Raw genomic sequence first — 72089 nt, 5'->3', positions numbered from 1 at the left:
CCTCAGCACAAACCTACCCTTCGTCAGCTTCCCCAGTGTTTGCAGGCACGGAAGGGTCCTTCCCTGGCTTCGCACTCATCTGAGCTGCTGTTCTGTCTACGAGTCCACACAAGGCCAGAGGAAGGCTCTGTAAAATAGGAGGGCTTCCTTAAATTACTGCTTTTATGAGCTATTGTACATCCAGGTAACGACAGAGGATGTCCTTCCCAATCCCAGTTTGTGGTGATTTTCTCTGACAACTCGCTGCAATGTCACCTGGTGTGGGTTACTTCACAAAACCCGTGCATTTTGTGAGTGTTGCATTTTACCAAGTCCAGGGAGTGGGAAAGGGGCAATTCCCGGGCACTGGAAAAGGCTAACCAGGTGCTCCTGCAGGATCAGTGAAGTCGTCTCAGCAGGGATGCGGGGAGGATGGTAGAGTCATGTTCAAGCATGGAGACAAGCATCCCCCTTAATTTAATGCATCCAAGTAGAAAGAAGAATGTATTAAATAATGACATAATTCAATAGTCTATGGAGACTTACGGTAAAGAAAAAGTCTTGTGAAGAGCGTAGGGTGGGACTGAAAATACTATTTTTTCCTGTCTAAATTTTAAGCACATTTAGCAAGGAAAATAGTTAACTTTGCCACTGGTTAAGCTGTATCTAGGAGGTACTTCTTAACAAATGCCATTGATAACAGCTTCGGGGCAAGAGAAACTCAGCACCTTTCAGTGTATTTTCTGTTACTTTGACTTGTGTTTTGATAGGGCACAAATTCATTTCAGTTGCTGGTTTGGATTTTTTTGCCTCCTCCTCAAAGGGGTGAATGCATAGCTTCTGTTTTCTCTTTCTTTTTCCCCACCAGGTCTCATTGCTGCTTTCACCCTGTAAACAGGCCTGTGAATTTCACTGAATCTAATGAATAAGCATACCATGATCAAGACCTAATACCATCTTCAGCTAATGAAAAGCATTGCTAACATCTTCAAATGTATCCCTGGGCACTTTATTCTTAGTCAGTAAATAAACTATTGACTTTGTAAAGATCCAGCCCTGTTTCAGGGGGAGCCCCCGGGTACATATTTGTTAACTTAGAACTGAGACATCAAAACGAGTCACCAGATTGCCTCTATTTTTTGGACAATAATTTGAAAGAGCATATGATCAAGCCTCTTTGTGATACTTCATGAACCAGATGAGTGTACCTCTGCCAATGTGCATCCATCATTTGTCCTTGTATATACACACATGAATTTTAAAAATTACAACAGATGAAAAACACCATCTCTGAAGCAGAGCTCTGCCATGCTCAAAATTCTCTTGTCACTTACTTAGGAAAGGCTCCTGGCAGCCTTGCAGTGTGTATGTCTTGGTTAGTGACCCATCTGGACTGTGTTGTTAACTAAGTGCAGGTCATGTCTGTAGAACCTTTTGGAATTTCGTCCCCTTGTGCCTCGTAGCATTTGACAGGAATAGGCCTCCCACTCTTGCTGAGAGCCTAGCTGATGCTTCAGGATCACAGTGAGCTCACTTTGCTTTCAGAAACAGGTCGTGTCCAACTTTGTTTGTGGAGAAGCCCAGTTCTGGCTCTCCCTGTACTCAGTGACCTTCACAAGTTGCAGTTCATTGTTTAAGGTAGTGTCTTACTGGACTTGAGTCCCTGATAGCTGCTGCTTCTTGAGAAATGAGAACAGCTAAGATACAGGGAATAGGAGTTTCTGAGCCCTAGTAATGATACTCAGCCTTTTCTCCAAAAGCCTAAATAGTGCAAATTCCTTTTCCTCACACAGTGAGCATTGGACCAGCCCCATGCATATTGGCCACCAGGTAGTGAACTCTTTCCAGAAAGCTTACCATGAACAAAGAACTGCATGAAAGGTGAAGGCTTGGCCATCATCCTGAGCAGTGAAGGTTGGGGTAGGTGTCCTGTCTATTCTAGCTTATCAAAGAGGCTGGTGGAGAAATTGAAGCAAAAGCACTCACACAGCAAACATAATCTTGGGCATAAAAGGCCTTTCTGTTCAGCTGGCACAGTTTAATGAGGTTCAATTGTTTGACAAAACCTACTCTGAAATTTGTCACAATTCCTAACTAGCAGAAAAATAAGGCCTTTTTACCAGGATTTGGTGATGAAATCCCTGACTCTGAAATAATTACATGAGATATTTCAGTAAAAATGTTCTCATTTAGTCATAGATATGTGCCTTGTGCTAAGAATGAATTCCAGGGATCCCTATGGCTCATAGTGTACTAGAGATGACAGTGCTTGGTCAGAACTGACCTTTCTGGCCTTTAAGTATGAACATTTACCTTTGATACCTGGTGGACTTCAGATACCAGAATGCAAATTATCACCGCTCTTAGGCTACTTTGCTTCCAAATAATCATGAAAGAACCCCATCAATCAGTATCAAAAAGAGGGGTTTGCACCAGGTATAGCTAGAAAGCTCTTCAGTGTTACAGTTGTGTATACCAGCCACCAGGTAAACAGCTTGCCTAGAAGAGTTGCTGAATTTGAAGTGGATGCAGTTGCAAGGATAGGGTGAGGCTGTGCAGCAGTACAGGCTCTTGTTTGCTGCATGGTGTGGCCCCACAGAGCACACTGCTGATGGCAGCTGCTGGCTCTCCTGGGCTGCTTGAAAAATCTGTGTCCAGCTGCACGTAACACTCTGTTTCTAGCAGCACCCACCTACCAGTGTGCAGATACCCTGAGGCAATGCTGGCAGCAGAAGGCCAGATCCTCACCCTTCTCCCTAGCACGTTTTCCTCTGTGCTACAGCAGCATGAAAATCATCCACTGTGTCTTAGGTCTCCTTTTGGTCACTATCTTTTCTCCCTCTAGCACTGACTTCACAGAAAATGGGGGCTGCTAGGGACATTTTCAGACCAGGTTTTCAAGGGTACTTTGTAACAGCTGAGAAAAGAGTTGAAAAATCAGGAGGCCGAGGAAATGTATGTGTGCCTGTCTTGCTTTTTCTTTCCTCTTTCCTTGCTCTCTCTCTCCACCATCAGGCTATGCCTACTATGGAATCAGGCCAGTAGCTGCTCCTAACAGCATCACTTTGCATTTTTCACTATTGTCACTGTATCAGCCAATCATGTAAAAAAAAATGACATATTGACTTGGCAGGTGCTTCTGTTTTGAACATGATTAAATAACTTTTTATTGTCATCTTCAAAGCATTTTTACGGTCATTTACTGAGTGAAAGGGGCTCTGATTTTGTGAGTATCTGCCAGAATATGTTTGATCCTGTCATCATTTCTTCAGAAAATCACGCGCCTGTAGCTAGAGCACAAGATATGGTAAGTGCATGAATTGTCCATTGCACTCTGCACTTACAACACTGCCTTCATTGTCAATGATAACAACAGCAGGGGAGAGATCTTGGGAGTTAAACTACCTGCTGTTTTCTCCTTGATGTTTGAGCTCTTGGATGCTGCATGAATCCCAGAGATGCAAGGAGTCACTTCTTTGTTGATGCCCTATTTTACGGGTTGTTTAAACAAGGTATGCTGTTGTAATTAGAGCTGATGAGAAAGGAGGATTTCTATTTCAAAGAAGATGCTGGGTGTTTTATAGTGTGTCAGCATGACAGAATTACAGCACTGATGGAGACCTGGGCCATGCTTTGCTCTGGTGGATGCTGGAGGTGCTCTGTGGATTTCCCTTGGACCGCCAATTTTGAGTTCCCATCAAGCTCCCACATATTGAACTTTATTCACATGTACCCCTCAAATTTCCCAATTCCACTGAATCAGCACTTTGCTGCAAAAAAAAAACCAAAAAACAAACAACCAGTTAGAGCACTCCCTGTCAGCATGATCTATCTATGCAACAGCCTTCATTGACCTTCATCTGGGCTCACAGTTTCTGTGCACATCAAAATAGAAATACTTCTTGCTAGATGAGTTAGGCTAGTAATATTGTGTGCATGAAGCAAAGAGAGTTACAAGTAGCACATCTTTGTTTAAATTTAGCAGTAACCAGCTGGCCACATTCTGTAGGAAGCAGGAAGGGAGGAATCACAGGGAGGAAGGGATCTGATGAAAAATCAAGCAGAGGCTATAAAAACATTTCTCTAAAATGGCAGCATAATGAAAAAGGGATGCCAAGCAAAGAGTTTACTGATCATCTGTGTATCACTCATAACATATTCCAGCTAGCTCAGCCCTTGGTTTGGAGGGGACATGCAGGTGTTGGGAAGGATCGCTTCCAACGCATGGTATTTTCTGCAGGATTCTTTTCCACAGACAAAACTTATTTGTACTTCATTAACGCCCTTTGAGACAGGCTGTTAAAGCACAAGGTGAAAAAGGCAGAAAGTTGAAGAAAATGAGTGTCAGCATTCCTGAGAACAACCAAAGTGAGGCTGAGAGCAGAGCTTTGACTCTCCAAAAAACCCCCTATGGACAAAATGGCTCCATCTTTCCCTCATTTTCATGCTTCTTAGTCCCCCAGGACTACTGCTCCTTAACTATTGCCCTGCCATCTGTGTTTCTTTCAGTGCTGGCTGTGCTAGAACCTCTCTTTGACTGCCATTAATCTTCCTCTCATAAAATTATTAATGGAGAAATGAAGCTAATATAAAATCAGTCCTCATGGAACAATTTGAAAGCCAAAAGAGGCAGTTAATAATAACAATGACTTTCGACATTGCGACAAAGCAGCTTCTCACATCAGGAAGGCGAAACCATTTGTTTTCAGGACTTCTTTTTTTTTTTGATTGGAAATGTAAAAAGGAGGAGACTGTAGGAGATATCTAAGACTCACATGAATATCTCTAACTGTGCTGGTCCGGCTGAGCTGGAGTTAGTGTTTCCCACAGCAGCCCTCACAGTGCTGTGCTGACAGCTAGAAAGGTAGCTGGAAAGGTGTGGATATCACACCAGTTTTTTGGCTACTACTGGGCAGGGCTGGCACAGCATCAGTGGTGTCTCCCTACTTTCTCCCCCACCAAGGGACTGGGAGCAGGCAGATCCTGGGAGGGGGCATAACCAGGCCAGCTGATCTGAAGTGACCAGAGGGATAAACCATACCGTGTGACATCAGCTCAGATACAAAAGTGAAGGGAAGGAGGAGGAATGGGGGGGCATTTGTTATGTACAGTGTTTGCCTTCTGAAGCAAGCACTACAGGTGCTGAAGCCTTGTTTCTCAGGAAGTGACTGAACATCCCTTATTGATAGGAAATAGAGAATAAACTTTTTTTTCCTCTTTGCATAAGAGCATGCAAACTTCTGCTTTAGTAAACTGCCTTATCTCAACCTGTAAATTGTTTTCTGTCTTATTTTCTCTCCCCTGTTCGGCTGGGATGGAGAGTGGTAGAGCAGCTTGGTGGCCACCAGGTATCCTGCCAAGGTCAACCCACCACACAAACGAAGGAATATTTCTGGCTATATTACTGTGTTTGTGTTTATGTTTATGTGCCTGTGCCACGTGTTCCAGACCATGCTATGCAAGTATTAAAAATCAGTGAGTCATATCTCAAAAACCATGAGGCCAACATAAATAATCGTGAGATTTAAAGAAAAAGGGATAACCTTTTTGCCTCCCAGTTTCTGTTTGAGGAACAATTTTGTTGTTTGATCTATTTTACCTTTTCAGAAGAGATCGTTCAGCTCAATGAGAGCTAAAATGGCTTGTGTTTGCATGTGGTGTCACTTCGTCATTTGACCTCAAGGACTGGGACACTGAAAATATTACAGTGGCAGACCTGTGAAAATCACAAGTTGATGAATTCTACATTTTCAAAGGCCTGCTATAAAATAATCTACCCCTCATGTGTTTAGCTGTGGTCCCTTCATCTTTATCCCTACCTTTCAAAGCATCATGACCCAGATATTCAGTTGGTGCTCATCACCACAGCAGCAGGAACATCATCTATCCATCCATCCATCCATCCATCCATCCATCCATCCATCCATCCATCCATCCATCCATCCATCCCCAGCTGAGGGTTTGACCTGATTCATCACCTGACAGTGATGTTTGCCTAATATATGTTTCTCTCCTTCAAATGCACATAGCTCTAGTCCACAGCCTTTGACTAATATGTAATCTTCATTTCCCAGAAAGCCCTTTGCCAGTATCTGCATTCCAAATTAGCAACAGATCCTTTGAAACAGTGACTCCCCATCCACATATTTCCCTTCAAAACTCAACTTCAGGGTATTCACTCTCTGGATTGGTTGGAACAGCACCCTTGAAGGGGCAGAGGAAGGGGCAGCCATGTGAAAACATTCACAGGACTTTCACTGTGCATGTGTCACAGGCCAAAAGCCACACAACATTCCCAGAGCCCCGTAACACCTAGTCCCCTAGGACACTTGTACATTACAACAAGAGCTAGACTGCTTATATTAACAGCTAATGCCCTAGTGTAAAAAAAAAGAGAGAGAGAGAGAGAGAGAAGAAGGGAGAGAAAAAGTAAAGGGAAGAAAGAACATGCAGAGAGAAAGAGAGAAAGCAAAAGTGTGTTGTCATGGAGTAGCCATGTTCAGCTCTTGGGAGATTTGGAGTCTCAAATGTGACCACTACAGGGACAGAAAAGTGCAGGTGAAATGGCTAAAGCAGCATAAGGAATGCAGCCATTGAGAGTGTGATTTCTGTGTGCTCTGTAAGTGTGAGGCAGTGCCATGGTACTAGCATTTTTCAAACACATCTTCTCAACCTGCTCCTCTGCTGCACTGCAGAGAGAGGCAGTGTGGGCAGCACATCCAGCTGACTAACCAGGGCTGGTTGGGAAGCCAAGGCTTTACCTCATGGAAGCTGTGGGTGATGGAGAGAGTCATCCTAGCCTGTCAGGGTATGGTGCCTCCCATGCTTGTTAGATCACAGGACTCTCCAAAACAGGTTTGCTCCTACTTTTCTGGTCACCCTTCTGGCCCCTCTGCTATTTGATCTGACTTTGTGAAGCCAGAGCAGCAAATATAGGGTAGGTCATGTGGAAGAAAAGTCTGACTTATTATATTTGCTGAAATGTGTTTCCTAACTGCTAAATATTGTACAGAGCAAAAGCAAAGGGTTTTTCCCACCTTGCTAATCAGGAAAGAGGTAGATCTTAGCAAAGAGACAATTATGAAAATCAGGAAGCAATTTAATTGTCTGAAAACAGCTTAATTAGGGAGAATATAATTTTCTTAAATTATAGTAATCATTTTCCTGGGGATTAAAGAATAGCAGATCTTAACTTCAATGCAGATAACTTTTGCTATCAGAAACAAAAGCGATTGAAAAAAATAATGAAAATAAATAAGTTCATCTTAACATTTTGTTACTGTTGTTGTTTGTATGTGAGTTTTGGGGGGTTTTGGTTTGGTTTGGTTTGGTTTGGGGAGGGGGGTGTTTGTTTATTTGTTTAGTTGGTTGGTTGGTTGTTTTGTTTACTGTGTATATATGGAACCAGTATTTATCTACAGCAGAACAGCTTCTAAGCCTGTCAGCAGGGGAACAGCTCCACATGGGAGTAGAAGCTTTCTAAATGTGAGGCAATAAACCATCAGAACCTTCCTCACCGGCCAAAAGAGAAGAAAAATTGTACAGGAAGCAAGTAAATGCATTGAGGATGCAGTGTTGCTGGACACTGCACACTTCAGAAAGCCAGTACTCAACACTGTTAGGGGTGTAATTGGAAGGCAAAATATACAGTCTAAAAGCTCCTGCATCGACCTGTACTTCTAGAGTGGTAGGTAAGGCACTTGCTCAACTTTAATGGAAACCTCATGATCTGTCTCATGCTTATCCAGAGGCCATTTCCTAGGAGAAATAAATAACAGCTGTTCCATACACAAATATATTTAAGTGTCTTTTTATTTGCAAAGTTCACCCTTCAAACACCAGGACATTCCAGAGTTTAGGTAGCCCTTTGGGCTTACTTACACTGTATAAGCTTTAGGCGACTGATCACACTGAATTTCTCTAATGAAATCTCTGCCTCAGTGCACAACATGGCTGGGATTCCTTAAGAAGTCAATTGCACAATGTTTTGTATTTTTCCAGCTCTTCACATTATTTTTCCCAAGTTAAAACATACACACATGGCAGAAAATCTTTTCTCTCTCCTGTCAATATCATGGTAAGACACAGGAACAGGTTGCCCAGAGAAGCTATGGATGTCTCAACTCTGGAAAGGTTCAAGACTAGGTTGAATGGGGCCCTGAGCAACACAGTCCAGTGGAAGACGTTCTTGTCCGTGGCAGGGAGGTTTGAACTAGAGGATCTTTAAGGTCCTTCCCAACTCAAACCATTCCTCATCTACCCATGATTCAATGGCAAGATGGCTGAGCTAATCTATCACTTTGTTGAAGCTAGAAGGGCCATCCATTTCCCTTCCCGTCCCTGGCACCCAAAGTATAGGAAAGAATGTGAGTAAAAAAGGCAACCATAAAGTGCAGTCCATGTTCCTTTGAAAAATGGGTCCTTAAAAATGCATTTCCATACTGCCACAAGAAAGCAGTGTATTAAGGACTGAAAAATACTGGTCCTACAGAAGGAATAGGGAAAAGATGGCTGGGAAGCAGAGTCTGAGAGATCTAGTAAATCAGTTCAGTGGAAACTGACATACAAATAGAGGGTGAAAAAGGATACTGTAATAATTGGATTTTGAAGAACAATTTGGAAAGCCAGAGGAAGGAAGTGATTTTGTTCCATCTCTGTTTCTCTTGAGATCAGTGCTAGATCACAACTGGCTGTATCCATATCTTCAAAATACACTGCAGGAGAACACGCAAACAAGCACCACAAACTAATCCAAGAAAGACCAAAATAAAAACCTAAAATGCTTGAAACATTATCTCTGCTCAGCTTAACAAAAACAAGACTGAAACATCATTTCATTGTATCATAAAGATCTCTTCCCAGAGACACATAGAGTTATAATGCTAGCAGTTATGTAAAGACACATATGGGATTTTATTCCTGAACCCTTTGCAGTAATAGGGCTGATCCACAGGATCAGCTATACTTGAGTCTTCCTAGAGGACATCCCTCTCCAGTCTAGGCAGAAAGAACAAAAATGGAGGCTGAAAGCCAGACAAACCCAATCTTGGAGCAGCTCATGCCATTGGAAATGTTCAAGTAATTAGCTGAGATAAGGACTCTTTTAATGAAGACTGGAGGCCCTTGCGCAATGCACGTTTAAATCACACTGAAGGCTCAAGGCAGAGTGACATCGAATGCTGATATACAGGAGGCTGAGCAACACGATTAATTCATTTCTGATTTTATTCTTGTCAGTGTAAATCAGTGCACAAGCAATACTACTGATAGGTCTGGGCTGAACACTGTGGCTCTGAGTCCAATTTTGCAGACTAGATCTTCAGAGCAGGAAGCAGGATGGCTTTGAGGAAAACTGCAGAAAAGATGATCTAACTCCACTTTCCAAGGTAAATTCTAACTCAAGCATCACATCTTAAATCTTAACCTTCCCACTCAACCATTGTGATTGGAGAAGCTGTTGTTTTGGCTTGTATTTCTTCTTGTTAAGCAGGTTCTTTTTTCAGGCTGAGTAGCACCTTTCACCAGCAGTGCTCAGGCTGAGACTAAAAATCCTACTTGTAGAGTAAGTCACTACTTAATGCAAGAATGGCTGTGGCAGAATCTGGCTGCAGCTCTGCTCTTGTGTTGAGGAGCACTTTAGTCACCATCAGCCCTTGTTTGTTTTCATCAGAGAATCACTTACAGAGTCAAGAAGTTCTTCATGCAGGCATGCAAGATCTAAGAAAATATATTATGTAAAATGTGTCTTAAATTACATTTAAAGGAGATTTTTTTAGCCACACAGGTTCTTAACCAGTTATGTGAATGCCGAAGTTTAGTTTTTATCCTTCATGCCTTCTTCCTGCCTGGGGTCAGCAGACTGTGCTCAGCAGCACAGAATATGAAAACCTCCTCTGACACCTGCTCAGCCTCACTGAATTCTTTTCAAGATGCCAGTGCAAAAGCAATTACTTTTTTGTTTGCAGTTGTGGGACTAACATAATTTTCTTTATTTTTTTTCTTTTTCTCCCCAGGACATTTCTACTTGTTTAACTCTCTTTCTGAACTAGAGCAGAGATCCTTTTGTTGTTTTGTATTTCCTTAAGGAATATGGGTCCCCAAGCACAATCCCTCCTTGCAAAGAGGCTGCCAATGTGGAAGCCAAGGTACAGGTGTATGAGGGAAGAGTAGTCCAAGTCTGGTTGCCCATGTCTTGAACACCAGCTGAGAATGTAAAATTTCAAAAAGCAAACTTCCCCCCAGGGAGCCAGTGCAGCTGCATTCTTACATCACACAGGCTGAAAATCACAGTGGGAACAGATCTGCTTGTGGGATCCTTAGGGATGAAAAAGCAAAGGATTAGCTGACAGAAAAAACAGACAACCTGAGTGCATTTCTAGAGATGTTAAGTTTCAACAAGTAACTGCAGGAGCAAACCCTGGCCCTTTCCACCATGCAGGGAGGGACTGGCACAGCCAAGGATGGAGGACACTCATATTTTCTATGAGAGCACTTGTGTTGGCACCTGCAGACCTGCAAGGTCCCACAGCCTGGGGAAAAGACAGCCATTTTAGCAGGGCTTGAACTGTGCAGCCAAACAATTCCCACCAAATCATGGCATTTTTCAGTCTATGGTCCCAGTGGGAACAGCAAATTGCTGGTAATCTGCAGAGAGGTGAATAACAACATGTTCCATGAGTATTGGAAACTGTACACTGAGATAAATGTGAGGGTGAAATGGCTATAGCTACAGAGAAATAATAGAAACTAATATTAGGAAGGGAAATTTGGTGGATGACAAGTTGACCATCAGCCAACAGTGTGCCCTTGCAGCCAGGAGGAAGAGTGGTACCCTGTGATGCATGAAGAGAGCCTGCAGGTTGTTGGAGGTGATCCTCCCTGTTTACTTCACCCTTGTTGGGAGGAAAGGGTTAAAACCAGAAGATTTGGCAAAGAGGAGGGAATAGTTCTGTGCTAAGTGACCTCACCGCTGGGAATGATAAAACTGTTGGTGTGGGATAACTCCATTTATTATGCTTGGTGTGTTCATTCTCTGCCTGTTTTGAGTAGAATTCCTGTGTGGAGATAACACACTCTCACAGACAGGTTTGAGCCTCCTGCTGGAAGAGAGGTCAAAAGCACAGCCTTGTGATGAACTGCACATGGTAAAGCCCTTTGATATATTCCCACTAGGATGAACTAATCTTAATAGAGCCTGTGTCCCTGTGTGTCTCTTTTCTCTGGGATGAACTAAGCCTAACAACCTGTCTCCCTGTGTGTCTCTTCCTAGGATGAACTAAGCCTACCAGAGCCTATGTCCCTGAGTGTCTTTGTTTTGTCTCTGGCATACTTAGGGAGGTAATGAAATAAACCTACTCTCTGCATTTCAGCCCTAGTTTGCTGGTTGCCCTGCTATGTCTATACAGGTGGTTACCTGTGTGTCTATATTCACACAGCCCGAGGAAGGCCACCTCTGGGGTATTAGATCCAACACCGGTCTCCACAGTTCAAGAAAGACAAGGACCTACTAGAAAGGGTCCAGAAGAGGCCACAGAGATGAAAAGGAGTCTGTAGCTTCTCTCTTATGATGAAAGACTGCAGGAGCTGAGCCTGTTTAGTCTGGAGAGAAGATTGAGGGGGTATCTCATCAATGCATATAAATATCTCAAGGGCAGGTGCCAAGAGAATGGTGCTAGACTCTTTGCTTGTGCCTAGCAACAGATTAGGAGTAATGGCCATAAACTAAACCACCAGAAGTTCCTTCTCAACATAAGGAACAACTTCTTTACATTGAGGGTGGTAGAGCACGGGAAGGTCATGGAGTGTCTGTCTCTGGAGACATTCAAAACCCACCTGGACACGTTCCTGTGTAATCTGCAATGGGTGACCCTGCTTTTGTAGGGAGGTTGGACTAACTGATCTGAAGAGGTCTCTCCTAACCCTACTGTTGTGTGATCCTGTGAAATATCTTTGTGTGGGCCTGAGTAGTATGTGAGGAGCCTTCTGTTTGCCTTGCTGGAGTCAGGTCAGCACAGAAGGATTTTATCCTACCCCTGCTAGAACAAGTAAATGGAGTACCTACACAAACTCCAAAGAAATCAGAGACTTAACAGAGGATTGAAATGAATTTCCAGACTAGCATATGATACAGGATACTGCTCAAATCACCCAGACCAAAAATTTCTCTGGTTTGTGACCCTAAGACAAGGCTCTGGCACATCAGCAGGTAGACAAGTCACCAAGTCACTGTACCACCTCAGGACAAGTACCATCAGTTACTATCAGTGGTTACTGATATTTGTAAGAGGACCAAGAAATACAAGCTAATAAAGATGTCACTGCTTTGAAATGGAAAATTGAATATGAGGCTATGCACAGTTCTGAGATTTTGATATGATGAGGTGAGAACCAGCAGAGCTTCAGAAAATCTAGTTATTGTGGGGCCACTGAGCATAGCACAACACAGCTGGGCCACCAGAAGTGGAAAAAGAAACCATCAGCATGTCATGAACTATAATACAGGTTGTACAAGTCTGAATAAATGACAGGGCTGTTCTTCAAACAATAAAAAAAAAGCTTTATAGATGAATCCACACTCCTATGGCCATGCAGGGAAGCATGAAAGAGAGATTTTGCCTAGGAAGTCTCAGCAGTTTCTCCTTTCTGGTATAAGAAGAAATTTTATAATTTATACAGACTTATTTGAAGCCTGTGGAGGCCGGAGCATGGCTGAGTGAAACTAGAGGATAGATAGGTGAGTCTCCCATGAACCATTACCATGGAATAGGATTAAGTATGCCAAGATTTATCTGAGAAGCCTAATCATTTGAAGCTGACAACTTTAAAATCTCAGAAAACCCCAGTGGGGTACGAGGCCAGAACAAACTGATTATTTTTTTAATTTTAGGTGGTCATAGCAGATGATCAACTCACTTCACAGTAAAATTAAAATTAATCGGAATCAAATGAGAATTGCCCACAATATCTACCTTTAAATACTGGTGAGCAGGATGAGTGCAGTGACAGCCAAACCTCTTACAACCAAGTGAAAACCCAGATGAAGTACTCATTCTCAAAATATTGCAGATCAGTGATTTGTGAGCTGCTGAACCAAGACCCTCTTTCAAAAAACCCAAAAACTCTGCTGCTATATGACCTGGCTTCTTCAAAACAAAAAAATTGAAGCAGCAAAGTAGATACAGCTCCAGATATCAAAGTAAAAACTACCATGATGACCTGGTATCCAGGTTTGAGCCTTCTTGCTTAACTCAATCTGGGCAGCCAAGATTATGCTGCTATTTTAGAATTAAAATGGAATGAAGAGAAGTCAGTGGCAGGAACCAGCAGGGAGGAACATCAGCAAGGAACAATGAAGGGGGTAAGATTTTGCATTATGGAGATGATTAGGCACCTATATGCCTGGCCTTTTAGCCTTTTGCAGAAGGCTAGTCTCCTTACTTAGCAAGTATTGGCATCACTGAAAAAGCCTGTAGATTTCTTAGCCCGCCTAACTGCCAAACATGCTAATAATTTTCTTTCTCTTTTTCAAAATTTTGATTTCCTTCTTTTTACTTTTATTTTCCATCTAAAAGCAGTCACAACTGTTTATATTGTGAGTTTGCTACTGTGTGTTCTGTTTTAAATAGGTGCAGCTTCTTTATTTCTAAAAACATTGAAGGAGAGTTTATGTTTGATGCACAAATACATATGTTCAGGATATTTAAGTAGGTAAGTTTCTCACAATTTACATAGAGTACCACCTAAAATCAAGGGGAAAGTTTTCCTGATTTAGCTGTAGTTCCTCATGTAAAAAGTTGAATATCCTGTTCATGGAAGGTCAATACCACAACCAAAAAGCAGAGATTCAACGTTAATTTTTAAAGATACTTCCAAGAAAAGAAGGAAAATTACACCCAAAATGCTAAATTACCAGCTCTAGACATGGATTATTATGTTCTACTGCAGTACAAAGGAAGAGATGTTGTTGGTTTTTTTTTTTCCCTGAGAATTAAAGGTTTGCATTATGCAAAACTCACTCGCTATCTGCCTAATCCCCTAGAGGGCAGTATGACCTAAAAATAAATTAAACTGAGCTAGGTAATTAGGATTTTCCAAAGGCCAGTTATGCTAAACAGGATTACATTTCCTCCTTCCTCTGGCAAATTTCCACAAAGGTACAAGAAATAGGGAGATTAGAGTTTCCAAATTATATGGGAAAACCAATAGGATACGATTGGATAATATAATCCTATATTAATTTCTTTAGCTCATATAATACATATATTTAATTTTTCAAACTGTCAAAGCCAAGTGTGCTGTACTTAAGCATCCTCTCAGGTGGTTTTCTGAGAAGGATTTATGGGTTTGATTTTGGATGGTCTCTTTTCCCTGGGCTAGCCTTAAGATTTTGCCCGTCTCTACCATTGATCCAGAGGCTTGATCCAGAGGTATCCAAGCTCAAGGGAGGTAGGGAGCAGTGGCTAATTAATCAGGCATTTCTGAGATTTGGTGCTGTAAGACAGTCCAAATGTTCATCACATTACTACAATTTCCCAGTCCTCCAGGCTCGTTTTGTTGTCTGAATGAGGGAAGGATGTGGGGTTTTTATCAAAATGAGGAAGTCTATATCCTGTAAGCATTGCTTTATATTACATAGTGTATGAGAATCACAAAACACCTTTATTTTCCAAACATGAGCATCACATTTGACATTAACAGAAATAATGAAGAGTAAGTTTAATTATAAAGTGACTGTTTGTCTAATATAAATACAGCTCCCATTAGTTTCATTCACTTCCATCCAGAGCCCCACTTTCTGGTTAACCAAGATTCTATTTCCTTAGTTTTCTAAGCAGGGAGAATACACACACACAGACAAGAGCACGTGTGGTACACACAACTTTGGTACGCACAGCTAAGCTATAATTTAATTTAGCAATTATAGAATCATAGAATACGCTGAGTTGGAAGGGACCCACCAGGATCATTAAGTGTAATCCTGTCCCTACAAAACACATTCCAAGAATCACAGGATGTGCCAGACAGTGTTGCCCAAAAGCTTCTTGAACTTGGACAGGCTTGGTGCTGAGACTGCTTTCCTGGGGAGGCTGTGCCAGTGCCCAATCCCTTTTGGATAAAAAGGCTTTTCCTCATATCTAACCTAAACCTCCCCTGACTCAGCTGCATGCCCTTGTGAGAAGGTTGAAGACTGCAACGAGATCCCCCCTCAATCTCCTCTTGTCCAGGCTGAACAGACCAAGTAAATACAGCTTCCCCTCTAGACCCTTCAACATCTTTGTGGCCCTCCTTTGGAAGCTCTCTAGCAGCTTAATGCCCATTTTTTATTGTGGCACTCAAGACTGCCCCCAGCACTCGAGGTGAGGCTGCCCCAGCTCAGAGCAGAGCAGGACAATTCCCTCCCTTGCCTGGCTGTGATGCTGTGCCTGATGCACCCCAGGACACAGGTGGCTCTTCTGGCTGCTGGGACACTGTTGACTCAGATTCAACTTTTCATCAACCAGGACCTGCAGGTCCCTTTCTGCAGTGCTGCTCTCCAGCCTCTGATTTCCCAGTCTATAACAAAAATCTGGGTTTACCCACCCCAAGTGCAGAAATCAGCACTCAGCCTTGCTAAACTTCATTTGGTGGATGATTGCCCAGCCCTCTAATTTGTTGAGGTCTCTCTGCGAAGTCTCTCAGCCCTTGAGGAAGTCAACAGCTCCTCCCAATTTAGTTTTGTTGGCAAATGTAGTATTTCTTTGAGTCCTGCATCCAAGTCATTTATGAAGTTATTGAAGAGCACAGGGCTGAAGATGGAGCCCTATGGAACCCTATGAGGGACAGGTCCCCAGTCTAATGTCACCCCACTCACTGTCACCCTCTGTGCCTGATCTGTGAGTCAGCTTCTCACCCATCTCATGATGTGTTTGTCCAGCTGTGTGCTGGACATTTTGTCCTGAAGTATCCTGGGAGAGACAGAATCAAAAGCTCTACTGAAATCCAAAAATATTACATCTATTGATTTTCCTAGATCAGCTAGGTGGGTTACCCTTTCACAGAAGGAAATCAAGTGTGATGAGCAGGACCATGGAGGGGGAAAATCCAAAAGGACATAAGGGTTGTAAGCAGCCCTTAAAAAACACCATCATCCTGGCAGAAGTTACAACCTCTCGGTTCACATGGACTCTATGCTATATTTTTGTCAGTATTTTGGCTGACAATGGGTTTCAAGGTCTGAAGGCTGTCTTCTGGAGATGACACCTCTGTCTGGCTGTTTAAAAACATTGCAGAGTGTAGCCAGAGGGTCAGTAACAGTCATGACTTTTTAAGCAGTAGACCCCATCCAGTTAACAGCTCCACAGGAGCTTTTCCAGACAGCTGGAAAACAAGCTGGGGAAGGAAGGATAATAGTCCAGGATGATTTGATTTGAAGTTAAATTGATGGAAAAGAAGGTAAAGAAACCTTTTAACAAAAAGGTACTATCTAGGTGTGCACATTTTTGTGCTGGTGTCATTGCAGAAAGTATTTTTTGTTTACACTGGTCCCAGACATGCTTAAAGACAAATATAGAGATTCTTTGCATGAGGAAGAACAAAATAAATATGTGTGGGCAAATGAATAAAAACCCCCAGGGTTTTGTTGTAATTACCAAAGACAAGATTGATTATCTCAGTATATTTGGAACTACTTCACACGGTCCTCTAATTCCAACAGCAAAATGTGGTTTCAGTCCTTTTATACTGCATACAAAAACACTCTGATATAATAGCTACAAGGTGTCTGGAATACCCTTTGCATGCGAAAAAGCATTTCTGAAGAAGTAGCTGACATAAAAAATTACTTATATTGCTAAGTGTGACTGTTGGATTTGATGACACGTTTTAGGTTAACTAGTTTACATTTCTTTTGAAGTGAATTTCCTAGCGACAATGTTTGCACTATTCACCTGCCTCATCAAGGCCTGTTTAGAATACAGTGCTTAATACAGTTTTTAACCCATTATAAAGCCATGCACAGATAATTTAAAATGATCATAACAACTAACAAACACGTAATCAAGGAGCTCTTAAAATGTATTAAAATTCAGGTCTCTCGCTATTAGCAAAACCGCTTCATTAACATATTAAGACAATGTTCATTTGATAATTAGCTTCTGTTTCCTTTGCGTCCTGGCAGTTGAATCCTTCCTATGAAGCCAGAGGGGAAAAGTTTATGTTTCTACAAGGTGTCTTTGACGAAGTTTCGGTTGCATCCTTACAATTTTTAATCAACTTCCATATTTCCTTCTTGTACTCTGTTTTGGAAATGCTGCAGATTAAAGCCCACTTCATAGTGAATATGAGACTTGATGGGCTAATTTTCTCCTTTGGACTCATGCTACTCTAGTAACACAGGGATCAAGGGAATTTGGGTAAGAGCATTTCTTGTGCACTCCCTCTGTGGTGCACTTGTGCCCCATGTAGAGCTCAGCACCTGGTAGAGGAGGAAAAACTAACGTGTCAAAGCCCACAGACTGAGAGTAGTATCATTGCTCTCCATCCTTCTCCTAACCATCACCTGCTCATTCCAAACATTTTCTTCCATGAGAAAAAGAAAAAAAAGAACTGTTATTCAAGTTAAAGAATGAGGCATTTGATTTCAGATTTTTTCTTATTTCAGATGTCAGATACATCTGCTGAGACACCTCTGAGCTGCACATGCAATATTGCATACGTTGCCGCTGCAGCAACAGCCAAAAGAAGTAGCTTATTTATAGTGAAGGAAGAGAGCACAATTTATTTACATGAGAGTGCTCCAGCTCATGCCCTGGATGCATCCCTCACCCACCATCACGTCACCAGCCGTTTCCAGGGAAAGAGTCTCCTCTCATCCTCTCTCACAGATTTGCAATATAGATAGCCTGGCATTAGTGAATATACAAACGAGATAAGGCAGCTATAACTCTCTTATGTATTTAATTTGAATATGTTCTTAAGCCTAAATATTAATTAAATACATGTTCTACTCCTTAAAATAACAGTTGCTGTGTGCTTCAGGTATGAACAGTAGGTTGACAGAACTGTTACGGAAGATCTTGCAAGGTGACGTGGCTGGGTTCTAAATAGAAATGGAAAAAGTGTAGATCAACATTAGGTGATGTACATTAAACAATCCTATCATAACTTCACATGTAATATTATGGGTTCAGAGATGGCTACTCAGGAATCAAAATTCAAAACAGATGGTTATAAAAAGAAAATGCCATTTCAGTGCTTAGTAATGGAAACAGTGTTAAAAATGCCAAGGAAAGGAAAAGAGAACAGGAAAGTGTATAACATCACCTGTATCCTGAACAGTATGTACAGTTCGGGTTGTCCTTCTTAAAAAGGACCTAGAGAAGGTCAGAATAGGTATGATTTTTTATTCCCTACTCAGCCTGAAAACAAATAACAGAGGGACGATATACTGGAGATATATAAAGCCCTGAGTGCAAGGAGAGGACAAATAGAAAGTGATGATTATCCTCCTCCCAGTACAAGAGCAAGAGAACATTCCATGACTTTGGTAGGTATGAGATTATAAACAAACAAAAAAAAGAAGGTGGTTCTCCACAGAATGCCATTAAACAAAAGAACTTTTTATCAAAAATGTGCACTAAAACTGTACATGAATTCAGGAAAAGACTCGAAAAGTTCAAGTCTCAGAAACTCAAAAAATATTAAATACCCTATCTAGCTCAGGAGGCTTCTGAGCCACAGGTTGCTGGAGATGGGAATGTTATTTTGGAGACACATCACTACGTAGGTTTTTTTACCCCCTTTTTCTCCTTCATATATCTACTGTTGACTATTATAGGATATTGGCTAGATGGACCTTTGATCTGACTTAGCACTGAAGTTTCTATATTCTCAAAATCTTATATGAGATCCTGCTCCAGGAAAGCCCTTGCAGTAAGAATTTTGTCAGACATGCCCTCAGACAAATGTCTATATCTGTCCAGCTTAACAGAAATTAAATGGGGCCACCAGGGACAGGAAACTGCAGCAATGGCTATTCAATAATTTTCATTTTCCTTTGTTCAGACCACTTTTTGTTACTGCTTCAGATATCTACTGTAATGATGAAGAGATAGGGTGGTGTCACTGATGTGTTCTCACTATCAGTGATTTTTTTGATCATATTTTTATTTCAATTTTTTGTTATTAAATTACATGCACTGAATTTCAGAAAAAACACAAAATTGCTTTCACTTCCACTAGCACAGACACAGACTGAAATGAACAGGAAAGGGGTTGTATCTTTTCATACATATATCCATACGTATATCCATTTTTTTCTGAGATGTGTGAGAACAGCACTTACTGAAGACAACAACCAAGAAAACAGCACAAAAAAAAATAAAAAAGGGAAAACAAAAATCTTGAAGCTTATGACATGTTCCCTTCCTTTCTTCTTCATCTCATTAGAATTCCTAAGAGGAGATTTTTTTTCCTCTTCCACAAGGTTTTCCCAATGTCATGCTCTGGCACTGCCACAATTCTTAGGGTGTGGAAACAACCTTCCCTGGTCTGCTGTGGGCTCATCTTGCAAAGCCCAGCAGGGTCACCCACCCTGGCCCAGGCCAGGCTGTCAACAGAAGACTCAAATCATCACAGAAAACACTTTTACCATGGTGCCCATGAGAGCCCACTCTCCTCTTTCTCCACATCTTGAGCATCTATTGCCCAGTTTCTGTTTCTAAAGAAACACGGGCCTTGGACAAGAGAAATTGGATCTGGTGGCTCCTTGGTGTAGTGGAGGTGAATCTCTACATGGAAGAAAGCATTTTGGGGCAGTGTTTTTTGAGGAAGCTGCAACAACTCCAGCAAGTCTTTTCCTCCCATGGAATGCTGTTTGGCAGCAGCATTTGAGAAACTTACTGTTCAAACCTTTTTATTTAACCAACGGCGTCCTGGTTGCCTTCATGGGTGTGAGGTCATGACATGGGGGTCTGGAACACTGCTATTGCCTTTGGAGACTAATTCAACTACATCAGGTAGCAGCCATCACCCCCGAGGCACCCACGGTGTGTAACTGATACAGCAAGATCCAGGTAGCTTTCAGTAATATCAACTGGCATTGAGAATGCAGCAGGAGAACAAAGACTTTTCTCTGTCTAAAAATGCAAAATACTTGACCTTGTCACAAACAGAGCTTTGCCAGATGCTGTGATATATTTAATCTTCAGTTTCAGAGTTCCAAAAACTAAGCCTTGAGGTGTTGAAAGCCCTAAATGTTTTTTAATGGAAAGTGAGAGAAAACAGCAAATCAGCCACAGAGAAGGCTCTGCCGAAAATTGCAGCTGCATCACTGTGACTGGGTAAAAAAAAAAAAAATGTTTTTAAAACAGAAACTGCTGATATGGCTTTTGGTGAAGCCTCTGCAGCAGCTGTGATGGCTTTTAACTTTGAATTTTCAGTGAGAAAAACATGATATTTCTCACATTGTCATTATTATGAATAACACTGGCGGGTTTCAAAATGTGAGGCCAGGTTGAGGAGCAGATGTAAAGTTAGCTGTGCTTGTACTGGACCAAATACCAGGGGCTGAGCAGTTTGCTGGATGTGATAAGTACAGGGAACACAGAGATTGTCAGTCCACAGCTCAGTTTAACTCCAGCCCCAGGGGATGTTGGTGTTGGCTGGCAGCAGTGACACTCAGGATAATGTCTCTGAGCAGCTGCCTCCAAGGATGCCCAAGTACCACATGGGGAGAGCAAAGTACAGAAGTACAAACCAAATGTGAGGAGATGCTGGTCCTTCCTGTATGTAAGACATGTAAGAACATGTGCCCAGTGCCTCGTGCTCTTCCTCACGTGGCAGAATTGCTCAGCCTCATGACACTCCACTCAGGAGACAGTGACTCCGGGGCAGAGTATCCCATGGAATCTCTGAAAAAAAAGGAGATTACTTCTTCCAAACTGCTTTTGTGCAAAAAAAGAGACAATGAAGTTGTTGATTTCAAGCATTATGTCTCTTTACTAATATCAGTTCTTGTAAGAACAGAGGGCTGAGAAATGCTTATGCCAAAAGCTGGCTGAAAACACATTATCTTTATGAAAAGTGCTGGGTTGGAGGAATGAACATTTTCAAAAATAATGAAAAAAATTCTGATTTTCTGACTAGTTTTTTTTTAATTTCTCCGAAGGAGAAGGAAAGGATCTTTAAACTCATAGATTGTTCATATTGATCTCTCAAGAATACACCAATTTTCACCCTGGGGACACAAACACTCCCAAGAAGGGACACCTTTTTGCTTGAATACCTATTCTCTGTCTGAGAGAGCTGGCAGTAGTCGTTTCTTTCTTTGAACATGTAAGTTAGCAAGAATTGCAACATGGGTATACTACTGGAAAATACAATTCAATTTTTCAGAGATGGTAACCTTGAACCCATTCTGATTCCCCTGCTAAGATTTATTATATGAATATGATCAGGGATTTGTTCATGCAGGAGCCAAGGACCATTCTCCAAGTAACATTTTGTATTTCTTCTACCTCTTTCAAATTCCCTTCATTACTCCCCATGCAGAATTCCTAGACCTGGAGGCAGATGGTGGATGGAAGAAAGGGTGTGGCCATGTCAACAGTGCTAATAGCAAAGGGAAAGATTTGTGAGAGATTGGCAAATGCCAAGGACACACATCACCTATTGAAAAGTTGCATAGGCAGCAAGTCTCCTTTGTCAGTTGTTCTGGGAACACATGCTAATGTTTCCATTGCAGATCTGCTCTTTATTGGCAGCTTGTTGAAATAAGAGAATAGGTCTATTGGAGCTGGAGGTCCTGATGGGAGGAAAACGATGTAAGGGAACTAGGTCTCTTTGCTGTTTGGAGGGCTCTGGAGGTAATTTTGTTCATTCCTGTATTTTTTGTCTGTAGGAATGGGAAAAGCAATGCACCACTGAAGATCAATAGATACTATATGAGACCACCAACTAACCAAAGCCAAGACCCTATCCCTGACTCAGTGCTGTATTTTTGTCACTAAATTGAACATCATGCTCTGTAAGATGCTTGCATTTATTGTCTTTAGTCAGTATCTTGGTTCAGACCAATTTTTTGTGAGTCATTGCAATGATCTCACCAGTGTCATGGTTTAACCTGTAGGCAGCTAGGCACCAAGATAAGGGACCAAATACTGCACAGAATATCTAGCCTAATGTTTCACCTTGAACTTTTAAAAACTGCATTTCTTGGAAACACAGGTGAGGGAAAAGAGAAAATATAAAGAGAAAAAAAGTCTCTTTTTTGTCCTTCCTCACTGAACAGAATAGGAAATGAGCGATAAGGTTTTGGGAGCCTTTGTTTCCAGTGCCCTGTGCTACATTTTGAACACGAACCTGAATAAAATTCCACTCATGACTGCTTTTCCCAGCACACTTGGGAACAATATGAGGCCAGGATAATGGCATCCACCACAGCTTCGTGAGCATTGCAGCCCCATGAATGTGTTGTGATCCCCTCCCCTACAAAGAGCTTTAGTTCAGGCATAATGCAGCCCTAAACAGAGGAAATGATGGAAAAAAGTGCTTTAAAACTCGTAATCTTATTTAATGATTTTACATAAAGCTGATGATAATGTGATAGAGCCAAAAAAATTATATAAGACAATGTGTTTCTCATATGGATTATCTTAGCTTGACGATGAAATTCTAAACTTAGTAGAGGACAAAGAAATTAGACATATATGTGCACACTAATGTTCATTACCAGACTTTGAGTTTTACAATCCAAACTAGAGATGACAATGCATACACACACACAGAATTACAAAAATGGCAACGGTAACCCCAAACAGCCATTTTTACAGAAAGATCCCTAAGTGAGGTCAGGATTTATTTACTGAAATATAAGGATCATATAATTAAACACAAAAAACAGTGCTTCAGATTTTTCTCTGACAAGAAAGAAAAGACCTCTGGATACTGATGTGTATCAAGAAATAATATTTAACACTGCAGGAACATTAGCGTGTTTTCTTTTATTGCGAAGCCTATTTGAATCACTTTGTAAAGCTGATATCATGAGCTAAACATACAGAGAAATAAAGATTCTTTTTTTGAGGAAAATGAAATTTCTCTTCCTTCATAATAATACAAAAGATTTGAAAAACAACATGTTCTGGCCTTAAGTATCAGACTTACATTTTGTCTTTTGTTATCACTTACAATAGCACTGCTGCTTGAATACCCAGCCATACCAAATGTAAGTTATTTGTATATCTCTATCCTCTCAGGAAATCTTGACCTTGAAATAGAATAAATATGTAACATGGGTATTGGGTTTGTGTGTTCATAGCTAACACCACCAGTACTAAAAACCATAGACATTGAACAAAAACGTGCAGAAGATGAGGTTGTGCAGTGCTGTTTGACTCATTGTTGCAAAATGAGAAATTACGGTTTAAATGTTTTGCTGTCTTTGAATGACCCTTCATTTGTAATTGATTCAGCTCAACAGACTGCAATTCTCAAACCATCAAGATACAGAACTTATTTGTCCCATGTTTAAAGTATGCTTCAGTTACTCTACCAAAGTCAAACTGTACAGGATAGGACCTTTTCTGTGTGAGTGCTTTGATAATGTGACACATTAACTTAGGGTCTGAGATGACTGGTTATTTAGACTGAGATTTTTAGAAGTAAATAATATTTAGCGTTTGTTGACCAGCTCTATTAAAGGAAGTGGATTACACATAACCCAAAACCTATAAAGAAGTCCACAATGTGCAAATCAATGGAAATCCTTTGAATGACTACTTGAAGCAACTTTGAAAATTCCTTGTGAGTAGCCGTACTTACAGACCAATAAGAAAGCATTCCTTGAGACACATGCATTGATAACCAAGGACATTAGCAGCTGCAGTCAATCTGGTAAACCTTGAGGAATGGGATTTTTGCATAAAGACTTCAATGCCTTTGCTTCAGTAAGGCCACAGCACAGACCTCTGATGGTAGGAGAGTGGGATAAAGTATGGTACGTATGGTACACGAAATGGATTCTCCCTTTTGCCAATAGCTCAGTGTGAAGCTGCACCTGAGCCTTAAAGATACCCAAAACAACAGATACCAACTTTAGACCTATGAAAGGTGAAATAAGCAATGTTTGGAGTGAAGGGGTCATATCACAGTAAGTTAGACTCCTAAAAGGTATAAAAACTTTATTAAAATTTTCTTCCTGTTGTCACCCACAAAGAGGAAGACAATGTATAGGGAAGACTCAAGAACTTTTTCCCTCTTCCCAGTCACATACAATTGATCCTGGGGATATATGCACTGTGATTCTTGTAAGTATGTAAGTGTGAGAACATGAGCAAGTGAAGTCTGCAGGAGAAGGAGCATGAGGGACAGAAGTCAGTTTTCTTAAAGCAAATAATCACCTTTGTTTTCAAAAGGTCCAGAATTTTGCTTTGCACATTAATTTTCCTCAAGAACACTAACACATGAGTTATAAATCAGCTGAAATTATACACACTAATTGTGACAAACTGGAAAAAGCATCTAGAGACCAAAGATAGGTCTGATTTCATTTAATACCTGTAGTGTGATTAGAGAAAAAATATTGGAAATACACTGGAGACATTTGCAGAGGATTCTTCTGTGGGAAATATTTTCATCCTTTGCTGGGGATATCATGGTATACAAATGTATAATATTAAAGGAGTCTTTATAAATAAAGGAGCCTTTATGAATAAAAATAAAACTACAAGACTGACCTAGGAAAAAATGAAAGTTGGAAGGAAGGCAGGAGAGCCAGAGCAAGGCTATTCAAAGCTTTTCAATTGCCCTCTATTGATGATGCATATTGATGATACAATAACAATACTCACTGAAACTTGCTGTCCAGCAAATACTATTTATGCTATGACTAATGAAATACTGTGACTTCTTACTGATGCTATGAACAGCAGGAGAGCCATTTAAATTACATAAAACCATGCTAATTAGGTACAAACTTAGGAAAGGGGTCTTATTTGTTAGTTTTGTGACTTTATTTCAAAAAATGGGAAAGAAAAGGGCAGGGAGAAGGGATATGAATTTTTCACAGCAATATACTGTGCTCGTGAATGTAATTTCAAAAGGTACATTTCTACTAGATGGAAAAATAAAAATAAAACAAACAAAAAAATGAAATCTTTTAATAAAAGCATATGAAAAGATAGGATGAGATTAATTCTTGAGGAAAAAGGTAATGATGAGCAAGAAGAAAAGACAAAGGGTTTAGCATTTAACTCCTTGGGTAGCTCCACTGTGAGAAAGAGAATGTCAAAACACCACTGTGCCCCTCAGCAGTCATCATGTAAGGATGCTGGTGTTGGCCAAAAGAGCTAGATTCAGCTTATCTAAGAGGCAATATCAGTGTGTAGACTTTTACTCACAGACAACTACATAAACTACATTTCACAGTCTATACAGGGAAGCAAGCCTTTCTACAGTGAGTAAACATAGTGTAGGTATGTACAACAGGGCAAATCAGGGCATCTGTAGCACAGAAATGGGAGAACAACTACGCATGGCTAAAAGTGACGGAATAACAAAATGTATGAATAAAAGCAGGATCTTACAATAGAAAGGGAAAAAAAAGTAAAATTAGAGGAGGGAGAAAAACCCTCAGGGAAAGCAAAGAAAAACACATCCAAGACAAGATAAAGCACAAGAGAAAAATAATCAATCCTCCACTGTTGAAGTTATGCTGCTGGGTGTAAACCACACAACCAAGCCAGACATTTGGGTGACCATGCTTGTGCTGTCCAATGGAGATTGCCCCTGCTCTGATTGCCCCTGCTCCAGCCTGCATTTCATCTTCAGTAGAGCAACAGTCTGAAAAACAGCCAAGGAAGAAGAGAGCTGCTGTCTAACAGGCACAATGAGGTGAAGGCACTAGCCTTTGGGACTAGCAATTGCATTTAGATTCCCACAGGAATCTTAGTCCTCTGTTTTAACTAAAAAGAAGACAACCCAGTTACGCTGTCCACCTAGTTCTGCTATTTTGTGCAATTTACATGGGGATAATACACAGAAAACTGATACTGTATTTTCCAGCAAAATTCTTGTTCATTAAAATTACATATTTGGGCAAGGGGAAATGATAGAGTTCAGGTTTGTTTTCTCTTACTGATGATTCATCTATAAGTACACAGATAAATTAGGTAGTCACAGGAGACCATCAGAGCTAGCAGAAGCAGCAGTTCAGGAGAGTTTCCTAGTCTGGGCTAGTGAAGAAAAGAATTGCAAAACTAGGTGATGAGAAGGGGAAATTCCCCAAAATATCAAAATTCCCAGCTAGCAGGAGGTTGCAAACAATAAACTATTACTCTCTAAAAATTAACATTGCCTGACAGATCATATGTTGTGTCAGAAAGCTCTAAACAATCATAACAGTAGCCTTTGCTTTGTTAAAAATAGCTTGTCCCTGACTTTTTACTTTTTTCTCAAGCATTTCTGGAGTAACTACTGAAGTCAATACAGTTATATTCCAGGCACCTACCTTTTAGAAACTAACCTTGAAAGAAACATGAATATAGGTTATTTAAACATAAGAATCTTCCATCTTCCTCTCTCATACAATCACTTTGACAGGGATTTTTTCATGTAGGTGGATACTGGAGATGATTTTTTTTTATTCAAGCATTCAGGGAAAGCTTCAGCCACACTAAGTCATCTCAGACAATGGAAAAGGCACATTTTCTTCAGTGCCTCATGAAAATCTTGTCTTCACAAACAACAGCCAAAAGGAGTATTGTCCCCTAAGTCTCTGTGGAAGACTCTTAGAGGTTGTATTTCATCAAGCTGCTGGCTGAGAGTCAGCCATACCATCTCCTCACCCCATCAGTGCCCCCTGGGCAGTGTGAGAGGGACAATGAGCTGTTTATGCAGCTTTCCAGGCTGTCTGAGGAGAGCTGAGCTGGAGTTTGGGTGAATGAACACAAATAGCAGCTACCTCACCTGGAGTCAATCCAAAGGCTGTACATCAGGTGTATACATCAGATGTATACCATGTGGAAGAGTGGATGCCAGAGCTGGACATTGGGGAATATTGCAATTCTCCAATGTCTCATCAGCATGTCCCAGCTGACAGAGACAGAGACCTCCTAGGATGCCCCTTCCCCTGCACAAATGGAGAGAAATCTCCATTCTTTCTTCTTTCTGGACCATTTAGAGACCCTACGAGCAACTCATGCTTTCATTGAGCAGCCAAAACAAATCTATGCTTCTAAAACAGCTTTTACTCATATATGCCACTTTCTCCTTGATTCCTTTTCTCCCTGGTTCATCAGTTCTGCAGGTTTCTTACAACAAGTGGACATGCAACTGAATTTGGAATAGAAATATACTCAACAACTATGTGTCCTTCAAAGTCATAAAATTGTCTTCTCCTGGACCACTGCTTGGTCTTCTCAGCTCTCTGGAAAAAAAAAAAAAAAGAAAGAACACTTGTGCATGCAGATGACAAAGGAAGGACAAGGCTTAGGAACAGAAAGTAACAGATGAAGGAAGAGACAATCAGAGAGAGAAGAAATTTGATTCACTGGGTTGCATTTAAAAGAATGATTATGTCACTGGTCATTTCCAGGTCTCTACCCTCTCTGAAACCTGTGAGATCAGTAGAGGTTATGTATGCACATAAAGACTGGAAGGTTTGAAAGTCCTCGTTAGTTATCCATTCAGATAACTAATCCAAAGAGAGATGTTACAGTATACAAAGAATAATGCTCCTCATAAAAGTTGACAGAAAACATTTCCTGTGGAAAAAAGACAACCAGAGGAGATGTTTAGTTATGCATCTCTGGAGCTGTTAGCTTGAAAACAAGAAACAGATTAATTTTATACTCTAATAGTAAAATTAAGCTTGCAGATACTTTTTGATGGTTTATATTGTGTGTGTGTACATTGTCTTATCCATAGTACTTCACAATTCTCTGTTTGAAACTGATTGTACAGGATGGTCTGGTTCACCAAATAAAAGGGTAACGTGCATCTGGTATGGAGACAGGGGATTTTGGTCTCTTTAGTAAGAGACTAAAAAGCTAAAGGCATTCTGATCCTCTGTTGAGGACCAAGCACTTGGAAGAGTGTCTTTTAAAGTAAAAGTCAACAATTCTGTCAAAAACACTAAAGGAAACAAATATGCATGGAGGAAACAGTAGCTAAAAACAAAAAACTACCACATTTTATTCAATTATTTTTAACCAACAGAGAGAGAATGATATGTTTTAAAAGTCCCAAGATCCACATCATATGTCTGCAAGATTTTCTGTACTGAGTTCTGGGATGCCATGACTGTGTCTGGTGTTGTATCTGAGGTGGTTTCACAAGACTCGGGAACATCCCTTTGGGAAACAAGCGCTACTGCCCAGATACGAGGAGCGGGGCTCCCGCCTGTGGCAATGCCTCGGTCTGTCTCAGCAGTGATGGATATGTAGTCAGCTCAGTGTAATGATTGCCTGAAGGCTCTCTAGTGCAATGATGTGATAGGGCTCGATCTGACTCTGTACTGCCCAGAAGAGTTCTGCAGTCCTGTATTATAAGTGTGTCTATAAACAGAGATGGGTAGAGTGTAGTATCTACAGCTGCTGCCTAACGTTTGGTTCAAGCTGTTTCCCAGGTACATTCATTTCCACATCTCTCTTCTAATGTAAGAATCCAAGTCATGTTGGGCTTTGGATGCAAACCTCCCTAATAGCTAAGAATGAAACCCTTCTCTGACAGGTAACAAATGTGGACATGGATTGGCAAAGGCAGGGCAGACACCTTTCAGTGCCTGGAGAGCAATCATAACATTCCTGATGCTAAATAAGGCCCAGTAAGTCCTGCTGGGGTGACAACATCACTGATTTCCCATTCTCACCCTAATAAACTATGGACATGAGCATTAGTTATTCATACAAGAGGAGAACGTTGCGCCGGCTACATAGACTGTGTGATGGAGCAGACTTCTACCAAATATTTGATGTTCAGGTGTACAGTTTGATAGTTTTTTTCCACAAGTTTCTGCTCCCCAGAAGGGAACAGACTATTAGCTTTCACATAGATTTTTACGTACTCAAAATTATTTTAAGAATTCAGATCAATTGTTTGGGTTTTTTAAAATTTGAGATGATTGCAAACTGAAATTTCTCTCCCACAGAAGAATTTTATACTCCTCCTGAATTCAGACTGTTTATCCAAACAACAAAGTCTGGTGAAATCCCTGTCTCTGAAAAAAAACTTAACATCTGAGACTTTCTCCACTTCTTCATTGAAATAGAGAAAAGAAAATTTTTGGGAGAAAAATTTCAATTTTTTATAACATCAGATTTTAATCAACAATACAACTGGGCAATGATATCCACCCAAGGCACTGGAGGGCAGACCAAGATGTGACAATCTACATCCCTAAGAAGTTTAAATTAGATTTGCTCAAGAGAAAAAGATGACCATTCAGAAGAAAATCTACTGAAAATGGTATGGTTTAATCTAGATTTAAACTTGCCCTGTTTAATTATAGTGTACTATCTATTGACGGGTCCTTATTTAGTTAAATACAGATAACTTTTATTGGGTTTGCACGGTAAGGTTTTGGTAGCAGGGAGGCTACAGAGGGAGCTCCTGTGAGAAGCTGCTAAAAGCTCCAGCTGTGTTCAGCAGGGCCAGGGCCAGCCAGCTCCAAGGGAGGCCCACCACTGGCCAAGGTCAAGCCCATCACTGACTGTGGTTGCACCCTTGGGATATCATAGTTAAGAAGCAAGGAAAAAATAATAAGAAAAGGCAGAAGCAAATTGCAACCAGAGAACAGAGGACTGAGAATATGTGAAAGAAACAACTCTGCAGACACCAAGGTCAGTGAAGAAGCAGGGGCAGGAGGTGCTCCAGGCACCAGAGCAGATTCCCTGCAGCCCATGGTACAGACCATGGTGAGACAGGATGTGCCCCTGCAGCCTGTGGGGGTTCATGATGGAAACAACATTCCCCTTCAGCCCCTGGAGCAGCTCCACACCAGAGCAGCTGGGTGCCCAAAGGAGGCTGTGGGCCCATGGGAAGCCCATATTGCAGCAGGATCCTGGCAGGACCTGTGGAGAGAGGAGCCCACACTGGAGAAAGTTAGCTGGAAGGACTTGTGACCCAATGGGGGACCCACTGGAGCAGCTCAGAAAGAACTGCAGCCTGTAGAAAGGACTCACTTTGGAGAACTTAATGGAGGACTGTCTCCTGTGGGATAGACCCATTCCTGAGCAGGGGAAGGGTGTGAAGAATCCTTCCTCTGAGAAGGATGCAGCAGCAGTGATGAACTGACTGTAACCCCCATTCCCATCCTCCTGCACTTCTGGAGGGGAAAAGATAGAGAGCTTGGGAATAAAGTTAAGCCTGTAAAGGAGAGAGGGGTAGGGATAAAGTGGGGGGGGGGGGGGGGGGGGGGTTTAAGATTAGGTTTTACTTCTCCTTATCCTATTCTGATTTTCTTGTTAATAAATTCGGTTTATTTCCCCAAGGTGAGTCTGTTTCACCCATGAAAATAATTGATGAGCGATCCCTTCCTGTCCTCCTACCAAGAGCCTTTCTTGGTATTTTTTCTCATCCCTGGCCAGATGAGGAGGGGTGTGATGGAGCAGCTTTGGTGGGTACTTGACATTCAGCCATGGTCAGCCCATCACATAATGTAGGAAATAAAATTTACAAAGAAAACATAGAAGGATCAACAAAACTAGGTGAATGAAATCCAGTTGGTGATTGAAATTCACCCCAGAGGTGATACTTATTTGTAAGTTTGACTATATAATAGTAATAATAATAATTCTGATTTTTCAGTAACAGTCACTGGATGTCCAAACCTTCTCCTCCATATTCCCGGGCCACAGATTCCCCTGAGATGCTTGCCCTAATTTGTCTCCAAACCTACTTCCGCAACAGTTTATTCAAGGTCCATGATGGTGAAGGGCAGAGCCATTTGTCTCCAGCTTCTCTCACAAGCCCTGCCATGGGCCTCAATTATAATTATAATTGAGTAATTATAAGGCTACCAAGTAATACATATAAATATATATTATATACCTATATGTATATACATACACATATATATATATACACACACACATATATATATGTAATATACATATATTATGTATATTTATATTTATATAAACATATAAATATATATTACCAAGTAATACTACCTTTGGGGAAATAGCCACCCTTGCAAAGTAAAGTGCAACAAGGCATTACATGTCAAAATTTCATGATGAGAAAAACACCACCCTTTCAGAAGATAAATTTTCAAATTACCCTTTACTGAGAGAAGAATGGAAAACTACTATGTTTGGCTTGTCATCCCCTGTCTTCCCCCAAAGCACATTGGATCTTGGGTCATGTTTGAGTCAGCAAAGTTTACACCCACTGAATAGGCTGCAGCATTTATTATGGAGCTTACATATTTATTCATCTACAGAAGACACTTTGTGCTCCACAGGAAGAGGTATTTTTTGCTTTCTCAATGCATTTCATGTAGATGTGTTTGAGAGCATTTTCTGTGATCTTCTTAATACGTGTGTATAGATGTACATGTTGTGTTTCTGCCATGTGATTTCTTCTTCCTTTTGTAGTCATTTTATATAAATAGTATTGAATGCTGATTAAAAAACATCATGCACAAAAACATATTTCTTGTTTTAAAATCAGAGGTAAAAGACACAGCCTTATTAGAAAAGAAAGAAATACAGAAAATGAAGCATGCCCATTTAGAAGAGGGATCAGAACAGGATCTTATCTTCTAAGTAGCCAAGAAAACAAATCATATAAGAATTCAGACCTCTGACCACCTCTGAAGGGGAAAGCTAATGAAAACAGCACCTCACTGGGGACATTACTGCATATCATCACCTAACAGTGACCCTGAGGGAAATGAAACCGAAGAGAAATGGAGCTGGATGCGAGGGAGGTGGAACTGCTCTCATTTCTGAATGCAGCAGAATAGTCTAATTGGATATACAGCACAGCAAAATGAATAAATACCAGAGGAAAAATATTTTCAAGCTTTGTAAAGGAATGACATGCAGATTGAGAGAAAGGCAAAGTCCTGCATTTCTAGCCGTTTTTGATAAATGCAGGATAGTTAATGACTTAGTCAGAAAAAGAAAATTTAGAGAAGCCCAGCAATTGAAGGGGCTGCACATTCAGCAAAGTATTATGCCTTGAAAAGAACAGGCCATGGAGAGTTTAGCATCCAAAATCCACTGAAAACTTTCTACAGAAACCAAAATTTTGCAGATGTACAAACATTTGAGACACCTTTTTTTCCTTTTTTCTGAAGTGAATGGTTGCTTTAATCCATCATTTTCCTGGGCATGAGGATTCTGCAGCCTGTGTCATACTGCTGGTACTCACACTGCTCTGTGTTATGATGGAAGGTGCTCAGCTGTGAGGTTGGTACCTGTTTGCAAGCTGTCTCCCACCTCTGCCACCAAGCCAGCTCTTGCCAGTACATTGCCAGGGCTGGTCAGCTGTGAAAGGGGGATAGAAGGAAGAGGAAGAAATGCAGTGTGGCTGGAGAAAGATTAGGAAGCAGCTTGACATCCTGGTGCTGGGAGAGCGTTGATGGGCGGCTGAGGAGCAGGAGGTGGAATGAGGCATATGTCTGGTACAAACAGAGTTGGCAGCCACCAAATGCTGTCAGGAGCCCTGGGCACAGCTAATGCCAAGAGCTTCAGCTGCCATCCCTGCCATCAGCAAGGGCTGCTGCAGCAAGCAGTACCCAAAGGAAGATCTGTTTGGAAACCCTTGCTTCATGTAATATGTATTTCCATTTGATGTTTCCAGGCTGCATTCAGGACCAAATATTTTCACTGCAAAAGCACCAAAATTCTATAACGAAAAGCAAGTGCCCTTTGATAGGTTTTGCAGTGCAAGCTTTAAATGCTGTAAGTACCAGAGACTCTTCCCGTGGAATTTAAATGCATTCTTATTTCTCACTCCAACAGAGTCCCAGGCCACAGGTGGCCAAATGGCAGGGTGGACCCCTGCCTGCAGATGATGGCAGTGTACATGCTCCTGAGGCACCACGGGCAGCCCTGCTTGCGTCACACAAGGAGGGACTGTGGAACTGCTAGGCTGCCATGGCAGTTTTCCTCTCAAAGTGTTTTTAGCTGCTTTGTAGGGACAGGGCAGGCACAGGGACCACTGAAGGGCTTCATTTGTCTCCAGCTGAGCTGCTCTGACCGTGCCTGTACCTGTAACCAGAAGTTCTGCCTCTCATTCACAACAGCAAACTGAGCTAGTTGTGCTGTCAGTGAGGTCAGTGTGGCCAGACAGGCAATGTGTGGATTTGCATCCCTTCATTAGTCAGAAAAGATTTCTAGAAGATGATTAGGACCCATCTACTGCCCATATGACCACAAGCTACACCTTTGCTCTTATAACATGTCATAATATGTTCTCACCCTAAAACTTCTGATATTCATAGTGTTTTGAGCTCACATAGACAAGATGGGATGGAAGTGCCACTTTTGTTCACCTGTGAAGCTTGTATCTCACAACTGGACAAATCTGTGGTGCTCTCTCTGCTGTCTGGTCCCTTCCCAGGCCATACAGAACCTGAAGCTGGCACCTCTGTGGGATGGCAGAGCTGGCATGCTAGTTTTGTATGTAGGTGGTAAAATGTCTTCCTCCTTAATCCTGTGCTGAGTGCTTGCTGAATGAGTTTGACTCCACAGACTCAAGGACAGCCAGCTCAGGTTGTTTCCTTCAACATTAATACGTAAACAAGTTACTCACTTGGCTTTTTTCAGTTAATGTTATTCAGAGAGAGTAAAATGCTGCAGAGCATTCATTCTGGTTCCAGTTGTGGAAATGGAGCATGTATAATTATCAATGTGGGTAGCAGTCCATCTCATAGCCTTACTTATGCCAGTGAAGGATATTATCTCATTATATCAGCTTAGCAGTCTTCTTTCCCTGGAATTCAAAATAAGCAAGGCTCATAAAGGAATGATAAAACAACTAATTACAAGGGACATTATTTTAAAAACTGAATAGTGGTCAAAATCCATTAATGGACTATTTTAAATGATTAAACTACTTTCCAGAAAGTATCTAGGCTTTTTCAGCATAAATATATCTACATTGAAAATGTAACTTGAACCTAATTCTGTGGTCAGCTATTTTTTGAATAAGTATAACATGTGCTTTCATTTATGACAGGGCAAAGATGAGTGAAATTTTTAACTTCATTATGTCTATCATCCAAAGTAATTTAGAAGATAGTCCTGCTACATGGAGACTCTTCTGTACTACAGTGCTAATAATGACTAATGTCTGGGAAAACAGAAAATAGAGCTGCTAGCAAGGACTTGTTTTAGCATATGTTTTAAGATTTCTATTTTAACAGAAAGTGCTGTTCTTATTCAAAGATGAAATACTTCTGAGCCTTCAGAAATTTGTTGGGTGCATTTTTTAGGTTACAATACAAAGAAGCTTTGGTTTTGCTTCTCAGCTCTTGGTCCTTCAACCCAACTGAACCTCAAGCTGAACTACTTTCCTTCTTGCTGATCAACTCCAGGAAGAAAGGTTCTGCAGGGCTGAGCCCATCTTTTGTTAAATCTGGGAAATCTTTCAATGAACACTTGGTTGCAAGTGGAACTTTGTTACCCATCCCCTAGAAGTATGGGAGCCAAAGAATCCAGAGAATGGACAACCAGAGGAAAGAGAGGTTGCTGCTGGGACACAACAGAGGAAGGCACATCAGCTGGTTACAGTAAGAGCCAGTTCATTTAGGAGCAGTTCTGTTCTTCACATAGCTGCAAGGGTGAGAGATCTCTTTCCAATTTTGTAATTTCTTTTCTGGATTGCTGATTTTTCTTGGGACAAGGAAAAGGTGAAAAATGTCAACTAATCCATTGCTACAACTTCCTTGGCAAGCAAAACGTCCTATATTTTACACTGTGCAATTCATATAAACAAATGTATTTGGCAGAGTGAAAATTATAGGATGTTTGAGCAAAGATATGGGGTGCAGGCAGTTGCAGAAAAACATACTTTGTCCCAGAAGTAATTTGGTGCTCCAAATAGTTGTAACTCACTATTCGTCATTTCCATTTCTTGTATAAAATACAGGGACTCTGCTATGTATGACAATACAGGTGCAACTGGTGCTGGACTAAGCAAGCCACATACACTGCTTTTACAGCAACCTCTTTGAAAGATGGAGTATTGCAGAGTAGTCCTGCTGATGGAAACTGATCTAGTTCGAGATGTCTCACCTATAGACTGAGAAATAAGGGGAGTTGTTGTCAGAGTTGCCAAATTCCTGGCACAGGTCTCATGGCTCAAGAAAAGCCTTTCCTGACATGTATGCCATCAATATATCCATCCCACTGTACAATATACTACTGTACAATATACTACTGTACAATATACTTCTGAGATCCTATTTACAGCAGGAAGTGTTTGAAAGACTGGTATTTGAAACTGAACTAGCTGAAACTGGTAACTGAACTGAACGCTTTCCTGGCAAGAGGCATGCCCCTGTTAAATCAGCACCCTGGGCCGTACACATACATGGGTAACTGGTTAACAAAACCCAGCCCCAGAAACAATGCTGCAGAGTGTGGAGCTTTGTTAATGGGTTTGGTAGCAGGACCAATAAAGTTCATTGTTGAGTTTAGCTACAAATGACTTCCTTTGTGCTGCAGCTTTTTACATCAGCTTTTAACTAGACCTACCAGTTGTACTAGCCAAACTGAGGGTGTGATCTTCCCAGAGACACTGGTTCCCATGAAATGAAAAATGGGCTTCTGAAACATCACCAGGTTTGTCCTTGGGCTTCTGAAATGGACCTCTTTGCTTAGGACATTTCTGTGTCCTCTCTTCCAGGAAAGGAACAGAAGAAAATCAAGTCAGAGGGAACATTGATTGGGCATTTCTTGTTTGTTTGGTTGAGTTCTTTAAGACTTGGGAAATGTTGATTTTTAAAGCTCCCGTGACAAATACAGACTACCTACTTTGAGTGGGCAGTTGGGTCACTCTGGCCCTACCAGACCAGCTCACTAATTCATGCCAGCTCTACCTCCAAGGGCTTCAGCCCTGGATGGCACTTGCATCTTCACTTCTCACACTCAGAGAAGAGCGTGGGGCAATAGGGCTGCTCCTGCAGAGCAGGGACTGAGAGCAACCCCTATGGGACTGATTCATAGGTTACAAGCTCAGAAGGTGGGAGGTAGCTGGGGAAGAGGCAGAGTTACTCCCAAAAGGAAGTTTTTGAATGAGAATATTTTGTGTATATGACCATCAACTGGCAAGAGCACAATTTGAAACTGTTTGACTGTGCTGCTGTTAAAGCAAGCTCTTGGAACAGGCACAAATTATTAAACAGTTCCTCTTGATCCAGGAACAGGCAAATTTCACTTTCCCCAGTGAGGGGGAAGAATCTTGCTCAGAGGCAGAGCTACCTTTATGGGAAGGTGTTGAGGAGGAGGTGCAGCAAGAGTAAAAGCAGTTAATCCTTCCCCCTAGATTTGGAGAAACGCACAGTGAAAACGAATGAATATCCATGTAATTACATCCCAAGGACAACTGAGCAAATTCGCTTTCTGTTTCCTCATTTCTATGATTTTGCCTTGGCTAGGGTGAAATTTCAACAGCAAGAGAAGCAAGTCCACAGGCCCGGGCGAGCTGCAGCCCCCGGGCCCGGGCCGGCGCTGCGCTTTCCCCGGCGGCCAGCGGAGGGAGGGAGGCGGCTGCCGCCCCTCCGGCCCCGCGGGCTCCGGCCCCGGCGCGTCCCCGGCACCGCCGGGAACGCCACCTTGCACGGATGGGCCCTGCCCAGATAAAGAAGCCAAGGGCACAATGGGACAGATGGCAGCTTCCGAATTAAAGCCGCTGAGGGAGCTCAGGTCGAGCCGCAGACGTGGGAGCAGAGAAGAGACAGAAAATAACTTGGGGGCAATAACCAGAGCACTCGGTCCCTCCGACATCAGTGACAGCAGGGCATCGGCGGGCAGACCCGCCCGCAGCCGCGCCGTTCGCGGGGGTTCCCGGGCTGCCGTGGTCATACCCCGGATGCGCCGGCCCCCGGCTGGGTGGCCCTGCTGGGCACCCGCGGGCAACGAGGAAAGGCCGAGGTTCCTACCAGCCCTCCTGTAACTTGCCCTCGAGTTTTGCTGTGAAAACAAAAGCTAAACAAACAATTCCATTCTCCCCGGCTCGAAAATAAAGCTCGGGCACCACACGGGCTGGTCGAAAGGACTCCATTGTCGTTTTTAAATGAGATATCTTTGCAGCCGCTAGCCCTTCCCCGAGCCAGCGGGGAGCCGCCCGTATCCCTGGAAGCGAGAGGTAGCGGGGAACAAAAGGCAAACTCCGAAGTGACACTGAAAATAAAAGAGAGCTTTGGTTACCCCTAGGGTAAGGTCGAGGGGGAAAGGTCGCCTGTCCACCAGTTCGCATGCTCCCGGCGGGCGCGGGGGATCGCCCCCGGGCTCGGCCCTGTGCGCCGTCCGCGCAGCCCCGAGGGCGCGGGGGCCGCGGGGGGCGCGGAGCCCCCGCCCCGCAGCACGCACAGGGCAGGCTGCCGCTCCCGAGGCCCTCGGCGGGGCCGTCCGGAGGCACGGGCAGGGGGTTTCGAGACCGAACCAGGGGGCGGTGAGCAACGAGCCCCCGCGCCGCCCGCCGCCGCCAGGCGCGCTGGAACAGAAAAGGTCTGCGGTAAACCAAACTGCCGGCAGCGACCCCCAGCCCGCCCCTCCACTCTCCACCCACAGGCACGTCCGTGTCCGTCGTCTCCGCGTCCAACCCCACCCGGGAGCCGAGAGCCCCTTTTCCCGGCGCCGGCGCGGCCGCAGGCCTGGGCGAGGGAAGGGGAAGGGAGGGCGGCAAGGTGACCCACTTAAAAGCTGAGTTCCTTTTTGAAACACTTAAGAGACGACAGGGTTGAGGACTGTGAATGTATGCGTAAATATATACTCATGCATACCCGCTGCCGGAGGAATGCAGCCCCACGCTTGCATGTGTGTGTGTAGGCATGTCTGGGGACACACACAAAAGTACATAACTCCTAAGACAGCTAATGTAATATACTAATTGCTATGCCCAAAAGCAGATAAATGGATAGATCCAGGTGGGATTCTGTTTGTAGGTATATACCTATTAAAAGTATTTTATATCTAAATAAAACATACTTATATTTTTAACTATCTCTACAGGCTAACTTTTTGCAAATTGCCTCAACAACCGCCTTCAAGTATTGCTCCGGATAACCTCTGTTTTAGGTCTATCAAAAGCGCTTCAGGGCAACAATAAGTCGTGTGTGTATGTACTGGCACTGTTGCGGCAGCGACAGTCTACTGACACTAAGAAAGCCAGATGTGGTGGGCTTTTATTAACCGCTGATAATGTCGGACAAGGCGGTCAGACAGCAGTTCACACATCGGGGCGAGTGCTGCTGCTATCCACCCGAGACTACCGGGGCACCCATGCCCACAAAGAGCCCTTTCCCCACGGGTCCCCACGCCGGGCAGCCGCGGAGGGGCGCGGTGTGGCTGGCGGGCCGAGGCGTGCCCCGGGGCGCCGCGCCCCCGCCCTGGCACGGCGGCCCTCCGCCCGCCGCGGCTCCGGGAGCCCTGCCCTGGCACCCCGTACCTGGCCCCACCCTAGCCCTCTTGGCCGGGAACGGCCCGGCGAAGGAAAGGACGGGGAGGGTGTCGAGGACTAGGGCAGGAGGGCTCAGCCGGCCGCCAGCAACTGGGGACGGAAGGAAAAGAACTGAGCGGAGGCAACGCTGCCCTCGCTGGCGCAGAGCTTTGCGAGTGGGGCCGCCAGGGACCGGTGGCGAAGCGGCCCCCAGAACCCCCAGCTGCGAGATGCTCCACGCCCTGGGCAGCTGGAGGAACAACTGTGCGTGCTCTGCGGAGGGGTGAGGATTTTCGCTTTAGCCTTTGGTGGTCTCGCTGGTTGCCTTAGGTTCCCACGCCAGGGGGAGAGGTTTCGACCGGTGTATTGAGGGGTTTCTCCCACCCTAACGAGATAGCCAGGGCAGGGGGTCTTTCCCACGGCGAGGAATTGTCCCCATGAGCCACAACAGGCGTTTCCCCACACACCCACCCGGAGCGCTCCGTGCCTAGGTAGCGCTGGCAGGGTGCGTCTCTGGGAGGACTCCTGCCTTCTTACACGCCCAAGCATGTGCTTTCCAGGCGGGGAGCGGCTCCCAGCGCCCTGCCCGCGGCCGGCAGAGACACAAGTCCGCCCTACACGATCACTACGGAAACCTCCGCTCCCGGCGTAGGTGTGCTGGGCACATCTTCCGTTCTGGGCAGCGTGGAGAAACAGAGGGTGTATTACACCGACATGCACAAGCAATCAGATGAAGTTTCTATGAGCTTGTTCAGGGTGGGTGGAGAGGGGAGAGTTGTGGCAAGCTGTGTCCGTGGTGCCATTTTTACAAGTGGTCATTTACATCTGTCTGTGGATGTGTTAGGCTTAGACTGATGACCAGAAGCGAAGAAAGAGCTCTGTCACAGACCTGTTCTTGCCACCTCTAACTCGGACCTCTCTAGAAGCAGCTGGCCCCACGGCAGAGCGCTGCTCCCGCGGCAGGGCAGCTGTACGGCAGCGGGCAGGGCTGTGGCAGGGCAGCGGGCAGGGCTGTGGCAGGGCAGCGGGCAGGGCTGTGGCAGGGGAGCGGGCAGGGCTGTGGCAGGGCTGTGGCAGGGCTGTGGCAGGGCTGTGGCAGGGGAGCGGGCAGGGCTGTGGCAGGGCTGTGGGCAGGGCAGCGGGCAGGGGAGCGGGCAGGGCAGCGGGCAGGGCAGCGGGCAAGGCTGTGGCAGGGCAGCGGGCAGGGGAGCGGGCAGGGCTGTGGCAGGGCTGTGGCAGGGCAGCGGGCAGGGCTGTGGCAGGGCTGTGGCAGGGCAGCGGGCAGGGCAGCGGGCAGGGCTATGGCAGGGCTGCGGGCAGGGCCGCTCCCCGGCTGGCAGCGGGGACACAGCACTGGGCCGGGGGTGCAGCCAGACGTGTACCTGTGAACTGACCCAGAGGGAGCGCGGAGCACCTCATGGCTTTGTATCAAGAAGTTACACCTAGAAAGCGTCTTTCTTGTTGAGAAAGAATTTGCGTGCCGTTTGCGTGGGACCCTTACTCTCTGCCCTCCGAGCCCTCCGAGCTCTGCCTGGCCGAACATATTTAATTCCCCTTGGGGAGGCACAGCAGCTCGTATAAAAAAGACATTGTTGTCTTTGGAGAGCCCTGAGCGCACTTTCAAAAGCTGATCCTTGAGTTCCCAGCCCCCGCAATCCAGTTGATGAGGAAACGCTCTGCGGTCTTGGTGGCACCGTTTCCATTGGGATTGGCACCATTTGATTGACAAAGTCTCCCATTCTTCCACCTCTCGAGTGTTATCAAAAGGATTGTGTGGGGTCAGAAGCTATTGAAGGGACGTCCGTGTAGCCGCATTTCTGCAAACACGGGGTGAAAACCGTGCCTTTCTCATGAAAATGCTTCCACCAGGCAGAACGCATCTCATCTTCCTTGCTCTCCTCCTTAGCATTTCTTTTTAACTCGAGTGTTTTACTAAGCAGCATCACCAGGTAAAGGAATATATCGCTAAAGGCAGCCTGGGCAGGATTGTGTCGGGATGGCCACCCCTGCCAGAAGCTGGGAGCAGCCATTTCTGGCCAACGAAACTCCGGTGGGGGTTGAGAGAAAAGGGAGAGTGAAGGGGCACGGCATCAGAGAATAAGTTTCCTCGCCCCTTGTCCATGGTGTGACTCGCCCCGTTATGGCTCATCTGGGGAGGGAAAGCAGGTGCAAAGGCTGACCTGTTTCCCTTGCACCGCGTCGATCTAGTAGGGCCGAAAAGCAGCTAGGCGTAGCTGTGCCTGTACGCCTGCCCGTGCACTCGTAACTCGGCGGTCAGACGTGCACAGGAGAGTCTCACCGCCTTTCCAGCACAGGTGAACGAAGCGCTCTCGCATTAACTTCCCTCTCCCGGACCCCGCGCAGAGCCAAGGCCCGACTCGCTCGGGATAACCTAACCGAGCGATGTCTCGGAGGCGATATAACCTGCGCTCATTCGGGTGAGAGGATAAATAAGCTCTGGCAGGCGCAGCGGGTCTCCCCCGCCCGCCTGTCCGCAGCCCGCTGCCGCCGCCGGAGCTGCTGCTGGGGCCTACCCGGCCGCCCCACCCCGCACTCTGTGGATGGAACGGAGTCCCTGCTCCTGCCCCACAAATTGCGCGGTCGCTTGCTGCCTTTAGTCTCTGATTAAAGTCGACCAAGCCCTCGTTTTGGTGGATCCTGCAGTATTTAATTTTGTTTTTCGTTCCATCTACCCCCTTCTTTTAAAGGCGCGTGAAAGACGCATGGGGATGGAGCGTCTGAGAAATTTGGGGTGAAAAAAACCAACCACAAACCCCAAACAATCAAACCACTAAGGCAAGGTCGAGTCGCTTTCTGTGAAGGAACAAAACCAAAGACCATAATCAAAAATACGCTCAGAAAGGGGAAAAAGGGGGGCGTGTGAGGGTGCAGGCGGGGGGTAAATAAATGTTCCAGAGATCTGGAAAGACAAGATTGAAAGGTTTTAAAAGAAAAGAGAGGAAAAAAAAAAAAAAAAAAAAAAAAAAAAAAAAGAAGAAGTAAAAACCAAACACCTTTCTAGCCCAAAGTTGCCCTTCTCTGCCTTTGGTGACCCAGCAGACTCACAACCAGCCCACCTCGGGATATTCAGCCTTGAGGGAGCTAGTGCCGAAAGAAGCAGCTGAGATGATGTAAGAGAGCTGGAGGCCTGATTGAAGGAAAGTTCCTCCGATTATATTTGTGTGGAAAAGCTCACCTCTTGCGGAGCTCTAAAGTGTAATCAAGACTGAGGCTTACACTTGAAGGATGTTAACTCTCATACGGGAACCTACTTTCTCCTAAACGGTTTCTTGCCTAGTGAATGAGAGCCTCCCAATTGAAGCAAAATGATCCTTATGTACTAATATCAAGCACAGCCACAAAGCGACCGGCTATTTATGCTGCCACTTTAGACAAAGATATTTAGTTATTCCCGGGTAGCAAGTGCACTTTTGCATTTTTAAGCACGAACCAGCCGAGCACAAACATATTTACAAGTGCAATTACTAAATAGTTACTTGACACTTCAAAGTCCCAGGGTTAACTGTACCTTCGCTGTAATTTTCTTAATATTCAGGTAATCGCTGCATTAAATTGTGCTTGCCAGGGCCGTAGTCCGGGGTGTGAAACACTCGGGGGAGGTTTCTCTCCTCCGCCCGGATCACCCCCAAATATAAGCTTTGGAGACACTAGGCGTTGGAAGATTTCTTCAAAGACCCGAGTGACATTAGCTACTGGCTGCCTGTACGTGTGCGTGTGGCTGTGAATGGATCGCTTTTGTTTTCACACCGGATCCGAGAACAGATCCGAAAGTGCCAGAAATTGCAGTTTATTGGAAACTACAGGGAATTCATTGGCAAGGTCGTGTAGCAGATGACCGGAGAGGTCTTCTCCATCCAGCTCCCGTGCTGTATAAATAACCTTAGAAAGCAGCTTCAGCTTCAGAGGGACCACGAGAGACTGTGAGAGTCTTTGCCTTTGAGAATAACAAGCGACATTTTGCGCTAACCTATTTTTCATCAGTCTCTCGCCCTCAGGCAATTAAATTACTGCCTAATTTTGCAAACTTGTGTCTTCCACCCCTCTCCGAGATATTAAAAAAAAAATCCCTAGTTGGCAGGAATTTATAGGTTTAGGGAGAGAAACGATCCTTGCGCTGAGCGTCTTAGGAGACATAGAGAGTGTTCCCGAGATGCGAAACCCCAAGCGCTTGTTCAGCCCCAGCCGGCCGGGGCATCTGACGAGCCAGTGCGGGGAGTGCGGGGCACGGGGAGCTGTGGCTCGGAGAGAAAGATCTGCCCTCCGGAGAGCTGTCCTCCCGGCGGCCGGGCTCCTTCCGGACCAAACTTAGTGGGGGAAGAGGGAGATTCTGTCCTTTGGCTTACTGGCAGTCCACCCCGTTTCCCCAGCTCTCACAAAGGCTGGGCTGACAGCCTCGCCACCCGGGAGCTGTTTTTAAATCCTTTCACCCAGTCAAATGGTGGTCTTTTCGCTTTGCCTTCCGTTTCCCGTCCACGATATTGCCACCCCCGAGGAGGAAAAAAAAAAAAAAAAAAAAAAAAAAAAAAAAAAAAAAAAAAAAAAAGAGTTGTGCTCACGGGGTCTTTCTTTTTTTCTTCTCTCTCCCGTCCTCTCTGTATTTTTTTTTTCTTAAAGACATAAAAAAAAATCTGACAAGTAAAACTTAAAGGTGTTTACCTTGTCATCAGCATGTAAGCTAATTATCTTGGGCAAGATGTAGGCTTCTATTGTCTTGTTGCTTTAGTGCCTATGCCCCGCCTCTGGTGGCAGCCTAAAACCTGGCGTCTGGCTAAAACAAACGAAAGGCAGCCCTGAGCCTCCACTCAATCCAATTAAGGCGGACTTCGTCCACTCGGTTACGTGTACATCCAACAAGATCGGCGTTAAGGCAACACCAGAATATTTGGCAAAAAAAAAAAAAAAAAAAAAAAAAAAAAAAAAAAAAAAAAGATTTGCCTCCCCTTCCTTTTTTTTTTTTTTTTCCCCAGCCGCCGAATCATGTCGATGAGCCCAAAGCATACGACTCCTTTCTCAGTGTCTGACATCTTGAGTCCTTTGGAGGAAAGCTACAAGAAAGTGGGCATGGAGGCCAGTAACTTGGGGGCTCCCCTGTCAGCCTACAGACAGTCTCAGGTTTCTCAGCCGGCCATGCAGCAGCACCCCATGGGCCACAACGGAACAGTGACTGCCGCCTACCATATGACAGCGGCAGGGGTCCCCCAGCTCTCCCATGCTACGATGGGGGGCTATTGCAATGGGAACCTGGGCAACATGAGCGAGCTGCCGCCTTACCAGGACACCATGAGGAACAGCGCTTCGGCGACAGGATGGTACGGCACCAACCCGGATCCGCGCTTTTCCTCAAGTAAGTCAGCCCGGGGCTGGGTGGCCGAAGGGGGCTTGCGGCGCAGCTGCCCCGACACGCCGCGGGCAGAAGGCACGGGGGGTCCGCGACAGGGCAAAAGTCGGTCTCAAACCCAGACGCGCCCCCCACACCCCAAATTCCTCCTCATGCCCGAGGACCGTGCCCGGTCCTTCCACCCCGGCATGCCAGCCTCCCGCGGCTGCTTTTGCGGGGCAAGGAGGTCGGAAGCCCCGCTGTGGCGGGGAGCGGGAGCCCGGCTCTCGCCGTCCGGCGGGGCGGGAGCGCGGCGGCCCGGGGGCCCGAAGGGAGCCGGCGGTGCCCGTCCGCCTGCGCGCCGCCCGGCACCGGGCGGGCGAGGGGGGAAGCCGGAGGCGCCGGGGCCGCGTCCCGGGAAGCGGCAGGGCAGCGGGAGAGTCCTCTTCGGCCGGCGCCGGCGGAGCCGCTGCCGCGGCCGCTGCCGCCGCGGCTGTCACATTAGGTACTTTCCTGGCTGTCCCCCCGGGCAGGACGAGGGGCGAGTGGTCTCCCTTATTCACCGGGGCCACCGCTCGGCCCGGGGACGCCGTCACTTAGAAGCGCGGGTACCCCGAGGCCGCGGCCGGGGCTGGGCTGCCGGGGGGCTGCGGAGCTCCGCTGGGGGCAGGCGGCGGCGGGGCTGCCGGAGCGCGGGGCCCCGCTCGGGCCGGGCCGGGCCGGGCCGGGCCGGGCCGGGCCGGGCCGAGCCCCCTAAAACGTGCCGCCTTCTCCCTTGCAGTCTCCCGCTTCATGGCGCCGTCCTCGGGCATGAACATGGGAGGCATGGGCAGCCTCGGCTCCCTGGGAGACGTGAGCAAGAGCATGGCCCCGCTCCAGAGCACGCCGCGGAGGAAACGGAGGGTCCTTTTTTCGCAGGCCCAGGTTTACGAGCTGGAGAGACGTTTCAAGCAACAAAAATACCTCTCCGCCCCGGAGAGGGAACATTTAGCCAGCATGATACATCTCACCCCGACTCAGGTCAAAATCTGGTTCCAGAATCACCGCTACAAGATGAAACGCCAGGCCAAAGACAAGGCTGCGCAGCAGCAGATGCAACAGGAGAACGGCTCCTGCCAGCAGCAGCAGTCTCCCAGAAGGGTGGCGGTGCCAGTGCTTGTGAAGGATGGCAAGCCTTGCCAAGCAGGCTCCAACACACCCACAGCAGCTATCCAGAGCCATCAGCAGCAGGCAGCTACAACGATCACAGTGGCTACCAATGGCAACAGCCTCGGACAGCATCAGAGCCACCAGACAAACAGTGCGGGGCAGTCTCCAGACATGGGACAGCACTCGGCCAGCCCTTCCTCTCTGCAGAGCCAAGTCTCCAGTTTGTCTCACCTAAACTCTTCTACTTCTGACTATGGCACTGCCATGTCTTGCTCCACCTTGCTATACGGTAGGACCTGGTAAAAGGATTAAACAAAAGGAAAAAAAAAAAAAGGCAAAAAGAAATAAGAAAAAAAACCCAACAGATTTTCCCAGTTACACAAATCTCTGTCCTCTCCAAACTACTGTGTGCTTTTCTTCTTATTTTTTTCTTATTTTTTCTTTTTTTATTTTCTTTTTTCTTCTTTTTTTTTTTTCTTTTCTTTTTTTTTTTTTTTTTTCTTTTTAATGCTCTTCTCCCTTTCCCCCGTTTTACTGAGTGGTCTCTGCGGACCTCTAAGAGAGAGATACACTTTTTTGTTCCGTTTTATTGTTACTGTTGATGGTTTGGGATCTTTATGTTTTTTCTCCCCCAAAGTTGTCCTATGGGGTGTATAAAAATATTCAGACTAATAACCATGGAGCAGTCTGCAGACAGGGGACCATCTTTAGGCATGGTCTGAAGACTTGGATATCAGATGTACACTTTGCCAGCGTCTAGGACTTGCATGTAAATACAGAGATTTTGGGGGATGGGGTGGTTTTCCCCCCCAAAAAAACGCATTCGCGTCACCCAGACACAAGAAGCAGCTTCCCCCTCCCCGGTCTCTCCCAGCCTGCCGCCAGGGCCAGCGGATGGAGACGAGGAGTCATCAAAGGCTTGGCTTTTATTTTCCTCCTTACGTTTGATGTGAACCTGTAGCTGTATAATGCTGTCAAAAGTTGGACTAAACCCATAGTTTTTAGTAGCCTGTATATTTTGTTGTAAAAAGAAAAGGAAAAAAATACAATCAACCAAACCAACCCCCACCTTTTTTATGGACACTGATCACCCCGTCGTAAATCCTCTGGCAGTTTGTTATTTGCGCACGCCGCCTTTTCCTGTTGTAACTTATGTAGATATTTGGCTTAAATATAGTTCCTAAGAAGCTTCTAATAAATTATATACATTACGAATATTCTTTTTTATTTCCCCCTTTGGTTTCCGCTCCCGACGCTCTTTTCCTTGTATCTCTCTCCTTTTTCTTCCCTTCCCTCCCCCCGCTTTTTTTTCTTCTTGGTGGAAAAACAACCCGGGATGTTGCCAGACCCCGGAAGGCCCCTGCCCCTCCTAGGGCCCAGACCCTGTTCCCAAAGGGGAGCTGCGCCAGAGGGTTAACGGGATACAGGATCAGTCCTCAGCGTGCAAACAGGACAAGCAAACTCGTGGGATTCACAAACTCGAGAGCAAAGGAATTGAGTCCAAATTCATTAGCCCAATTATTTTTGGGGGATGAGGGCGGGGGCGGGGGCACCTCAGCGACTTCTTGCTAGAAAAAGCAAAGTATTCCGGGACTAGAAATTCAAATGCCAAAGGCACGGAGGAGAAAGAAGGTAAAAGTCTAGCGCCATTAGAAAAAAAAAGAATAAAATTACGAAGAACCTGCTGTCAGTATAGAACGTGAGTCCGATTTAAATGTCCAGTTTAAATACCTTGTAAGAAAAAAAATATAATTTCTACCAGGTTTTCCTTTGTACTTGTATTTTAAGGGAAGTACAGTCACCTTATTTATAATCAAAATAAAAAGATAGTTTATTGTGTACAACATGTAGTTTGAATTAATTTTCTTTATCAGGCTGTCTTTTATTTTCTCCATATCCATGTGTTTAATTTTCTCCATATCCAACCCCGCATGCCCGCACACGGCCACGCAGGTTCCCCCGCACACCCACCCCCCTCCTCCGGCGGAGGCCAGCCGCAGGCTGCGGCTCGCTGGAGCACAGACGGGCTTCGCTCGGTTGGTTTGGGTGCTGTTTTTCGTGTCGTTCACCTAAGGGGGGTTTGTTTGTTTGTCGGGGGTTATTTTGTGCAGCTATTCGGGAAGTTTGTAAAGAAGGAGATGAGGAGAAAGTGCATGCGCGCACGTGGGTGGGTGCGCATAGGTGCGCGCCGGGCTGAGACACGGAGGGGCGTTTGGTAGGAAGGCAAATACTGTCGGTAATGCAAGGATGTTAACTTTCCTGTAAATATATAAAGCATATGAAGCTAAGCAGCTAGTATCTGATGAGTCCGAAATCCCTGTAATTCTCTATTTTTCAGGTCCCAAATATCCCTTTTGTGAATATAACAAAATAAGAAATATCCCCACCCTAAAAGACCACGTAGCGTGTTTTCCTTTGAATCTGCTGCCCGGTTTCTGTTTTTTTTTTCACAAATCCATAGAAAATTATCGCAGTCATTAAAACACTTCTGAATTACAGAGGTGTTACGAAATAATCATATTTCTGAAGTGAAATAAAACAGGTTGCCTGAGATGGAAATAACCCAACCTTCAATTTAAGTAGCAGCTTTCGAAAGCTCCAGTTCTTATTTATACAAGATAGCTGGTGTTAGTCGGACACCGAGTGCTAGTCTGGATGGAGAAAAAGGGAAGTACACGGAAGAAAAAAAAAAGTATCGGATTCTTTCTGACCCCCTCCCCCTTATTTCTAACTGGAGGACATCACGTGTGTCAACAGGAATTTCGAGACCTTTCATTCTTTAGGTTATGTCCTGATTTATACAGCGATGTTCTTAACTAACCCAAAGATTCTTTATTTTATTTTATTTTATTTTTTCCCTCTTCTACGCAGAATATTCATTTCAGATCTACAGCATGGCGGGGGGATGGGGGTGGGGGGGGGGGGGGGGCGGCAGAGTGTCTGGAGTTTAGTGCTGTTATTTCTGCCAAAAGAAGAAAGTATTGGGTATTCCTGGTCCGTGGTGTAGAGCTGCCAGCTTCCGCGGAGGAAGCGGGAGCAGGGTTAATTTTAAGGATTTTTTAAAAAATATATATATATTTTTCATTAGGGTTAGTTTCTCCCGGAGTTTATAAGCAAGACCGAGGGGAAAATGCTCCGGTGAAGTCGACATTTCCCCTTCATACATAATTAATATGCATTCTTTCAAATCCAGGAACGTTCAAAAGTGAGTGGCACCGAAAGGCAGTAATTCAGCCGAGAAACATTACAGCCCCCTCCCCCGAATATTTGAGTTAGCATGTTTGATAGAGATTCACTCAGTGACTTTTCATTATAGACTTAGGGGGAAATAAAGTAATTTTATTGTGTCTCGACAACCTCATAAACACATATTTGGTGGTGGGTGTAATTACTGTAATGGATTATTATGTACACTGACTTATCTTTCTTAAACTAGATTTAGTTTCGATTAAATAAACTCGTTTCCACTTTGTCTGATGTCGGCTTAGTTTAAAGTCTGTTTACTTGTTCCACAGAAAGGTGAATTCATCTCTTTATTAAGCACTAGTGACCGAGCAAACACAGTTCAAACTGTATTTACATATCAATCAGGGGAAATGCAAACAAACTGCTCTTTGACAATTTTTATAGCGTTTTCTTATGACATCGTGATACTGCCTTTTATCATATATATATATATATATATATATAAAAGTAAACTAGTTATGCCTTGATTAAGATGAAGATATTTGGAGGGAAGCATGTAAATAGAGTTTAGTCTCCAGTCTCCCTTGGGAACACTCATGAGAACTTAGTTACTGTAAAGCTTTTTAAAATCGAAATTAAAATATGTTTCTCCGTCTAAACTCCTGCTTCTTCCAATATGCTGATTTCCAGTCTCCCGGTAATCAATGCAGAACTTGGATAATGGAATGGCAGAGGGGAGGGGCAGCATGGTTCAAATCTGAAGTGATGGAAGAGATGCACGTTTCCCAATATAGCTGCTTTATCCACGCTAGACCATGGGCACCCCGTATTTTGAGAGCTAAAAAGATCTAGTGAAGAATGACTACTCCCTCCCACTCCCCCACTGCCTGGAACTGCTTGTAAGTGTAGGAGAATCGTGGAGGGTATTTTTTCCTCCTGTAAACAGGAGTTCATTTTTAAGTTCCATGAAGTGTGCGTGAAGTGGCACGGCAGACTGTGGAGAAAAAAAAGAGATAAAAGAGAAAAGAAAAAAAGAAAAATAAAACCCAACAACAACAACAAAACAACCCCAAACTAAACCCCAAACGAAACATAAGCCCAAAACAAAACAAATCCCAAACCCTAACAAAACCACATCACTACTACATCCACAACAGCAACAACAGCAAAAGTCTTCTTCACATGGGCTGCTTGGTATCGAAACGGGATGTGTGTTATTGGCTTTTTTGCTTGTTTCACAGCAGTGTGTTAGCAAAAGGGATGCTCGGGAGGAAGGGCTCAGGGGAGCTGCGGGCGGCAGGGCTTGCCCCGGGCTCTGCTGTGGCCCCGGTGGCAGCGGGCGGGCGCGGTGCGGTGTCACCTACGGAGAGGCGAGGGATGACGAACTGATCTAAAAGTACACTGCCTGCATCTCGGTTCAAAAGCCAGTGCAGGGCCCTAAGACGGTGTTGAAAGTGCAGATCCCAAACAATGTAATCTGAGACAGCTCTGAGATGACACCAAGAGAAGTTGCCACGGCTGGGAGGGGAGCGAAAAAAAGTATTTTCGGAGTTTTGTAGTGCGGCGCAGGTAAAGGGGCCTCGCCGGGAAGGCAGCCCTCATCCAACTTTTCGTGACCGCTGCCTTTAGCTTTTACAAAGGGGATCTAGAGTTAAAGACTGAGTGACTTCTGAAGAATTTAAGTCCTTTCACAGCCGTGTCGGGAGCAAAGCTGAGAAAATTTTTTTCTGTCTGACCCGCTGTTCCTCTCATGATCCCCATCAGGGGGGAAAAACCCCTCAAAACTCTAAGTTAATGATAATACTGTTTCTATATATCAAACGTGTACAGACATCTGACCCAGTGCGGCTGCTTCTATGAGGTAGAGAAACGACTGTCCCTGGCAAAATAGTGAATAATATGAAATTACTTTCCCCCCCGCCCTCTCTTTTCTGGCTGGAAGCACATTAGGGAGCAGGTAAGGTCAAAGTTTTCTATATCCTATGTCTTTCTCTCAAAGGCTTCTGGTCAGCGTTATAAATACGATGGTGTATAAGATGTATTGATGTAAAAAGAAACTGAAATTCGTTTTGAAGCTTAAAACAACTTACTAGACAGAAAAATTCTTGGGGAACCTATAGATGAAAAGCTAAAATATGGCGTTTAATCTTCGACGTAAAGGCTTTTGTTAGAGGGAGGGGGAAGAAGGAAATCGGGTTGTTGTGGTTTTTTTGTTGTTGTTGTTTTTTACTATGACATAGATTGAGAAAGAAAAATATTTACAAATGGCCGAATGCATTACTTACGAAAGACAGCGTAAATCTACTGTGCTAAGCTGGCATATAGAAACGAAATAAGGTTTGAAATGTATATTCTAAAAATATTAACCAAGATACTTAAGTCTGCTTTTACTGGCTAGCTCCATTTCTCATGCTAACAACTATATCTGAATGAGGTGACAATTTTTTTCCAAAAATATTTCTTTTCACTAAACACCGTGGGACTTTCGGAGTGATTTTAAATAACTTTGTAGGTTCTGCTTCTTTAGCAAGTGAATTAACATGGCAGGTTTTAGTGAACGTATATGACTTACTGAATTGATTCAATGAGAACTCCCCATATCTTTCTGAGTAGCGCTTCATCAATACAGGGGTTCTCTAAAGTGTTCAGAAAAAGAAAAAAGCACATTTACACGAGGTGGATTGGTTTGCGGGGTTTTTGGGGAGGAAAGGAGGTTTTGTTTGTTTGGGTTTGTGATTGGGTTTGGGGGTTTTGTTTTTACTTTTGCTTTTGCTTTTGGTTTTTTTTTTTTTTTTTCTTTTTGAATAAAAGGATAGTTGCATTGCTTAGAAAACTAAACAAAGTATGAAATCGTCACTTCCATTTGCTCTGGTGGATTTCACCGGAGTTCTTCTCAATCAAGCATATTTAGGCAAGTAATAACGTGCTAGAAGGCGACAAACTTACAGACACCTGGGATCGTAAGGGGAGCAGACTTTTTTCCTTCATGTCAAAGGTGTTACTGAACTGGCTGAATAATTTCAGCGTGTTACTGACCTAATAATGTGACTCTAGGACACCATTTTTTTTTCGAAGTTCCTCTCGCTGCATTTGTTCGTTAAACTTTTTGTTTTCGGTGCTGCTGCTTCTCAGAGAAACTCTTAAGATATTATCTTTAATTTGGTCTCTGCTTTTGCTGTTATACCGGGCATTACTTAACAAACTCACTGTTGCTGCGAAATAGGGTGCTCGGAGCTCGTCCTCTGCACCTCTATCTGCATTAGCTCACTTCAGAGAAAAAAAATCGTACGGATGGCCGACGAGGAGCGCTTAGTCTACACATGTGCGTCTATACACGCATTGCATCTATAGATGTGTACATCTGACAGGTGTATCTAGGAGCTGATGTGCTCGGCAGTAACTGCGGAGTCTGGGCAGCAGAGGCGTGCAGGAAAACTCTGAAGAAGCACTGCCCACCGGCCTGTGTCTCCCTTCCACTCTCAAATTTACAGCGCGGAGATCCTCCCGCAACTTTCCGCCGGGGTCGGCCGGGGCTGCCCGCGGATGGAAGGGCCGGCTTCCCCCGAGCCCCGCGGGGCGCCCGCAGCGCGTCCTCCGCCCGCCGAGAGCGCCCAGCGCGGCCACGGCTGCCGCCGGTGCTCGGGGCTCGGCTCCCGTCGGGGCGAACGGGGCCGGTCCTGCCCTCTGCCAGCGGGCTCTGCACCCCGGCCGCGGGGCCCGCTGCGTGCCGAGGACAGGCTCTCGCACAGCCCCGGAGGCTTTGCTGCCCCCGGGAGTCGGCTGCAACCCAGCGGGGATCCTCTCCCAAGGGCTACAGCCAGCCGAGAGCAGCGATTGTCTCTCTGTGTGCTCTCTTAACGCCGACCATGGCAGGCTCTGCCTGCACTGCCAGGCTGCCAGGCTGCAGGTGCTGTCGGGCAGACCCAGCTGCGCGCACCCACCACCCCTCTCGTCCTTGGCACTGGGGCGATGCCCAGGCGGGAGGGCTGCAAACGTCGGGCCAGGAACCCCTTTGACTTTCGTCCAAGCGCTGCTCTTAAACGCCCTGACAAGGTGTTGACCGCTTATGGCGCCTTGCCATAGCTAGGGCGAGTGGCATGGGGCTCGGGGACCCGTCACTGCAACACACACCACATTTGCCTAGCGGGGCAAATGGCAGGGGAGTGCGTGGTACCTCCACGGTAACCCAAAAAAGATCGAGGATGGGATGCGGCGGACGAATTTACGTCTTCGCAAAGGTACTGTGCGAGTGCGGCAATGACGGAGAGTAGGTCCCAGCAGTGTCATCTTCCGGGCTGCCAGCACTTTCCCGTGGCAGCCACTTTCAAGGGACTCTGCTGGGTGGCACCGAGCCGCCGCTGCCCTCGCGGTGTTGGACGGGGAGGTGGCCCCGACCCCTGTCTGCCCGGCCAGCCCGGCCGGGGGCTCCCCGCGCTCCGCCAGGCACGCAGGGCTGGGCACCCGCACCCCATCCCAGCTCGGGTTTCGCTTGGTTGGTTTAGCTGGGGGAAAGCAACTCCCGAGGAAGCACCTGAGAAAGTTTGGGCGAGCAGAGGCGGGACGATAGTGGGTGGGAGTGGGGCAGCGCGGACGCGCAGGGCTGCTCCCATCCCCCGCGGGGGGCGCCGCAGGGGAACCCCTATTCCTGCCACCGATTTTTCTCCTCAGGGCGAGGGAAGCTGTCCGCTTTCTGCTCGGTCCAGATCCCCCTTTTCTCTCATCGCTTTTTAATTACTTTTTTGAATTCGAATAGATATTCTTCGGGAGATATGACAGGGTCTAAAACTCTCATTACATATCAATAGGCGAAACCCTTGCATGGAGGTTGTCCCCATTCTTCAGTGTGAGAGCAATAGCTGTTGCTCCCTGGCTCTGACTTTTCCATGGACACACACACACACACAGAGTCTGCTCGTCTTTAAACAGTGGCTCACGAGGCGGACCCCACCCTGGGAACCGTGTTGTGCTGTGGGGCTCGGGAGGGTTCTGCCGGATGTTCTGTGCTCGGTGCCACGGGGACGCTGTGCGCGGCGGAGCGCCGGACACGCCGCGCTCCTGTGGCAGTGGCGAGGCGCTGGAGCTGCGTTGCCGTGGGGAGGCCGGGCGAGTTCTCGTCGTGGCAGCCTGGGCACGGCGTGGGCTGTGCACGGAGCAGGCTCCGCGGCGGTGGCTGTGTGTGTTTTTGCGCGCAGGGGAGTGTGTGTGTGTGTGTGTGTGTTTGTGTCAGTGCATCGCCTTTCCACAATGGTAGCGTAATTATCTAGCTGAAACATTCACAAATGGCAAAAAGTTGCAAAATAGATCGACCTCCCTGAGATGAGAAGGAGCCAGTTTCAGAGCTGTGCAACCATCATGGTTTTTTCAATACATTTTATACAAGAGGATCTAGCGAGTGATTCCAATTCAATACACATAATCAGTTTGGAAGTCCTATTTCCATTTGAAAACAGGCCTATTTGCAATCATGAGGGCCGGACACGCTGTAAGATACAGGACGAATTCAGAGTAGGTGGTAGGTGAGAGAATCTACAGACAAGCACCAAATATTTTCTTCCTGCTGCAGACCATTTCTTTACACGGTAGTATTAATCACGACGTATTTTTTATTTACCGTTTTAAAATATCCCTTAATTGCTTTAGAAAGCAAGGTTTTGACCTACAGAGAGAGTCCCGGTGGAAAACACACACACACACAAAACAAAAGCATACCAAGTAAAAATGGTGATTAGAAAAGCCTGTTGATTGTCCTACCAATCGCGTAAGGTTAACAGTCATTTAATCAAAAATTCGCCGGGTAAATGATCCCTAGAAAATGGTAATTTATTTTTTAAAATAAGGCCCAGAGGAGAGACAGGTGCAGGGGGTCTTAAGAGGAGCTACCACCCGCCGAGCCCAGAGCCCGGCACCGAAGCCGGCTCTGCTCCGGAGGAGCCCCATCGGCCGGGGCCGGGACCAGGGCAGCACACGCTCCCGCCCGCGGGCGCCGGAGCGAACCGAGACTCCCCGCGGTGGTGGCCCTCGAGAGCCGCGACCTGTCCTGGTGAGAGAGTGGGGAAAAGGATGCACAAAACTCAGACCACAAAGCTTTGGGGGTGAGATGGCATCAGGGAGGGCAGATCCCCTCTCTCGCCTCGTCCCCCTACCCCTCCCGCAGCCATTCCTACTCCAAGCAGGCACCGCACTTCCCCGCCTCTTCTTGCTCTAGAGCTTTTTTTCTTATTCAAGTACCCGAAGCCAGGAGAAAGCCAGGAGGCCTGCGCGTCCTCTACAGTAATTGTCCTGCCGGATAGGAAGGGGCAAGGAAGCCGAGGCTCGCCTGTGGGTACCCAAAGGCGGAATTGAGGCTCAGCCAGCCCCGCGCACAGTGAATTAATTGGCATTTCCCATTTCCCTCACTGACGTGTTTTCGCGGCGGTGCGCACCGCTGACAGCGCGCTGGAGTTGCAGGCAGCGGCCCTGCCCGGCCCGACCCGACCCTCCGCCCTGCTCTCTGTTTGGATTTTGAAGGCAGACACTTGTTTCTCATAGTTAAATAGCGTTCCCGTCCCAGTCACAGCAGTCCTGCTTTTCCGGGCTCCCACCCTCCGCCACACAGTTTTATTCTCTTCCACTTTAAAAGACCAAATCAGCTGTCGAGAAGGGCGGGGGGGGCGGATATGGTAAATAAATAAATATTTGAATAAATAAGGCAATGTCGTAGAAATCTGAATTAGCCCTACAAGAGGCACAAACTGTTATTACTGACTTGCAAGCCGCACACATACTGAGAAGAATAACAGGTGGATTTGTGCAGGGCACCGGGGCTGGTCCCGGGGAGCGGCGGGCCCGGCGCTCTCCCGCTCGCTGGCTCTGCGGGAGGGGCAGCTCCGGACAGAGCTCCGGGGATGTCCCGCTGCTCACCCAGCCCCTTCTGCTCGCTCCGTTCCCCGCGACCTGCAGCCCCTCCTCCCGTGCAAGAAAGAGCCAGGAAACTTCTCTCCACTGGGATTTTTACTTTGCTTACCGCAGCCCGCCAAGGAAGACCCACATTCCTCCCTCCGCGCCAGCTCTTTAGGTCTGAGCCCTAATTAGGGCTCGGGCCAGACGGCCCGGCAAGGGGCCGGGTGCTGGAGGCACCGAAAGACTGCGCTGAGTGCTTTGAAGAGTGTCCTCCCCGGCCCGAGGTTTCGCAGTGACAAACCTGTTCTGTCCTGTCCCTCTTCCAAAAATAAAAAAGGCTGAGCACTGATCACTCATGGGACCCTTCCTATGACCAGCCGAACAAGGGGGACAGGGAGCTCCTCCGGGCTGGTTTCACGTTCATGATAGAAATTCGGTCGTGGGGGGAAGCTGCTGGCCAGTTTCTAGCAGGAAGGGGCCCTCGGAGCCGGCTCCGAGCCGCAGCCCCCGCCCCGCTCGGCGGGGATTACCGCTCGCTGTGCCCGAGCAGGGCTCCGCGGCCGCCGCTGCTGCCAAGGGAGAGCTGCTTCCCCCTGCCCCGTGCCTGGAGCTGACTCACCCACGAAGACCACGGTGTGGGGAAGTGGGTATGGGGGGCGAGAAAGGAGAAAGAAAAAGAACCAAGTCGTCTTGGGAAAAGTTATTTCCCGGCACGAACACCGATGGTTGTATTCACGTGCCCTGTCCCACCAAAATATATGCGATAATAATGGGGAGACAGGAGTAGATTTTGTCCCCACGTGTTTTTTCTCCTCTCCTCAAGCCACCCAGTTGAATCGCGCCGAATTTCTCATCACCTGGGAAAACATTCCAGGGCTCTCTGCAGAACAGGGAAACGACTCCAATCCGATTTCTTTTTTTACATAACTCCTAAAGAACAGTCTAGATCTTTGTGCGTGTATGTGTGCGTGTATGTGTGTGTGTGTGACCAAGGTATGGGGAGAAATTGGAGGTCAAAACTTTATCCACGTCGGTACCAGTCCCGAACCAGAAAGACACATGTTACCCCCAGAAGCATCGCGTGTTTTCACCGTCTCTTATTCCAGTTGCAATTTAAGAACTACTCCCACCCCCATGTCCACTGCGCTTCGGCAAAAGGAACAGACGAACGTTTTAGGAACAGAAGTGACCTAAAAATTATGAGTGCTACAAATGCATCCATGCATCCCATGTTAATGCAGACCTTCTGCAAAATCATGGTGCACGCATATACACTGACGTGTGCGTAGATGTGTCTTAGCAAGAGTGTTGCGTCTTAGCAAGTTCCCGTAGAAAGGTGTTTATTTTCGTGTTGAGTTATTCAAAGGTACAATAGAAAGCCACACTAAATCAGAGTGAGATTTGCCGGGAGATGGGGTTAATTCCCTATACAGAGAGTTATGAGGGAAAAAAGGCTCATCAAATCCAAAACTTATCAGAGTATCCTAGAAAAGCCTGGCTATTTCTGTGTGTCGTTTACCAAAGCGCAGATGGACTTTTTATTCTTCTTTATTTACATATTCGTTTGATTTAAATATTCACTCCTGGACAGTGGTCGAACTATCGATGGGATGGAGATATTCCAAGGTATTTTGAAAAGATTCCAACCGCTGTTTTAAAGTCCCTGCATGGATCTTTAAAGGAGGAAACCGGGGAAAAAAAAAAAGAAAGAAAGAAAGAAAGAAAGAAAGAAAGAAAGAAAGAAAGAAAGAAAGAAAGAAAGAAAGAAAGAAAGAAAGAAAGAAAGAAAGAAAGAAAGAAAGAAAGAAAGAAAGAAAGAAAGAAAGAAAGAAAGAAAGAAAGAAAGAAAGAAAGAAAGAAAGAAAGAAAGAAAGAAAGAAAGAAAGAAAGAAAGAAAGAAAGAAAGAAAGAAAGAAAGAAAGAAAGAAAAAAAAAAAAAAAAAAAAAAAAAAAAAAAGGCACTCGTCCAAATGACTAACATTAAAAAAAAAAAATCTGTTGCTAATATTTCAAAGAACAAAGGGATGGATAATTCTTTTTCTCAATGAATACAAACTAAATACCAAAGCATCTTCACGAATAAAAGAGAGCAGATGATGGATTTCATTAAATATTTCACATTTAAAAAATTATACCTTTTATATGATGGATTTCATTAAATATTTCACATTTAAAAAATTATACCTTTTATATGTACTTGTCCTTAACCTTTAAAAGGAACTGCTGTAAATACAAGATCCGTACTTTCTCTAATAGATTTTAGTAGGAGCTGGTGACAGAGAACTGATTTCTTTTCTATTAGGCTTTAGTACATCTTTGTTGAAGGCCTGCAGAATGACCAGGGATTAGATTTGCATCTCTTAGACTCCCTGTGTGGTCTTTGTAAGGAGCTTGTAACTGTTAAAAATGACTTGTTAGGAAGCGTGTGGGCTCTCATCTCTTTGCTTTTGACAGAATGATTGTGAAATTCAGATTGTTCTTATAGGCTTTAGCCTGCAGATTCCACCTGAGCCTTAAGCAATTAGAGCTTAATCTCAGTGCAATCATATTTGAGTTAGAATTTATTGCACTTTGTTTACTTCAATTAAAGAGCTACAGAATATTTAGGAGCAGTTTTTAAGTGATATTCTCCAGGCAATAGCTAATTTTTTCAACCCCTGAATGTTATCCTTACCACCCCATCGCTCGGCGGTTTGGAGTGCAAAGCACTCTTCGGTTTCCCGGGCGAAAATGAATAGGAAACAGCAGGAAAGAAAAAACAAGCTGAAATTCCTTGCGACGCGGAGGGGAGAAGATGCCTGCTGCATCCCTTTCTTCTAGGAGCCGGCGGGAGTAGTGGCGTGCCCCTGGGCCGGACCCCCGTGCCTACGGACGGGAAAGCCTCGGGGCGGGAGGGAGTGAAGCATCCCCGGGATCGGGCCCAGGGCTCGCTGGCTCTAAAGCGGTCGCGGAGCTGCTGTCGGCGCTCTCGGAGCGGGGGCTGCTCGGTTCCCGGGGGAGCCTCCGCTGCCCACCCCCGCCCCGTCGTGGCGGCACGCTGGCACGGACACCGGCGGCAGCCCCAGCACATCCCCTGCAACGCGGCTGCCCAAAAGCGCCCCAGCAAAGCGACACCTAACCACGCCACCTGCCTGCCGCTGGCCGAGACTTTGCCAGGCTACAAATTGGGGAAACGGGAAAAATATACACTCAGAGGGCTTCTTTCCTCGCTCGTGTGACAAGTTTCTATTTGTGTTCAGGTTTCATACGGACAGCCTGAGAAGGGTGCTTTTACTACTGACATTCACATAATTACGGTTTTCAAGTGCCATCCTCTCTTTCCTTTCTTCTTTTTTTCCCCCCTCTTTTCTCCTTACCCCTCCTCCAACCCCCCAATCATTAGGACTTCTCGAAAAGTCTTTAACAAATCTCTGTGAATTAAACTCGAAACTTTTCAAAAGGCTTTAAAATTTGGGGTTCTTCCGTTTAAAATCTGGGGACAATTTTTTTTCTCCCCATGTGAGAGAAATATTTGCCATGGGTTATACTGTCAGGGCCCGATCCTTTTGCTGCTGAAGTTACGATGAGAGACCTCCTCCAGCTCTCAGCAGAATAGGATCAAGCCCTTCCATGCTAATAGAGGTTTAATAGCATCAGCACATGCCCAACAACCACCATTATAACCTTGACCAGGTCAGGTGCAATGATATTGCTCCTCCTAAATTTATCCCGCATTTCCTTGGTGACAGCAAACAGCTCTCTATCACCTCTCACAACCCACAATAACCCACAGGCAGTGATACCAATAACCCACTGCTCTTTTGTCATTCTTTTCCCTCAGAACTCTAATAAGTGATACTAGTAAAAATAATCACACTATCTGTATCTTTCAGCTCCATCAGCCTATACTGCACAGAATGTTTCAGACTGATGTTGACTGCTGAAGTAAATTGTCGTCTTTTTAAAAATGAGTGAATTACTCTCTGATTTGAGTAGCCTTTGTCATGTTGCTGAGTGTGGAATGAAGTGCTGGAGTGCAAGAGTTCCCATGTGTGCCCTGCTCCACAACTGTGCTGCTGGGCTTGCTCCATTTGCCCTGAAAATTTCTTTACAGGGAGTGTTGGGGTAGTCTGGCATTATTACTTCATAAACTTTGTTTCAGGGCTGTTAGAGGGATAAGCCTGACCTTTCCTTCTTGCAGGATTATTTTTAAACTTCAGATTTTTACTACTTCCTTGGACCTGCCATGATTTACAGTTTGTCTTTCGCTTTCAGTCCAATAGCCACAGACACAATTTTGCCTAACAAAACTTGATATTTATTTGAAAGGATCTCTATATATTTCTGCAAAATAAAGTGCTCATCAGACCTTTCCTATAATGTGGAGTTACATTCACCAAATAATCAGTGCTCTAAGAAAATAAAGTAGTAGAATCCAACAATATTCTGCAGATTGTAGGATGTTCCAAACTATCTGATTTTAATACTAAAAAAAGATTCTTATTAAAATGGTGTCATGTAGGCAAAAATATTTTCTTCCTGAAACAATGGGCAGTTCTTGCCTTAAAAGATTGTTAAACAGATGAAAGATACTCAGGCCACAGCTTAATCTGTTTTACATTAGGCTTGAACAGAGCTGAACGAGTTCAAATGACAACTTTTTTGGGTATCAGTCCAAGAGTAATCCCGTATCTCTGCTGCCCCTCCTCTTTCCTCTGCTTGTAGCACCTGTGACTGTGTGTGTGTGTGGCTTATTCACAGAAAGCAGAAAGATCTGGACTCACAGCAAAGTAAATACAACAAAGGTTCTACTTTGACAAAAGAAACTGACAGTTTCAGTACTGTCCTTGCTTGAGAACCAAGAACTAGAGAAGCAGTAGAGACAAAAGCGAGGAGGCAGACACTTTTCTCAACACGCATGTATTGAAAAATGCTTCTAGAAAAGCAAAAAAACCAGAGAGAAGCAAGCTTTTTCTTCAAGCATTATCTCACACTGGATTAGGATAATGAGAGAGGCTGCTGTAAGAATGGAGAGCAAGCATGAAGAAACAAGCCAGAGCAATGCTAACGTGTAAAGCTCTGCAAAAGCAGCATGGAATCCTCCAAAAGTCTCCAGACTTTATTAGAAACAGGAGGCAGCTGATCAGACTGTAAGCAAGTGAGCTTGGTTCAGTCTATTTGGATGATTTTGACACTTCACCAAGGAAGAACAGGTTTTACAACACAGTAACACAGAAAAGTTCTGTGCTGAAATCGAGGAGGGAGCAAAGGGGTCTTAAGTGATAAGTCTCTGAATTATGCTAAGAGGCATACCAGCAGGCTCTTTTGATATGGAAAGTGAAATACGACCTGCAACCAACAATTTCCTAGGATGTGGAGAAAGTCTTTCCAACTAGAGAAAGGGTGGACCCATGTTATCAAAAACAGATCTGTAGAGAAGTTCAAAAAAGGCCTTCAAAACATGCAGAAGTAGTCTTGTTTTCCTTGTGCTGAAATTAATGGAAAAGCTTTCTTGGCTTTTAAAGATGTAATTACATTATTCCCATAGTGAATATTTTCGGGAAGCTCAGAGGTGAGAAGAGATTTGACTGCTGCAGAAGCCAGTAACAGCCAGTCAAAAATCCTCAACACAGCTGCACACAGAAAAACATTTTTTTATGGAGTTGTTTTATTTTTAAATTTTGTTTTATTCTGAAGTCCTCTGTGTTACAGGTATATTTAAGTGAAGAAGTCAAATAATGAGTTTTTCTACTTTTTTCTTTTTGTTAAGGCTGTTGTCACTTGGAGAGATCTATTCTGTAAATAGCAAATAGTAAATAGTAAATAGAGTAAAACCTGATGCATCCAGTTCTGAATTACAGATTCAATGCACTGGGATTTCTTATGAAACAGTGAGAGATTTGTCTCTAGAATGGAAGACCTCAGTGACAAAAGCATTTCAGTAATTTTCCCGTTTCTCTTATCTAAAAATTTAGTTAAGTGAATCCCAGATGTCAAGACTGCTTTGTAAGACATAAGCTGCAGGACAAACATCATCTAGCAATATAAATAATGGAAACACATTATTTGTAATCCTTGACTTTTCAATATGCAATCTATGCAATCTTTATTATTGATTGTTTTAAGACAATGTACCCAGAGCAATGAAATGGGCTTATTTTTTCACATTTTTGGGTAGAAAAAGTACACCTTGGTCACAATCTGAACCTTGTCAAGAACTGTGAAAGGTAGATGTCTCCAAAGATGAAAACAGATTTCAAAAATGTCTTTGAGTCACATTCTTTCTGGATGCCTTGTCTCACCCAGGCCAGCCTATTCCAAAATAGTCAGGGAAAAAAGTGAATGATCCAGAGTCTGCTCGGCAAGAACTTGCACTGTAATGTACACTAATAGCACGGCTTGAAGGAATGAGGAAAGTGAGATGGTGTATTCTGGAAGTTCTCTGCTAATCCTCACTGCTTGAAGTAAGGAAAATTTCTGCCACTCATTTCCAGTAGTGTGCTGCACCAATAAATGCCAGGCCCTAATGAAGGTGTAAGGCTTATGGAGGTGTATGAGGCTATTACAGCTTAGACAAAAATCCTGGTAATACTGCAGTGACACAAAAGAATTGGGGATGGTGTGAGTATTCAAAAGTTCACAGAAACTAGAATATTATTTATAGAACAATGGCTAGGCATAGAGAAAAGATTATATAAAAAGGCAAAGTCAGACCAGTAGCTCATATGACTCAATACCCTTTCCTCAGACAACAGTACTACTTACTGCTTCTAAAACAAGATGCTCAAAGTGGTTAAGTACAGAATAATTACTTCAAAGGGTGCTATCAGAATTGTGTCTGGAAGCTTTCTGAACTTCCTTAATTCTTGGACTTTACCAGGTGTATCTGGGTGTATCAGGAATAGCAGCACCTTTGAACCATGACAACTCACACTTGGCTTTTTAAGGTCTCACTTTTCTTGAGCTCTTAAAAAGGCAGGGTACATAGGGCAACATCTTTTGTGGTGTTATATTAAAAGCTAGGGTTCCTCTTTCTCACTGTACTTTGCATCTCAGAATCAGTTCCGTCAGGATGTTCATGCAATGTGTATTGCAACCTTTTTTCTAGAAGCTGCAGAAATTGGAGCAACCTGGAAAAACCATGTTGAGTCAGTAAGCAATGTTGTAAGATCCAAAGGTCTTCTCTTATTTCTAATGTCCTTTTATTTCTAGTGTCCTCTGGAGTTATCTAGTTTAGAGCATGAGCTATATACATCACTATTTTGAGCAGTACAAATGTTATCCTGAATAGCTGGTATGTTCTCTGAAGGAAAAGAGCCACAGGATGTTATGAGTCTTTTCATAATAGGAGAAATCACCACTTGCTTTTTTAATGCTTATAGCAAATGGAAACAAAAATATATGCCACAATCCAAACTCTTTCCTCTTCCTATGTGATACTTTCAGGTGTATTGGGTTTTTAAAAAAACATATTGGCAAATAAAAGCAGTATCTTCCTTTTTATTCTCTTACGTACTCCATTTCCACCCCAGTTTAGAAGTGACATTTCAGTTATATTTATTTGTGGAATACAAGTGTTTTTTTCTGTATATGAAATCAATGAAGTGTGTTTTTCCAGGGCAGTAGCAAAGAGGTTGAGGTGACACAGTGACACTTTACATGTGACTAGGAAAAGATCTCCTATACAAGATGTCATTTTAATTAAGTAGAAAGAAACATGACACCTTAGAGTTGAAAGCTTAGGCTAGGAAACTTCAGCTGAAATAAGGTGAAAATCTTTAACAGTGAAGGTGTAAGAGTGGTAGATCCTCTGTCACTTTAAACTGAAGGTGTATGTTTTTCTGCAGCATGCACAGAACCCTGATGTAGAAATTTCTGGGTGACATGTGGTCACCTGGTGTGTGCAGGCAGAAAGACAGAAGATACACACTGGCTCTTTCTTGTCTCAGTTTCAGTAACTCTGAGGAATCCTACACCAACAAAGCCTCTTTGTCCTTGAAATGTCTCAATGCTCTCTTTTTCAGAAAGGGTATTACTAGAGATCAAGACCATTAACCACTCAATTACAAAGGTAACACTGATAACCTGACATCTACATCTATGCTACACTTAACCTGAATTCAAGATATAGAAAAGTTTGCAAAGCTTTTACCCTTACAAAACTCTGAAACAGTGAATAGGAACAAATGTTTCAGTTGTAGAAAAGTACTTCTGTTTCTGTGTTAATGCTCAATATACATGGAAACACTGCTTCTCTGTACTTACTGTGTCATCCATCACGTGTATCTCAACAAGCCAGTGACTCAATCCCAGCCACCTCCCCTCTCAGGGAGTGGAATTAGTTATTCATCTCAGCTGTTGACAAGTCCCTCCTATTCACCTGTACTTCACAGCATGGGAAGTCCTGGGGTCTTTCCAGTCTCAGGAACATGGGTTTCTCAACAAAACAAGACAAACTGCCATCACACAGGCACACGAATGTACTGAAACCTTAACTTCCACTGAAAAGTCCACTCTAAACCCCCCACAAATCTATGGTGCCTGGTATGATCAGCTGTTACAGGGCTCCTGTACTCAGCCCTAAGACAAGTTCCCTGCTGGTTTTGGTCTGTCTGGAGAAAGTAGTCACATGATGGAAACACATGGCAACCCATTTTTCATTGTCTCTATCCAAGCTACAGCTATTTTGGGCTCTTTATGTACGTGACCCAAGAGGAAGAGGCCTCCAGAAAGCTTTTACCACCTGTCTTTCTCTAGATTTAATTTCTCATTCTCACTGCCATGGCCCTACTTTTCTGCTCCCTATGCACCTTCTCTGTTTCTAGTCTAAGTGTTTCTGCAGGGAAGGAAGGAGGGAGAGGGCATAGGAGTCAGCTCTGCTGCCAGTCCATGCTGGTGTATCAGGAGCTAACTGGGGCTTAAGAATGTACTTTGACAGGCTGCTGCAATAAGCCTTTAACACCTCAAGTAAAAGGGCTTCTTCAAACCCAACACAGTCAGGAAAATGAGAAATCTCAATTAATCTGAACCATGGTTTTCACTATTATGCTAAGAATCAGATTACCTTTTCAATTCTAGCTTCATATCCAGTATCTAATACAATAGAATTGAAATAAGATTTGAGGGTTGTTTTTGGAAATCTTTGCTCCACCAAAATACTTCCAATAAGGGGCCTTCCAGAAAAAACCAGCATGGAACTTTCTAATGGAAAAGTATGATCTGCCCTCAATGTGAAGCACTACTAGACCAATGCTATTAAAAAAAATGCACATGGTTTGGAGACCTGAGATGTTACACATATAGCCTACGTAATATATCTCAATGACCCAGATGATGTATTCAGACTGTACAGGAATTGCAGTCCCATTTTTCAGATGCCTCTAAACTCTTGGAGTTAAACAAATATAAACACAACAATGAAGTTAATGCCTTCAGAAAACCTTTCAATTTTATCTACTTTGTTTTCAAAATCTTAGTAAGCAATGACAGGAAGGAGACAAAGGGGGAGGGGGAAATGCAGATGGTAATAATGGGAACACAAATGGCTGCACAGAAAGAGGAAGATAAGAAACCCAAAGGAAAATCATAAAGCTAGATGAAATAGAGAGGAGACAGGAGGATATGGAAGAACTGGAATATATACTGGTTTTACTGAAGGAGAGAATTCTTCTCTTTGAATGCTTAATTCCATAGAAAGGCATTTAATGTAAATAGGTGATTGAATAGTAATATATTACAAGAAGTACCTATTTTCTTCTTAAGCCCTGTGGAAACCTACCACAAGTTGCAATTTCAGTATGTATTTTCTGCACATGAAAAAGAATGAAAAACTGTCTGTGCTCTGAACTGTCAGAGATTTTTGTTTTCTCTGTTGCATGGATGACCACTGTCACACACAGGGCCTTTGATGGTGCAAAGGTGATGATTATGTATAGATTAAGGGGAGCTTAATCATCTGACTGCAGTGTCTAAAGCCCAGAAATAGGCCCAGCTTCAACCACAGAAAAAGAGAGAGAAAATACTTTTACCCAAATAAGAAAAGAGCAGAAGAAACAGGCTCAATGATCTTCTAGAAATTTGTAGCCTGAGGGGGAACAAGAAAATAGCCTGCTGAACTGTGCAGCTAACATCTCAGTCACAAGTCTCTCCTTATTCTCCTTGCTCTCAAATCCCTAGAAGCAGCAGGAGCAGCGTAACAGAAACAAAAGATGTAGTACACTCTCACTGACCCCAAGCCTGAAGAGGCCTCTCAGCTCCAATTCCACTTTATAGAAGTGTGATTTCATAGGGGTCCAAGAATATGTCATGGTTGTCTGAGGGGCATAACAGCGGATGGAGAGAAAGGGTAGATCCTACCTACTGTCAGCATAAAATATACACAGTATTTCAGCTGGGATTGATTTCTTCTGCAATCCAACAGCTGACAGACTTTACTCTGGTGGTTGTACTCTGGAGTTTATTTTTGCATATTTTAGCCAACTGTCTGTTCCTACTGTCCCTGCAGCCCTCCTTAGCATAATGAGAATCTGATGCCCCAGAGGGTCAGTGAGAGCAGTGAGCACAGACTGATCACAAGGTATGACTTCAAAAGCTGCAGATTCCAAGTGGGAGATTGAGTTCCCATTGCAGACTGGCTCCTATGTGATGCAGAGCTGAAGTTCTTGAGCCTGAAATCTTCAAATGACTAGTTTTAGACCCTCTGAGTTTAGATTAATGTCTTGTTCTGGCTTCTTAGAGTCAGTATGGGCAGGAATGAAGAAACTTTCTAGGAAAAATAAAATAGCACTTTTGAAAGAAGGATAAAGGATTTGAAAAGTGGCATGAAGAGGTGATGGGTAAATTAGCAGTCAGATGAAAATTACACAGATTTCTTTTGTGTGTGTGTGTGTGAAGCTGATGGGAAACATTCTCATGTTTAAAAGCAAATTATTTAGAAGTGGTGGTTTGTTTTAATATTAAATAAAATTCATTGCACTGCATAGCTCAAGATATTAAAATTCCATGACCAACTAAAGTCAGATGATGAATTCAGACACATTCTACACATCTTTAATATTTAAACAACACGATTTGCAAAATAAGAAAATGCCTGCTTTTACAGCACTGAAAACAGCTTTTTATTATTCCAGATTTTAACTCCCTGAATGTATCTCCACAGACAAACATGGGTAAAGGTAGGATGTAGAGGATAGTAGCATTTACTTCTGATTCAAAGTGATCTTGTGTATGAGAGAAGGGAAAAGAAATGATTGATTTTTTTGCAGCTTTCTCTGCCTGGACTTGCTTTCTTTGTATAACTACCTTAAAAATGTAGCTTTGATTTAGAAATGCATCCATAAAGCAATATGTTTCACATATACACTGTACTTAGAGAAGGGCACAAATTCACCAAATTACATTTTACTTTAAAATATAAAAAGCAACATGACATTGGAAATATTTCTAGTGTATCCATCAAGAAATTTTTTAAGAAAAAAAACCCAGTTAAAATTGTAAGGATGTTGAATTTATCTGGTTTTAAGCAAAAATCTATTGAACAGCAAAATAAAAGGTATTGTACTGTGTATTCCTGCTTAAAACCAAGAACAACACTGAAGCATCGCTGTTAATTAGCTCCAGTCAACATGAAATGCTTTACAACATTTCTAACATCAGTGCTTCATCTAAGCTTTAGAATAAACATTTCCCACACTCTACATGAAGAAAATAATTAGAAAGCATATAGCTTTTTCATTCAAATTAAGGAGTTCTTTCAGACAGTATTACTGTACCAGATAAGATATTTTTAAAAAAATCCATAAAAACAGAGATTAAACCACTGAACGGTGTGTTTTATAATTCTATTTGTGTGTGTTAATGTTTGTTCTTAATCATCAAATCAGATATATTGCTTATTTAATGATCTTTTTACCTTTCTGAACCTACTTTAATTTTTGTGTACTTCAGTTATCTGTTATGCAAGAGAACCATTTGTAAAGGCATCATACAAAAATCTCCATTTAATGCATTATAAATAATGAAGTGCTACATTATAATAATTATTTCCATATTAACTGAATGCACAGCTGAGTCACCTGTATTAAATGTCTACACTTTGCTTAATGCCTTTAAATAGCATGTGATCTTCTTATTGCAACTATTCAACTAATATTCTAGCCCAGAGGAGGGTGCAGAGTTAACTTCTATAAGGCCAACGACTTTCCAAGGAGAAGGACTCTATTTAATGCACTATATCGCTGTAATTTAATTTGGATTGTGCAATGTGTGTATTTAAAAGGCTAAGACTCTTTGCATCATGCATTTCAAAAAGGCACTAAACAGCTTCCCATTTTACACAACAGCTGAGATGAAATGTCTAAATTGCTTTCTTTCCAAAAAAAGTGGCTGTAACTTCAGAGTGAAGGATGCCGAAGCTTGACTATGGATTAACATCAGCTAAAACATACAGAATATAGTATTTGCTTTAACAGGTATTACTTTAAAATCTGGGATTTAGTATTCACTGTGTACATATTTATAAACATGTACTATTGTTGAGGTCAGAGGCAATGCTTCACAACTCAGAACCATGTTTTTAAACAAGGATAGATACTAGAGAATGCAGAAGACAAAAAATATTTTGTCTGAAAAGCCACACTAAGCGAGACAGCTCTTTTTGTGAACTTTCTGAATCCTAGCAACATGTTTTCCTCAGACATTATTTATTATTTGTTCACTGTTGCTCTTCATGTTGTAACAACAAATAAGTAGTACTAAGACATTTTCTGCCCCACAGTTGTAAATACCAGACCCAACCGAAAAGGGGCCACTTTTATTACAAAAGTGAATAGGGCTTGGCAATGGGATTAATTAGGAAGAGGGAATGCAAGGATTCACACTTAAAAAGGAAACTACCTTGTATCATTAGTTTGATTGCTTTGGGTGAAAAAAAAGAAAGAAAGAAACAGACAGTAAAAAACAATCCCAAACCTCTTTCAATAAGAATTGAAAGCAGAAGTAAATGAAATTTCAAAGACTGCTCTTAAGCTTCTCTGAAGTCTCATTTGTATTTAATAAACTACTGCAATAGAGCATATGCCTTCAAATTATTTAATGCTTCTATTACAGGAGATATTCAAAACTGACCAGCAGGACAATTGTGCCATTCATGTTCATGTTTCAATTAAACATTTGTGAATGAGACACTGTTTGCTTGCAACGACTGCAATGTTCTTAACACACTGGCAATTTTATGATCAGTGGCTAATGAAAAATCACATTGCTGACCCCATTTTTTTTATTAAATGCAATGTCAATGCCTCAGTGTTAACTTTGAGTATTAAAGTAGTCACAGAATTGTCTCTGAACTCATTGTTTCTTAAAGCAAATATATCTCAGGGAAAGGTCAAATGGTTTAGGTAAAAATATTTGAATCCTTTTGATAGACAAAGTTATAAAGTGAATCATGGAGTTACAGAAAGTTGATACTAGACTTTGGCTCAATAATAGGATATACTGTGCGAGAAATTTTAAAAGAGAAAATTCAATCACTTCATTTGTCATAATTTCCAACAGCAAAATTGTCTTCTGCTAATATGGAGAGAATCTGCTGTGCTGTGTACAACTGAAAAGAAAAACATTTGAGGAGAAAAAAAAATCACAAGCACAGAGCAGTCTATCAAACACTTCTATCTAGAAAATAGTGGTACTTAATTCTGGTCTTCTTCATGCTCCTTGGCTGTGGATCAAAATTCTTATTTGGACAAAACTCTCACAGCTGTCTTTCTCTAGAATTTTGCCTAAGCAGAAGTGACAAGAATTTGCCATTTTGTACACCAGTCTGGTTTTCTGCACTCTCGTACAAATTTAAGCCACTGGCTTCAGCTGAATTATTTTTGGTGTACATTATTAAATGTGAAAGAGCTGATCCCTTGGATTATACATTTTATTTTAATAATGTAAATGTAACTCTAAGTCTTTTCAAGAAATTACAGCTAATGAAGCCTAGGGAATTTATTGATGGACTGGGGAAATCTTTCTGTCCTAATCTTCTCTTTTGTGTGTTACTTATTGTAATAGAATCAATAAAAACAACAGTACTGAGAAAGGAAGTAGAAGAAAGAAAACTACTTGGTGGCTAAGCACACAGGCACAAAGGCACAGAAAAAACCAGCACAGGGATGAAATATTCTTTACAGAGTGCTCCTAGTCAAAATGAAATGAATGAGCCATATGAAATCCGGATTCAACTTTTTTATTAGTATAAAGAAAACTGATTTTTAAAGTGTGCTGCAATCATGAGAAAGATGGAAGCAACATAGATTTTAGAGCTAAAACTAAACAAACAATAAATGAATGAATGAACATTACACCGTAATCTGTTTAGAAAATCTAGCTAACCAGGCCTGACGCTGAAACATATTTTGGGAAAGAATTCCATAAATATGGTATTCAGCTGGAAGACCTGCAGGAATCAGATCCAGTGGCTATGCCTGCAATTCTTTAATAAAAATTAATACATTTAACTTCTATCTTTCTTAAGTAAAACAACTCTTTTCCATTACAAACTATTTCTTTTTCTAGGAGAAATATATTTTTAAGACCATGACTATTTATTTTTTAAGGTCTTAAAAAGATTTCCTATGCAACCTCATGAACAAATACCTAAATAGGGCAGGGAAACAAAGAGAGAGTGCTGATAAAATACAAACTAATCTATCATCTTTGTAGTTACTAACAAGAGACATAAAGTACAGAAAGATGTTCCAAATCCTCTTTATTTGGCCGACCAGTTCAATGGAACTATCTGCCCCAGGAGAGCAGAGGTTTGGTCAAATATGGGTTCAGATGCACCTTTAAAAGGAGTACAGAAAGGGACAAGACTCTAGAGGAATGTTTCCCCTGGAAAGAGCCGTTTATTGCAAAAGCAAAACCATAGAAATTGAATCTGAAATACACAGTTCCTATGCAATTGGCTGAAGTCAAAGAAGTTCAGGCACACTGTATAAACTCACTTTTATGCTGTATTTGGTTGGGGGGGGCATGATATATAGCTTTCTCTCAGACTTGGCTGCAGGCAGAAAACGCTCTGAAGGACCTTTTGTTTGATCTCTGGTGGCTGAGTATCCACCTTGGGCTTTCTCCTTACGTATGGATCTACTGAGACGTGCTGCTGTTAAATTCAGTGGAATTCAGCCCTAACTGTGATTGGGATATGAGGACACATAATTAGCTGTGTTAGAAAACTGACCCTCAGTCTTTCATTAAGATGGAATTTTACCCTGTAAAACTTGAATTAGTAAAGACGTTTTAATCAGGAAAATAAAATAACCAAATGATTCTCCTCTGTTGTTATTTTTACACCGCAGTGAGACAATGGTAGGGAAACTCACTTTAGGTGATATCACTTAATTAGGAAAAGCATCCTAATCAGATCCCCCTCCAATTGCAATAACTGTGGGGAGTCAAGTACATTTGTCTACCAAAGTAGGAAGCTGCAGTGAAGTATAGATATTGATAATTTAAACTGTGGCACAAGAGCTATAGAAGAGAAGGCACAAACACTAAGAAAGCAACCTCCTATTTTCTATACCCCAATTTCAGGACTGCTTCTAAAAGATACATGCTACAGCTCTTATGACATTTCTGCGGCTCCACTTACTAAAATAATGGCAGGATCAGTACTTTCATATCCAAGACTCAATGGCATGGCACATAGCCTACTCTCATTGGTGATTCAGTATGAGTAACTGAGACCACCTCACTCCTTGCATTTTCCTGATATTTCTGTCCATCTTACTTAGTGTTGCACATTATATGTGGGAAACCTGGAGCCTGTTATGGCCACAGAGAATTTCTTTCTGGAAGGTTCCTGTGGTTAGCAGCTATATTGCCCGATACTTCTGGACTCACAGTAACCCCACATCCTCTGATTCACTTAAGGCAACTGTGGATTAATGGCACAGTTAAGCCTTCTGTACTTATAAGTATGCTTACAGTTTCCCTCTTTACATTTATCTCCAATACTATGAGTGCCTATTAATGATAGCATTTTACACCATTCAGTTTTTTTGCATAGGAAAAGTGGCTTTGGCTTACTGGGCTTGATACTCTGCCTTCTGCACCACACCAATGCAAAACCTAAGAACTCCAGAAATCCCCTTCAGTTTCAGAGTAAATCTTAGGTTTATTTCAGTGGATCAGGTTTTTAGTGAGGCACCTCCTCCCTAACTACAAGTAGCCATGCATAATAGAAGCCGTACAGAAGGGAAAGGGAAATAAATACTAAAGTACTACCAATTACACGCAGTTAGTTGCATTGCCAACACCAATCACGGAAAAGTTACAAAACAGGCTTTAAGATAACAATTTTTAATACATATGTAGAACCCTGTTTATGCACTTACTAAATTTGCATGTTTGGTTTCCCCCAGAGTTTTCCTAGGCAAACAGCTGTTAGCAACTTCAGCACTAATTTTCAAGAAAAAGATCAATGCTTATATATTGACTACACAGTGTATAGCTGATTTGAAAAAATGTTTTTGATAAAGTTCTTCATCAAAGACTCTGGAATTAAACTGTCCTGGCATAAGATGGTAGGTTTTCTGCTTCAAGGACAGGAATAAATGGCTAGGTTTTACCATTTTGATGAAAAATACAGAAGTAGGTCCCCAGTACATTCTAGCTAAACTCTGTCCAGAACACTCATAAATGATAAGAAAATGGGGGTGCCATGAGTAAAGAGAGACTATTACTGATACTCAAGCTCTTCAAAACTAGAGCTGGTTATGGAGAGTCTTAGAAAGATCCCAAGATCTCACACTGAATAAGCTGCCACTAAAATGACTGTTGAACCTAATGTTGATGCATGCAAAGTAACAAATCTGAAGAAAAACAACCCCTTTACATACACAAAGATAGGCCCTAAATTAACCAGTGGTGCGAGAAGGAGCTTTTGGCAATCTTTTTGTATAGTCCTCTGAAAATATCAGCTCAATGGTCAGTAATG

The 72089-nt window shown here is 43.7% G+C and overlaps 1 protein-coding gene across 1 annotated transcript; it reads left to right on the top strand.

Annotated features, from left to right (window-relative positions):
* The first annotated feature begins 38715 nt into the window (after positions 1–38715).
* Positions 38716–46552, top strand: NKX2-1 (NK2 homeobox 1). Its single transcript, XM_063397341.1, has 3 exons — positions 38716–38854; positions 43560–43936; positions 44691–46552. The coding sequence occupies exons 1-3, from the start codon at positions 38802–38804 to the stop codon at positions 45359–45361; spliced, it is 1101 nt and encodes a 366-aa protein (XP_063253411.1). The 5' UTR covers positions 38716–38801; the 3' UTR covers positions 45362–46552.
* Positions 46553–72089: the final 25537 nt, after the last annotated feature.

This window comes from Prinia subflava, chromosome 5 (genome assembly GCF_021018805.1).
Source record: "Prinia subflava isolate CZ2003 ecotype Zambia chromosome 5, Cam_Psub_1.2, whole genome shotgun sequence".
Taxonomy (NCBI): domain Eukaryota; kingdom Metazoa; phylum Chordata; class Aves; order Passeriformes; family Cisticolidae; genus Prinia; species Prinia subflava.
The sequence above is the reverse complement of the archived record's forward strand: the minus strand, read 5'-3'. Positions and strand labels throughout refer to the sequence as shown.

Excerpts from the sequence above, each read along its gene's own strand:
- NKX2-1 (XM_063397341.1), top strand. The coding sequence starts at position 38,802 with ATGCTCCACGCCCTGGGCAGCTGGAGGAACAACTGTGCGTGCTCTGCG. Across the intron at positions 38,855-43,559 it reads TGTGCGTGCTCTGCGGAGGG|CCGCCGAATCATGTCGATGA; the intron begins GTGAGGATTTTC and ends TTTTTTCCCCAG. Across the intron at positions 43,937-44,690 it reads GGATCCGCGCTTTTCCTCAA|TCTCCCGCTTCATGGCGCCG; the intron begins GTAAGTCAGCCC and ends TCTCCCTTGCAG.